The 72089-nt window shown below is 34.2% G+C and overlaps 1 pseudogene; it reads left to right on the top strand.

The window, feature by feature from the left end:
• The first annotated feature begins 28439 nt into the window (after nt 1-28439).
• On the top strand, nt 28440-30277 carry LOC114051757 (annotated as a pseudogene).
• The last annotated feature ends 41812 nt before the right edge of the window (nt 30278-72089 follow it).

Below are 72089 nucleotides of genomic sequence, written 5' to 3'. Positions count from 1 at the left end.
CGCTGGTGCGCTGAGGTGGGGCTTTCCACTGGCTTGCTGAGATGCCTCCCCTTCTGTACTACTCCCCTTCCCCCAGAACAAGAGGGACCTTTCCCATTAAACCCCTAAGCTTTTTGGGCTACAAGACTGCTGCACCCCATCTTTCTGCTGATTCAGCTGTTTCAGGGTTTTTCCTGGGGTGATATTTTTTGGGCTTTTGGAGGTCAATAAGGGAGGGTGAGAGCAACTGACTTCTTACTCCTCCATCTTGGTCCTGGACTTTGAACTCTGGATAGTATCTTAAAAAATAAAATTAAGGGGTAAGAAATAGAAATGCACTGTGAGAAAAAGAAAGTGAGAAGTAGAATGGAGTAAATTATCTGACATAAAAGAGGCATGAAAGAACTTTTAGAGTGGAGGGAAAGATGGGGGCAGAAGGAAATGCTTGAACTTTCCACTCATCGGAATTGACTCAAAGAGGGAATAACATATACACTCAATTGGGTATAAAAATCTATCTTACCTTACAGGCAAGTAGAAAGGAAAGAGATAAGAGAAGTGGGGAGATTCTCATAGAAGGGAGGGTGGATTGGGGGAGGGGGTAGTCAGAAACAAAACACCTTTGAGGAGGGACAGGGTGAAAGGAGACAAAGAATAGAATAAACAGTGAGGAGGGAAGTACAGTTAGCAATTGCAACTGTGAAAAAAAATTTTTGAGGGAAGTTTCCCTGATAAAATCTTTATCTCTCAAAAATATAGAGAAATGAGTCAAATTTATGGGAATAAGAATCATTCTCAAGTTGATAAAATACAAAGAGTTTTCAGATAAAGTTATCAAAGTCTATAATCATATGAGAAAATGTTCTTCATCATTATTGATTGGAGAAATGCAAGTTAAGACAAACTGAGGTACTACCCCACACCTGTTAGATTGGCTATTAGAATGAAAAAGGAAAATGACTAATGCTGGAAAGGATGAGGGAAAATTGAGACACTTACACACTGGTGGTGGAGTTGTGAACTTATTCAACCATTATGTTGAGCAACTGGGAACTATGTCCAAAGACTCATAAAAACATTCATTACTCTTTGACCTAGCAATGCCACTACTACGTCTATATCCCAAAAGAGATTTAAAAAAAAAAAGGAAAAGGATCTATATGCAAAAAAAAATATTTATATCAGATTTTTCTGGTGGCAAAGAATTAAAAATTGAGGGGATGCCCTCATGTGTGGAATGGCTGAGCAAGTTGTTCTGATGGAATATTGTTGGTTATGACAAATGATGAGCCAGATGCCCTCAGAAAAACCTAGAACAACTTACATGAACTGATGCAGAGTGAAACAAATGAGTAGAACCAGGAGAAAATTGTATACAGTAATAGCAAAATTGTAAGCTGATTAACTAGGAATGATGTAGCTGTTCTCAGCAATACAATGATTCAAGACAACGCTGTATGATGAAAAACACTATCCATTCCCAGACAAAGAACTGATGAACTCTGAATACGGATTGAAATATACTTATTTTTTACTTTATATTTCTCGGGTTTTTTAATTTTTTGTTTTATGTTTTCTTTTACAATATGACTTATGTGGAAATATGTTTTGCATGACTACGTATATAGGTATATATATATGAATATTATATATATATGTGTGTGTGTGTGTGTGTGTGTGTGTGTGTGTGTGTGGGTGTGTGTATATATACATAACCTATATCAGATCTCTTGCCTTCTCAATGAGGGAGGTGGGGAGGGAGAAAGAGAATTTTGGAACTCAATTTTTAAAATGAATGTTTATATGTAATTGGGGGAAAATAAAATTCTAAATTAAAAAAAAAGTCATCCAGGACAGCTAGAGAAAATGCCTGGAGGTGAGAGAGGGAGTGTCTTGTTTCTGGAAGAGCAAGGAGGCCAGTGTCACTACATTGAAGAGTACAATGCAGTGAGTAAGGTGTAATGAGATGAGAGCAGAGCATTTTGGATTTGATAATGGGGATGAATGGGAGCCACTGAAGTTTGAGGAGGGGTATGGCATAGTAAGAGTTGTGCTTTAGGAAAATCACTTTTGTGGCTGAATGTAGGATGAATTTGAGTGGGGAGAGACTTGAGGCAGGCAGGTCTATCAGCAAGCCATTGCAATAATCCAGACATGAGGTCATGAAAGGCTGCACCAGAATGATGACAACACCAGAGGAAAGAAAGGGACATATTTGAAAGACGTTGTGAAGGTGAAATCAATACATCTTGGCAACAAATTGGATATGGGGGAAGGAGATGAGAGATAGAGAAGAGTCAAATATAACACCTAGGTTATAAGTTGGAGGGCCTGGAAAGATGGTGTTGTCCTTGAAATTAATAGGAAAAGGATTAGGTTAGGTTTTAGAGGGAAAGATCACATGTCTTTTGGACATGTTGAGCTCAAAATGTCTGCTAGAATCCAGTTTGAGATGTCTCAATGGGAGGTAAATATATGAGAATGGAAATCAACAGAGAAATTAGGGCAAGATAGGTAGATTCGAAAATAATTGGCATAAAGATGGTAATTAAATCCTTGGGAGTTAATGAGATCATCGAGTAGTAGAGAGGGAGAGAAGAGGGCATAGGTTCAGATTTGCTCATTATGTTAGTGGCTTATTTATGAAGATACACAAATAATGTGAACACTTCAAATGCATCAGTTGAAAAAAATACAATAAACAAGTGCCTATGCATGCCCACAAATCTGTTTCTACCTCTGGCATTCTTGCCACAAGCAAAACCATATAAAAGAAATGACAAAACTATATCCTAGAGACTTTATATTTTTCCTCCTATGACTTACATCAAACTGCATGTAAAACTGAAGTCACAATTTTGATGAAAAAGAGAAAGCAATATTTAAAGAAATTATGAATGTAATAAAAAGGGATAGTTATTTCTTCAGCTCGTCATAGAAAGGAACATTAAGATCGTAGAACATGAAGGGACCGTGCAGTTCAAATCATCATAGAATTAGACCTTTAAGAGAATTTAGAGATCATCGGATTGAACCCTTTCATTTTACAGATTAAAAAATTCAATTAATTGCCTAATGTTATACAAGTAGTGAATCACAGGGCAAAGAACATTAAATCCAGTCCCATCATTTTATAGATGAGGAAACTGATGTTCCAAGAAATGAAATGACTTGGTAAAACAGGCACATAAAGTAAAATAAAGAGCTGATCCTTGAACCCAGGTCTTCCAACTGAATAGCTAAGGTATTTTCACCATAATCTTTGGATTCTTGTCTCCCACCATTTCTTACTTCAGGTAATACACCAGAAAATACACTCAGCAGACTACCTCTTACCCCAAGAGTAGATTTCAACATACTCCACATAGTTTTGAAAATGCATTAAATATATATCCAAGTATTTAATTAATCCAAATAAATTAAATTAACATTTGTTAAGTGCATACTATTTGAGTTTAGAATACTGTAGCTAGTCTTGCAAATGATTTTCAAAAGTATCATGATCACAAAGTTTAATTTTTTGTCTTTCTAGAATTACCAGTGTTAGCTAATCTCTATTCTCCTACCCAATCACACTTCTCTCTGGCTGTCTCATTAAGTAGGATATACATATCTTCTTGTAGCAAATATATTTAGTGTCTCCCCCACAAAAATAACAAAACAGTCCCATGACAACCAAAGAGAAAAAAGAAAAGAAGTTAGAAGCAGAAGATATTGAATTTCTTTTAGGTTGACCATCTGATTCTCATTTGGCCTACGCTCTGGGTCTTATTAAGCCACCATGATCCCTTTTATTCTCAAAGAAGTTTTATAGGCTAGGCACATGGCTGTATAAAGCATAGCTTAAACAGTATGCTTTCTAATGAACAACAACCCTAGAGAGTTTAACATTTCAGGGAAGGTAGATCCCTCTTCATATTCTTTAGATCCTTAGTTTTCCTGGAAAGGCTATCAAGGACAATTGTCTTTGGACACCTGTCCACCAGAAATAGAGCTGAGATTACTAATTCATTTGACATGAGTCATCAAACCAATATCATATAACAGTAGCTTTCCTTTATCACCTGCTTAGATCAAATTCGAATTGGTTGCTCAATGCTAAAAGGCTTAACCTGTAACCCCATAACTTTGAGTCACTTATGATCTTTCTTGGGCTCACATTTAATTAACAGTATAGTGAGAAATATCATAAATTAAATAATTCTAATACACTTGCAGTAATGGGTGTTCACTTTACTGATATCTTAAGTTTTTTTAATTTCACAATCATATTTTTGTTTAATTTAACTTACAGATTTATTCATTTTACTGTCTACAAAAATGAATGAAGTAGAGACATGAGGAAACAATTATCTTGATCATTCAGTTAAAAAAAAACACCACACCCTGTAATTGAGAAGAAGAAAAATGAAAACCAAGTTTGAGGCCTTATATTTCCTCAATTGGGACAAATTCACCAGATGACTTCTCAACATTCCATTTCACTTTGCCTATATTATAGCCAAGGGCAAAATGGAGAGTTGAAACAATTATTGAAATAATTCAAGCCTGTCCACCTACTGGAGAAGGGAAAATGGGGGGAAAACCTTAAATTTCCAGATTGATTTAATTCTTATGGTTAGTTCAAGTTTCTACCATCTTGTTTATATACATAAATATCTTTTGTGTGTATGTATGTATATATGTATGTATATATGTACATATATGCATGTATATATACTATATATGTATGTATATGTGTGTGTGTGTGTGTGTGTATATATATATAGAGAGAGAGAGAGAGAGATATTTGCATTAGAACATGAGTTCCTTGAGAAATGATACTGTGTTTTGTCCTTCTCTGTAACCCCAATGCTTTGCATAATTTCTGGCACATAGTGTTTGTAGACTGGCTGACAAAATATAGTCAGGAGGATAAGGAAATATGGAGAGTCTGGCTATAGACAAATGAGGGAACTGCTAATAAATTTCCTATGAATTTCATTTGTGTAACTCTGTAAGTTTAATGGAATTAAAGGTAGTTAAACTGCCACTCATATCCAATATCACAACCAGACAGTATTTGTAGGACTATTTAGCCTTTTTCTGATTTGACTATGACCAGAAATTCCAAAAAAGTATTAGGAGCACTGAGGTTCATAATAAGCTAAGACTGTTGAGGAAATCTAAGAAAAACAGTTGGGTTTTTGGAGGGGTAGGGTTTAAAGCTACACTGAGGAAAAGGAGTGAATCTGAGAAGTTATATTAAAATTGGATGAAATTATGATAAGGAACAAAAGAGAAGGGCAAACTTCAATATTTATTATACTTCTATTTTCTTTGCCAAGTAGAATGATCTTTAGACTGAAAAAGATGAAAAAAAAAGGATAATGAGTTATTGACACACATAATAAATAGGAAGGTGGAAGGAGAGCATATAGCTACTGCTGATAAATTTAAGTCACCAGGATCTACATAATGGGGTACTATCCCACAGACCAAATGTGAGTGGTAATCCACTATCAGTGATCTTTAAATGAGAAAGCTCTTGCAGGATTAGAGAAGGGCAAATGTTGTACTGACTTTCAAAAAAGCAAAGAGAATGGAGATGGCAAACTATAAACCAGTGAACTTGGCTTTAATCTTTGTCAACAAACCCTTTGATCCAGCAATACCACTACTAGGTCTATATCCCAAAGAGATTTTAAAAAGGGGGGAAAGACCTACATGTTTAAAAATATTTGTATATGCCCTGTTTGTGGTGACAAAATATTGGAAATTGAGGGGAGACCTATCAATTGTGGCATGGCTGAACAAGCTGTGGTACTGTGTGTGGTTGTGGTTGTGTGGTTTGCCCTTTATTCTCAAATAGGACCAAAACATCAGGGAGATGATAACATGACTTGCAATTGACTTTGGTTTGAGTGAAGGAGGGCTGTGTAAAGTCACCAGCCTTACTTTCTCCTCCAGAGCCATTAAGGTCCAGTGGCCAGATATTGATCAAGACAACTGGAGATGGCCTAGGATGCAATGTGAGATCTTGACCCTTTTAAGCTAAAGTCTTGTCAGGTGCCATCTGAAAATTGTTTAAAAGAAAGTGGGATGCTTAGCCAGAAGGAAAGAAGACTAAGAGAGAATATAGATAGTCAGGTGAAATAATGGGTAGAGTGTTGGGCTCAAAAAACAGGAAGACCTAGGTTTGAATCCAGTCTTAGAAACATACTAACTGCATAAGTCTAGGCAAGTCACTGAATCTCTCTATGCCCCTGTTCCTCCATCTATGAGATGTGGGAGTTAAATCCTATGGCTTTAAGGTCCCTTCCACTTCTTAATCTATGGTCGTATGAACAGGAGAGTTGTGTGAAAGTTAAAAAAAAATCTGTCAGTAGAAGACACATTCTGCTTGTCTCTAGGAGGTAGAACTAGGAGCAAAGGATTCAAAGAGGCAAATTAAGGCTTGATGTTAAGAATAACTTCCTAATAATTAGAGAAATAGAAATTGCTGTCACAGGATATTAAATTCAGTCATTTTTCAGTCATGTCTGACTTTTCCTGATCCCAAATGAAGTTTTCTTAGCAAAGATACTGGAGTGGTTTGCCATTTCTTTTACAATTCATTTTACATATGAAGAAACTGAGGCAAACAAGTTTAAGTGATTTGCCCAGGTTCACACAGCTAGTAAGTGTATGAGGCCAGATTTGAACTCAGGAAGAAGTCTTCCTCATTTCCAGTCTGGCACTTTATCCACTGTTCCACCTAGCTGCTCATCACAGGAAACAGTATGTATCAGATAGCACATCTCTAAAGGACTTCAAGAAAAGATGAGAAAACCACTTGTGTTTGTTTTAGAGGAAATTCTTGTCCATGTAACCATCAAACTAGATGAGTTCTGAGGTCCCACCCAGCTCTGTGAATCTGTTATTCTGTCTGTGACTCAGAACCATTATGGGTAGATCTTTATTGAATTGTAAACCCTCCCAAGTATATTTGCTACTATGTAGAGTTGATAGGGAATTCATCCAGCACACAATGGAATCTGTCTGTTCTAGAAGGATATTTTTACAAAAGAACATTTAGGAATTTCTTAATTGAAGATTGCATAGGATCTCTATAGAGGAAAATGGGAAAATATCACTCCTATTGCTGAATCCTATTACACTAGTAAAGCAAGGAATTTACTACAAATATAGACTGCAAATAGTAGGAACTCAGAAATGCAAGGTTTTCACAGGAGGTTATAAGCATTCAAAAGCAACAATAGAAATAGTCAATATGCATCTAAATCTTTCAAGTGTCTTATATCTATCTAGCGATGATTCATTTTTCTGGTTAACTTATATTCTAGAATCCTGTGTTGATTCAAAATAAAGTTAATTTGCATTGGCATAGTCACTTAACTCACTGGTGTATTATTACTATGAAAGCAGGTGTACCCGTGACTACAAATAAACGCTTGCTGATGGAATCCCAGCAGGGTTTCTGATGAGTTTTCGTTTTGTTGAACCTTACCCAGGAAATTACTGTGTAAAAGCTTTGCTATTAGTTCTTTCCCTGAAATATCATTTAGCTACACCTGGCCAAATTCATGGCAATTATAGTAACTATACATAAAGGACATTCCAAAAGTCCCATCAGCCTTTTTAAATCATCGTCTCAAATTTATCACTGCACCAGTAGAAGTACACATATGCATTCAACTATGTGCAACCCAGTAGATAAACATTAATATGAAAACTTTGAGTCAATAGACCTTACATGAATAAGTTATTAGGAATGAATCTTTCTCTAAAATGATATCCATATTACATTGAACTGTTTAGCAAAGCTCTTATGTTAGCAACTAATATTTAAAAAAAGATATTTATAACTTAAAACTTACTTATTTTACAGATTAAATTTTAAAAACTATGTCTAAGAGCCAATTGGAGTTAGTACCATATGTGCCTAAAGCCATAAACATAAAAATATAGAAATAATTCTAAATAACTTCATATTTATACTAAACTACAAAACTACTTGCAAATTCTGTTGTTAGAGGACAGAACTAATACTCAGTTTACAGACTATGTCCCTTCCTGTATGTCTGAATTTATTATAGGGAATTACTATTGTTTTTTGAGAATATAATTTTTGCCCTGTGGCATATCCAAATATGTGTAAGAATAAGCAACATTATATAATGGAGTCCATTAGATTTTAGGCATGCAATATTGTGTTAAAATGAGCCCAACATGTTAAGATGTTTAAAAAAAAGGTTTCAATCAAACTGCTTTTTGAGGGTTTCTAATGATAAATATATACATATATGTATACACACATATACATACATACATGCATACATACATACATGTATATACATACATTTACAACTCCTTTGTAGTGGATGTGAAGCTAGAGATGGATCTTTAGAATAGGTTAAGATTCCAACAGAAGGTATTGTAGAATTTCATGCAGGGAAACTGGGATACTGAAGGCATGATTAGGGCATAGAGTATATTCCTTTCCCTTCCCCTTCCTCTTCCTTTTCCTTTCTCTTCCCCTTTCTCTTCCTTTTTCCCCCTTTCCCTTCCCCTTTTCTTTCCTTCCCCTACTCTTCCCTTCCCCCCTTTCCCTTTCCCTTCCTCTTACTCTTGCTTTCCACTCTCCTTTCCCTTCCTTTCTTTTTCTCTTTTATTTTCCTTTCTCTTCTTTTCTTTCCTCTTTATGTTTCTTGAAGAGACTTGGGGCAAATCTTGTTGATTTTTTGATCTTGTCTTTGAGATCTTGTTGATCATTTACTATGTTTTAAGTGAGTAACAGAAGCAGAGCAGTCAAATGTTGAACTGTTTTGCATCAGCACTAGGAATTTGGACATTCTCTCATCTGTTTTTCACAACAGCCATTCATTCAATAGTTTAAAAAGTAAATTTTTGTCCTAATATTGTACCTAATTTTACCAAATATTGTCCCTAATTTCCTTCTTTATTTCTTTCTTTCTTTTAGAAGCGATGTAGCATAGTGAAGGAGGGGGAGAACTACACTTATTTTCAGATCACATTAGAAAAAGCACAGTTTGAATACTCAGTACAATACAAAATACAGTTTGAAATATCAAACTGGTTATTATGGGGCCTCCATTTGAATTCTTGTTCCACCACTTATACCACAAAATCTCATTTGCCTCACTTGTAAAATGGGGCTAATATTTGCACTGCATATATCACAGGGTTGTTGTAAGTAAAATACTATGTATATTTTTATAAGTTCTAAAGAAATGCAGTTTTTTACTATTAATATGCAGCAGGATCTCCCATAGGTTGTTGAGTCTACTGTCTCACTCATATTTTTTAAAAGCCTTCTTTTTATTTTAAACTATGTATTTTCTATTTCTTTATAATAGTTGTTGTTCATGCATATTTAGGGATACTGCTTTAAAATCTTATCTATATGTCATGTCTTTTATATTCATGCTAGGTAACTAAAGACATTTCACTACTAAGCTGGACTAGTTCTCCAAAATATCTATCAAGTTATGGTGACCTACTAATCTTCTGATTTTTTTTATGAGTGTTTTCTTCTAGTTTTGGAGCATCCTACCAGCAAATCAGAAGAAGGAATCACTTAAGTAATCAACTCTGCATTGTTTTAAAAATCAAACCCCAACAAATTAAATTCCGTGCTTACTCATACTAATGAAATTGCACTTTTTTCTAATTTTGTTATGAAAATGTACTATGATGCTACTAAATGATTTATTAAACAACCATATCTTTCTGAGGAATTTCTGAGGGCTGACAAATGACACTATTAGCAAGTTACTTGTCTGACACAGGGACATTGCGATGTGACAGGTGGCTTTAACTATAAATGTTCACATCTCAATGTTGTTGGTGTGATTTATATATGACACCATATCAGGTAATAGCATGGGAAAGTTGTGAAAGCACAATTCTCAGCCACAGAACAGATGTATATATTTTTCACGAGGTAACACAGCATGAAATACTACCTTTAAGGATGTAATTGTGAAATATTTTTAGATTTTAAAAATGTAAAATAAAGTATAGAAATGTGGATTCATAATAATAATTTCTAGACAATTTGAGTTCAAAGATATGATAATACATTGTCAATTATATGCTTAAAGTTTGATACAGTTTCATTTTTTATACCTTACAATCTCAGTGAGGTAAACTCTCCCCTCCTATAGAGATCTCAACCCATCTATAACTGAGTAAATAAATTTTTTAAGTTCAAGTTTTTTATTAATTAACAGGAATCTATTTTCTGTCAACTGCACCCTTTACTCCATTAAAAAAAGAGAAATATACTTTTAAAATGCTCTAAATCATTATTGATTGGAGAAATGCACATTAAAACAACTTTGAGATACCATTTTAAAACCACCAGATTGGCTAAAATGATTGAAGGGGAAAGTGACAAATGTTGGAGGAGATGTGAAAAATTTGGGGCACTAATTCTTTGTTGGTGGAATTGTGAACTCATCCAACCATTTTGAAGAACAATCTGGAATTCTGCCTAGAGAGTCATAAAACTTCCTATGCCCTTTGATCCAGCAATAACACTAGTAGGTCTATTTCCAAAAATGAACAAGGAGAAAGGAAAGGAACCCATATATCCTAAAACATTTATAGTAGCTCTGTTTGTGGTGGCAAAGAATTGTAAATTGCAAGGATGCCCATCAATCGGGGAATGACTGAACAAGTTGTGGTATTATGATTGTGATGGAATATAAATGTGCTGTAAGAAATGATGAGCTCAATTATCTTGGAAAAACCCAAAAAGACTTGCGCAAAATAGTAAAAAGAAAAATGAGCAGAACCAAGAGAACATTGTATACAGTAACAACAATACTGTTTTGAGAAACATTTTGAGTTAATAAGTCATTTTGACTATTAGAAATAACCAAATTAACTATAACAGACATTTGAAGAAAGACATTATAAGCACCCAGAGAAATAATTGATAAATAGAAGTATGTATAGAAAAATAATATATATGTATCCATGTATGTATATATGTGTGTGTATGTATACCTATTTGTATTCTAATGGTAGTCATTTCTAGAGTGAGGGGGTAGGGAAGAAAAATAAGAAATTTATGTGATAATTTTGTTGTATATTTAAAAGGAATAGCAAGTTGTGCATAGTAGATTTGCAGTTTCATGTGCAATCATCTTTTTTTTGTTGTGCTGTGTTATGGAAATACTTGTTTTATTCCATAAATTAAAAATAAATTAAATAAAATATTTTTTAAAAAAATGAATAAAAAAGAAATACAAATTCCTTGTAAGAATATATATATAATATATACATATACACATATGTATATATGTATATTCAAAACAAACCCCTCTTTGGATGTGTCCAGAAATATTTCTCATTCTGCCTACTAAATCCATCCCATCTTTGTCAGGAGGTAGATAGGACAGGTCCTCTGGAATCATGGAATGTCATCAGAATTGCTACAAGCTTTCAAAGTTGTTGTGTCTTAATAGTATTGTTATTATAGTATATATTGTTCTAGTTCTTGCTCATCTTTTTCATTAGTTTATAAAAGTCTTCAAAGTTGATCTTTATAATATTGATGTTCTAGGATAAATTGTTTTGGTTCTATTTACCTCCTCTGTTTTAGTTCATACAAGTCTTTCCATGTCTCTTTGAAATCACATCATATCACATTCATGTTACATAATTTCTTGAGCATTTTCCAATTAATGGGCATTTCCTTAGTTTCTAGAGTTGGGGGATTTTTTTTGTGTCACAACAAAACAAAAGAGTTGCTATAAATACAATTATACAGATAGGACCTTTTCTTCTTTCTTTGATCTCTTTTGGGTATAGGTCTTGCAGTGGTATACATGCTGCTTTTAATTCCTAATTGCTTTCCCTACTGGCTAAACCTATTCACAGTCCCACCAGTAGTGCAATAATATGTCCATTTTCCCACAGTCTTTCCAACAATTATATGTGACATCACATCACATATAACTCAGACCACATTTGTTCTTTTCTTTATTCATCATCTTTGTCAATTTGATGGCTTTAAGGTGGAACCATGGAATTGCTTTCATTAGCATTTTTCTAATTATTAGTGATTTGGTGAATTTTTTTACATCACTGCAGATAGCTTACGTTTCTCCTGAAAACTATCTTAAAGAGTTGCCTGAGGCTCACAGAAGTTAAATCTTTACTCACAGTCACCTAACTAGTGAGAATCAGAGGAAGGATTTGAATTTGGTGTCTTCCTGACTAAAAGTCCAATACTCTATCCATCCAATGCTGACTCTTAACTGATTATGAATTACAAATTATATATTTGAGAGACTTTTTTGGTTTTATGCTAATTTAAAATGTTATTTCAAAATATCCAAAATAACTCACTCCCCCATCTCTTTTTTCTTTTTTCTTTTTACTTTTTCATTAAAGTAATGTGATGAGCATATTTTTAGGGAGAACAAGTGCATTTATTTTTACCTATTGTTATGGTATACATTATTGCATTAAGCATCATAAATGTCTTAATGAGAGGAGAAAGAACAGAGCTACATTTTTAGAAACATGAGTGTGGAGCCAGAGATTGCTGAAGAACAGAAGTACTGTACCTAGTATTTGAAGAAAACCCAGAGTCTTAGAATGCCTTGTCCCTTGAGACTAGACCAAATAACCCATAGCCTAAATGCCCATTCTCATACCAATTCATTCTGATAGCTACCTCAAGACTTTTGCTTACCCCTAGTACCAGGAGATGTCAAAATGGCCATGATGGAAATCGTGGTCATGGATATCATCAAAATCTATTCATTTTCCTTTTTTTTTCTCTTCTTTCTTCTAATCAACCTCAGTCATCTCTACCCACTGTAACCGAAAGGATTTGTAATGCCCACAACATGATTTCTGGCCCAGTAGGGAACTTATAAATATCATTCTAAGACTTAACTCAATCTTAGTATGAAGTTCTCCTTACTAACTCCTTACTAACAGTAACTTGAATCTATTGCCAAACTATAAGACTAAGTGCTTATAACTGTTGCCATACTACTGGTTTGAGTTCTTGAATCCTGTCTTCCTGAGTACTGCCCTCAAAGCCTTTTGTTTCTTATGGCTTATTTTATTTCTGATCACCTCTCTAGATGTTGGTCCATTGTCTTGCTTTGTTTTCCATATTGATGGCCTACTAGTTCTTGCTGTTCTGCCTGGTTTGACTTGCTATGTAACTTTGCCTTGCAATTCCTCACAATATCATGCTAATTTTCACATTACTGCTTTGATCCCACCTCTCATATCTCTTTTTCTCCTTCCTCTGGACTGCCTCTCTGACTCTATTTTTACTATTACTGGCTCAAAGGAAACTCTATGGGTCCAGATGACTCCTATGCCTGTTCCTATCTTATAGTCTTACTTTACTTCAACCACAGTAGTCTTGGTTGTTGTGGTTTTTTTTTTGACTTATCTCCATTCCCTTGACCCCCAGCATCCCACAATTGAATGTAAGTTAGTAAGGAAATTGATTGTTTCCATTCGCAAATAAATATGAATGGTAGACAAGAAAGATACAACTGATCATAATATGAATAGGTGTTTTTCTCTCATTTATATTTCTCTATATACCCTTACATTTTTCCTATGAAATTCCTTTAAAAACTAGCCTCCAGGTGAACAAGTAAAAACTACCAGAGACCAGATAGAAGCTTAAATAATTCTGAGATGTGGCATCAATAATGGGAAAAGTGAATTAACAAAAAGAAAAGGGAGTCAAACTTAGCTAGAGAAAATAATGAAACTATGCTGACTGGATCTACTACAAATATGTTATATAATTTTCACCTAGTGAGAATTGCAGCAAGGCAATCTTTTTATATCTCTACTTGATTCACCATGTACTTCACCAAAGTGGCTTTTCCATAACTTTTCATCCCTCCTCAAGCCTCCTATAGCTCCCCTTCTCACTTCTCGGCTGAAAACCTTGCCTCATATTTCACTGATAAAATTGAGGCAATTTGCTAAAAACTTCATTTCCTCTTGTCCTCCTCAACCCTACATTTCCCAGATGACTTTGGTTATTATATCTGCTTTCACCTCTGTATCACATAAAGACATGGACCTTCTCCTTTGCCAAAGCAAGCTTCCTACATGCACAACTGATCCCATACTATCATATCATCTCTAGCAGATTGCCCACTCTATCATTCACACTTTCTCATTTATTATTAATGTTTTTTTTTTTCTCTACTGGCTGCTTCCCTGCAAAGATGAATGTGCCATAGTGAGGCATTATAGAGAAAGTCTGAAGAGTCAGGAGTGCAGCCTGGAGAGGAATGACAACATGACTGTTCTGGGTATTATCTTTAAATGGGAATTCTTAGAGAAACTTGCCAATTATAGAGAATGGGCCACAGAGGTAGAGAATACTTCATATTTGTGAAGTCCAGGGTTGGAATGAACTTCCAAGGTGAATTTCTATGGAATGGTATAGAAAGTTCAGAGAGAGAAGTTCAGCCAGTAGAGGAATGATGTAGCTTTTTGTTGTTGTTGTTTATTTAACCCAATAAATGTCTTTTCTTTATATCTTTTACTAGTCTCTAGAGAAGGAGTTATATTAAAGAGATATTAAGAAAGTAAAATTGATATAGATTGGATATGGAGCATGGGGAGGGCGAAAGAAAATGAGGAGTAAGAGATGTCACCTAGATTGTAAGTCAAAGAGGAGCCTTAATAATAATAATAAGGAAGTTAGAGAGAAGAGAGTGTTTTAAGGGAAGCATAAGTTCAATTTTTGGAATGATGAGTTTGAGATATCTATGAGACATATAATTCAAGATGTCTTATAAGCAGTTGGAGTTGTGAGACTGGAGGTCAGCAGAGAAGTTGGGGCTGGATAAGTAGATGTGAGATTCATTAGTGCCGAGATGGTATTTAAATCCATAGGAGCTAAGATCTCCATATAAAATAGCATCAAAACAAAAGAGAAGAAGGCACAAGATGGAGTTCTGTGGGACACCCACAGTTAGTAGGCATGACCTGGATGATGACCTAGCAAAGGACACTGAAGAGGAATAATCAAGTAGTAGTTGAACAGGAGAGAGTAGTGTCACAAAAACCTAGAGAAAAGAGAGTAACAAGGAGAATGTCAAAATGTCAACAGTGTCAGAGACTACAGAGACATGGAAAAGGATAGAGTGAGAAAAGGTTCTTATATTTTCCAATTAAGAGAACTTCATTAACTTTGGAGAGAGCAAATGATGTATATTATAAAGATTTAAGAAAAACGTGAGAAGAAGAGAAGTAGCGGGACCTATTACAGAGCCTTTTCAAGGAGTTAAGCCACAAAAAGAAAGAAAAGAAAAATAGACTATGGGGGGGAGGGGATAGATAGATCAAGTGAGGGTTCTTTAAGGATGAAGAAGAAATGGGAATGCAAGGAAGCAGCCAGTAGAGAAAAAAGACATTAATAATAAATGAGAAGGTGTGGATGATAGAGTGGGCAATCTGCTAGAGAAGATATGATAGTATGGGATCAGTTGTGCATGTAGGAAGCTTGCTTTGGCAAAGGAGAAGGTCCATGTCTTTATGTGATACAGAGGTGAAAGCAGATATAATAACCAAAGTCATCTGGGAAATGTAGGGTTGAGGAGGACAAGAGGAAATGAAGTTTTTAGCAAATTGCCTCAATTTTATCAGTGAAATATGAGGCAAGGTTTTCAGCCGAGAAGTGAGAAGGGGAGCTATAGGAGGCTTGAGGAGGGATGAAAAGTTATGGAAAAGCCACTTTGGTGAAGTACATGGTGAATCAAGTAGAGATATAAAAAGATTGCCTTGCTGCAATTCTCACTAGGTGAAAATTATATAACATATTTGTAGTAGATCCAGTCAGCATAGTTTCATTATTTTCTCTAGCTAAGTTTGACTCCCTTTTCTTTTTGTTAATTCACTTTTCCCATTATTGATGCCACATCTCAGAATTATTTAAGCTTCTATCTGGTCTCTGGTAGTTTTTACTTGTTCACCTGGAGGCTAGTTTTTAAAGGAATTTCATAGGAAAAATGTAAGGGTATATAGAGAAATATAAATGAGAGAAAAACACCTATTCATGTTATGATCATTTGTATCTTTCTTGTCTACCATTCATATTTATTTGCGAATGGAAACAAAGATACCAGTCAGTCAATAAATGTTTATTAAGTGTTTTTTGTGTGCCAAACACTAGGCTAAGTAGTGGGGAAACAAAGAAATGCAAAAGATAATCTCTGCCCTCAAGGAGCTCACAATGTAAAGGGAGGAGACACATGAAAATAGCGATGTAAAACAATATACAAATACACACATAGAGCAGGTAATCTACAGGGAAAGGGGAATACCATTAAGAGGAATCAGGAAAGACTTCTCATAGAAGATGGGATTTTAAGATGTTATTTAACAGTTCTCCCCTTTGTAAAATGAGTATATTGATACATGCACTATCTCACATGACAGCTACAAGGAAAACCATATTGTAAATTATGAAATTCCATAGGCTATTGCTACCATCATTATTGTTATTATTAAACCTAACTGCCGTTAGTAATAGCATATCTGCTTTGAATTATTTTTCTATGGTTGGGAATAGACTTGTACTGGTCCTTCCACACTCTTAACAAATATATGTTTGCCAAATTGCTGGCATATTAGCCAAATATAGATGTACACAGATAATGTGTCATATGAAACAAATATTTAACAAGAAGAAAAATATTATTGGAAAAAATGAAGGGCTGGGCAAGAAAGTTATTGATGTGAAAGTCATCATATGGAGTTTAAAGGGACTGTGTGTCATGTCTGACCTATGTGTATCCTGTGCTGATCACTAAAGAGAGAAATATTCTTTTCAGGAGTGGCAATCAAATTGTCAGCATTCATTGGATTATGGAGAAAGCAAAGAAGATGGAGAAAAACATCTATTTCTGCTTCATTGACTACACTAAGCCTTTGTATGGACCACAACAAAATGTGGCAAGTCCTCAAAGAGATGGGAGTACTCTATCATCTTATTTTTTCTCCTGAGGAACATGGATGTGGGCCAAGAAGCATCAATTAGAACTGAACATGATGCAACTGATTGGCTTAAGATTGGAAAAGAAGTATGACAAGACTGTACATTGTCACCTTGTTTGTTTAACTTATATGCAGAATACATCATGCAAAATGCCTTAAGGTTGCTGAGAGAAATATCAACAACCTCAGATATGCAGATGGTAAGATTCTGTTGGCAGAAAGTGAAGAAGAATTAAGAGGCCTTTTGATGACAGTAAAAGAGGAAAGTGTACAGTTGACTTGAAGCTTAACATGAAAAAAAAAAACCAACCCTAAAATCATGGCAACTGGTCCCATCATTTCCTGGCAAATAGAGGGAGAAGAAATGAAAGCAGTGTCAGATTTTATACCCTTGGGCTCAAAGATCATTGCAGATGCAGCTACAGCCATGAAACTAAATGATGCTTGTTCCTTGGAAGGAAAGCTGTGGCAAATCTAGACAGCATACTAAAAAGCAGATATATCACCTTGATGACAAAGGTCTGCATAGTTATGGTTTTTCCATTAACAATATATGGCAGTGAGAGCTAGATTATAAGGAAAGTTGAGTGCTGCAGAATTAATCCTTTAGAATTGTGGTGCTGAAGAAGACTTTTAAGATTCCCTTGAACAGCAAGGAAATCAAATTAGTCAATACTTAAAGAGATTCATTCACATTACTCTTTGGAAGTTCAAATACTGAAGCTTAAAAACAGTGGCCACATACTGAGAAGACAGGACTCACTGGAAAAGACCCTAATGTTGGAAAAGATTGAAGACAAAAGGAGGTGATAGCAGAGAATGAGATGAATAGATGGTGTCATGGAAGCAATGAACATGAACTTGGACAGCCTTTAGGGATAGTGGAGGATAGAAGGGCCTGGCGTGCTATAGTCAATGGGATGACTCTAATCATAGAATTTTAGAATAGAAAAGTTCTTTGAAGTCATCTAGTCCAATCCCCTTATTTTATAGATAAGGTAAATAAGCTCCAGAGAGAGATAGTGACATTCCCACTGTCACACAACTAGTCATTGGAGATTCGGATCAAGAATGCAAATCTATGGAAACTTAGGACAGATTCTTCCACTATACAGGATTGATTGACTAATTGATCATCTTTTATAAATGAACTCATTTTGATAACTATTCCCACCACCATCTCCCCCTTCACTCTTCAAGCACTATTGTATTTCACCTTTATCTATACTTTACTAAAATGCCTTGTTTATTTGAATCATTCTTTATTTTCAGCAAGAAAACAAGATATAATTCAGATTTTTTTAAGTGAGTATAATTTTATTCTCCTTAAAAAAAAATTACGTGTACAACCTTCAGAGTCTATTCCTCTTACTTAAGACTCTATTGATTTAGTTCTTTGTCTCTATCCTGAGAACATTACCACAGCTTTACTCTGTGCTGTATAACAAAGAGTAGGCAGCTGTGACCCATGCTCAGCCAATGACATTTTGTTCTATTATTCTCAGATTCATTGTACAGGTTAATATTTGATTGTTTGCTTAATTTGAAATAGCCACAAGTAATATAGTATTAGCTCACCTACAATGTCTAAACGACAGGTGGGGATCTTGTGGCCTCCTGGGCCGCATGTGGCCTCCAGTCCACAGTTTCCCCACCCCTGCTCTAAACTCTCAACTTCATTTCCCAGTGCTGACATGAAAGTCAAAATATGAAAATCCTACTGGAGATAGCTAGCACAAATAACACTGGTTCCTACAGTGCAGCTTTAATCAATTTCAAATATTCTGGTTGCATTTTATACAACATCATCATAATACATGGAATATATTGAGATACTTCTGAGATGAGTCTAATGGAGGTGATGATTGATAATTAGAAACAGGAACATTTGCCACATAGAGGCACCCTTAGGAAGGCCAGGAATATAAAGAAACCATTAATAACTCCTTCAGTCTTCCATGGAGATCTTTATAAAGAAGATCAGAGGATTAAGCGAAGAAAATAATTTTGTTTTCTGGTGATTGTCATATTAAAAAATACACAGCATATCGATAGCAGTATTTATAAGTTCCTTTTAAATGCTCTGTTCTGTTTGCATGTCTATTTGTTCTTATATTAACTGAATAAAAGCTATCAAAAATCTTTAGAAATGAAAGTCTTTTTGTGTGTGTGTTCAGCATACCCCCACATCCTACAAATCTCATGCTATATCCTTTCCAGATGTGATTATCTCAAACTAGCTATCCCATTTGCTGTGGGCAAAGAGGTTTTTGAGATGTAACATAGAAATTTGCCTTTTATGGCCCTTCTGAAATTGAAAATGGAAGGTGGTCCATGTGACATTGAGTGTAGGTGAGTTGCATGCTGAGCTTTGAAAAGAAGCATTCTCACAGGTTGTGAATAGGAGCTCTGAGTTCCCCTTTGAACCTGACCAATATCCTGTGATGAAAACTGCTATATAAATGCAATAGTGCTTTGTTCACAACAACAGCAGGTGTTGTTAAAGCTTCTATTCCCATATCCAACAATGTTATAGCACAAACCTGTTATTTCAACAAAAGGTATGTCCTGAACAAAAATAGTTAATTGTGTCAGATTTTCCAGTGTTATTGTGATTAACCGTAGTTTTAGATCATAAGATTTAGTGGTTTTATTTGGCAGGACAAGGGATGTGTGTGTATGTGTGTGTGTGTGTGTGTGTGTGTGTGTGTGTGTAACCCTTGCTATCTCTCTTTGCCAAAGAGAAATGCACACTGGGGAATGAAGTCCTGCTGTCAGAAATAGAATTCTCAGGTTTGGCATGACCAAAGATGAAGTGCAACAGTGAGTTCTAAAGCTACAATGATGATTTTCCCTCCTGGAGCTGAAGGGTAAACCTAGTGGAAAGGTGTGACAATGGAGACTTAGAGGTCAATATTTTTTTTTAATTGAAGAGGTGAATCAGTACAGCAGTTCATGTGTGCTACCTCTTAAAGATTGGTGAGGAGCTAGAGGGATCTCTGGTAGTTACCAGGCTCACCCCTGATATTACAATCACAACAGTGGGTTAAGTTTCAGGTATGCCTGGGTTTAAGAGGAGATATGACTGCTTTTTTTTTTTCTGAGATTAACAATGGTGATGCTTTTCCTTCTCCCCTTCCACTTAACTGTCGTTTCTCTTATCCTCCCTACCTCCAAGGAAAGCAAGTTTCTCTTCCAAAATTGTTCTTTCCTTTAGAATTATGGTATACTTTGTTTCAAATAGTACCAATTCTCCATGTGCTCCTAACTCTTCCAAGTTGTTTGATTCACTATTTGTGAAGGTGGAGGTAGAGAGAAGAATGGAAGTAGCTAAAAGAATATGAGAGAAAGATAAAAAGACAGAGGATAGATCTAATCTGTCTAAAAGCGAGGAAGTTATTCTGCCCCCCTCTGAGTAGGACACTAAAAGAAAAATGAGAGAAAATCTTATTAATAACAATTTCTTATTTTTATAAAAAAACAGAAATCACAAAGAGGCCTAAAATAGCATGTAATAATAAACCTCACAAGAGTCTTTCCCCCAAGGTAAATAAATATTTTGTGTGATTTAATTACCAAATGGGAAGGCACATCAGTGTGACATACCCTAAGCAATCCCATGGATGAACAATGAAGGGAAGTTAACTCCTGTAACATCTCAGGAAAAAAAGAGAGACTATAGGAGAATCAGAGCAATGACAAAGGAAGTCCTTGAAATAGAATGGAAAGACAAAGATCTAAAACCAGTAGATGGAGGGGATCCAGTGAAGAGCATTCCAATGAGGGACTGTAATGGCAAGTGGGGATTTTACACATAGCGCTAATCTGTAGTGAGTTGGTACATAGGATGATCAATTCTTCTAAGAGAATGATGATCTTCCGTGGACAACATCCTGCCCCAGAATAAGGGGAAATGGAGAACCTTGTGCATCTAACACCCAGAAGGCTTGGAGGAAAAAGAGCTGGAGGGGAAACTGCAAGGCAAATGGACAAGGAAATAGTCATCAGGTAGGCAGAGCTATAGATATGGAATGGATAATTGGGAACACAGGGAAATTTCTAACATGGGCAATGTTCCTCTTTCACTTCCCTCATGAAATAATAATTCTAAGAATGAGGCACAACAGAAGTGACGAGGGGGAAAATTATGAAAAGGTATGTTTCAATTTCAACACAATTGCCTAAAGGAGGGCACTCAAACTTAGTGTTTCAGAAGTTTTAGTTTCATGGGAATCACAAAGAGAATAAAGAAAGAATAAATAAGTACATAGACCATGAAGCAAAGAATAAAAGTTTAGGATGGACAGAAAGGGAAGGAAAATAGTGAAGTGGAGTTACAAAAAAAAAGTCTTTTTTTAAGAAAAAGGTATAGAAAAAACTAACAAATAAGATTTGGAAAGAAGGACAGATGGGGAGATTTTGAATTAATCAATTAACTGAGAGGTGACAAGGAAAGTGGGAAAAGATGGAAAGAATTAGATAGGTAAATAAAATAAGCAAGAAAAATAAATCAAACCAAATAAGTCAAACAAAATTCCAAAACTGGGGGAACAAGTTAGCAAATGGGAGGGGAATATTGAAGATGGGGTGAAGATAGTCTTTGTAGAATTAAAAAAAAATTTAAAAACAGTTGTAGGAATAAAGTGCTGAAATAAAAGAGGGAGAAAAGAAAGATTCTGAAATAAAAAAAGCTAATGATAAAAATGGATAACATAAAAATAATGATCATAAGCTAAATTTGAATAGGTTATACAATCTCATAAAAGGAGAGTGAAAGATTAGAAAAGAAAAAAAAATCTACAATTTATTTCTCTAGAAAGTACACATAATAAGCAAAGATATATACAGAGTTAAAAATGAAAGGTTAAAGTAAAATATGATTATGCCATAAAACAAATATTTTTTAAATCACAATGTAAAAAGAAATAATGCATTATGCATAAAGGAAAAATGGACGATGTTATATGTTCCAAACTAGATAGGATCAAAAATTAAAAATGAAAAAAAATACTAAAGTTTCAGAAAGATCAGTCAAGAAACATTTATTAAACACTTGCTATTTGGCAGACATTGTGCCCTTTGTACTGTGCTTGAGATTTAAAAAAAAAAAGGTAAAAGACAGTTCTTGCTCTCTAGGATCTCATAGTCTAATGGAAGAGACAACATGAAAACAGGTATGAATGAACAAGGTATAAATAGGATAAATTGACTATAATAAACACAAGAAAGACAGTAATATTAAAATGGCATCCAGATATTAATGTAATAATAAAATGATAATTTAATGTCTCTTTGTCCAAGTTGGATAAATCTAACAGGAAAAAAAATGATCAAAAGGAAAGTGTAAAATTGAATAAATTGGTGGAAATTTTATTTATTTTTTATTTATTATTTTTTAAAGATAAAGAAATATATTATAAACTTAAATACAAAATAAGAAAAGAAAAAAACATTGCCACGTGCATAGCAGAACTTAAGAGAGGATTCAAAATATACAACAATAAATTTCTATTTCAAGAAAGTCATATATAATAAATATTACACATTGGGTTTAGAGCTGTCAATTTTTCCTCAGCTTCCTTGTAAGCTTCCTTGTTCTCTGCTGTGCACTTTTTATTTTTTTCTTTTTTCCCCCTTCCCTTCACCCCCAAGAAGGTACAATTAAGCACAAATACATGCATGTATATACATACCTATATGATAAATTTACATACATATATGTATACACACAAAGATATATACATACACTTACATACATACACTTACATACACATACATACAGTTAAATATCTATAATCATATTCACATATACATATATACATTCATATGTATCTATGCAAGACCAAACTATATTTATTTGTCTTTTGTTTCTCTGAGGGTGGATAACCTCTTCCTTCATAAGTCTGAGTCTTTCCATATTTTTCTAAATCCACCAACTCATCATTTCCTATACCACAGCAATATTCCATCCTCATACAGTCTAGTTATTTTAAATAGTCTAAAACAATATTGATTACTATTGCAGACATAGAGTACAGTTTCTCTATTTTTTCTCCTTTGATTAAATCTATTTTAGCTTTAACTTTGTCTGCAATCATGATTACTATCCCTACTTTTTTCCCTAAAAAATTCTACTCCTGATCTTTACTTTATGTTTATGTGTATCTCTTATTTCCTATCCCTTGTAACTCCTCTACTTTACTTCTACCTGACACCTTGCTCTCCTATTACTTAACCTACCTTCCCCTTCCAAGGATCCTTCCCTTATCTGCTCATTCCTATTTATCTAAACGCCTTTTTATTACCCCACCCTTATCCTAATCCCTCAACCTTCCCCGCTAGAAATCCCTCCTTATTCTTTCCCCATTCCCTATCTCATTAGTTTTTTATTTCTTTCTGAATTTAGTAGACTTTTATACCCTTTTAAACCCATTCAGGATGAAAGTAGGATTCCAGAACTACCAACCCTCCTCCCCCATCTAATTCCTCTGTGTCAGTTCTTCCTCTCACACCTCATTTGTATAAGATCATTACTCTTTTTACCTTTTCTTAAACAGTTTTACTATTTAGAATCACATCATACTCTGCTCTACCCCAATCTTTTTTTTGAACTGCCTAATTAATAATAACAATCTTAGATACACTTTTTTTTTTTACATTTCCTCATATACAAAGTAAACAGTCTGTCCTTATGGAGTCCCTTGTAATTAGTCTTTGATATATACCTTATATTTCTCTTGGATCTTATATGTCAAATCTTCTATTAAGTTCGGGTATTTTTTAAAATAAAATACTGAAAGTCTGACAATTTATTAAATGTCCATATTTTTCCATTCAGGATTATGTTAACTTTGCTGGTTGTGATATTTTCAGCTTCAACCCCAGTTCTTTTGCTCTTTGATATTTGGTGTTCTAAGACCTATGGTCTTTTAGTGTAACTGTTGCTAGGTCTTATGTGATTCTAATTGTTGCACCACCAAATTCAAATTGTTTTTTTCTTGTTGCTTGTAATATTTTAATCTTGAGATGGGGGTTTTGGAATTAGACTATCATACTTCTGTAGGTTTTCCTTGTAGAATTTCTTTCAGATGGTGATTGGTAGATTTTTTTTTTCTATTTCTATTTTCCCCTCTTATTCTATCACTTCAGGAAAATTTAGACCTAAAAGATATAGGGTGCCTTACAAATGAGAATACTAAAGTATATATATATTTCCCAATCTGCCAAATTACTTTTATAGAAATTGGCCATGCAATGGGACTCAAAGAAATTTCAAATAAATGTGAAAAAGCAGAAATACTAAATACATACACATCACTGATCATAAAACAATAAAAAGTATTAAATTAAGAGAGCATAATCAAAAGAAACAGAACCAAATGGAAACTCAATCATGACATTTTAAATATTTAGTGGATAAAAGAAGATATAATAGAAACAATCAATAAGTGTGTGAGGAAAAAATCAACATGAAACACAAAACCAGAATTTGTTATATGTAATTAAATTAGACCTCAGAAGGAAAATTTTATCCCTAAAAACTTTGAAAGAATACCAAGCAATGACTAATTAATTGACTATTTCTAAAATTAGAATTCTAGCAAATTAAAAATAAACAATAAAATGAGCACAAAAGAGGTATTGTTGAAAATTAGAGGGACATGACTAAATCAAAAATCAAAACTAGAGAAATGACAAAATTATAAACTGCTTCTTTGAAAAATGAACAATATCGATAAACCTTTAGTCAAGCAGATTTAAAGGAAAGGGGTAGAAAAGCAAATTAACAAAACAAAGAAATAAATAAGCTCAGGAAAAACAGAATTATCAGAATCTATAATGTATACTTATATGTCAACACAACTGATAACACAAAAGAAATGAGATCACTTTCAAAGATATAACACATTCAAGTAATATAATACCATACAGAGACCTTAAGGGAAACAATCTCAGAAAAGGAATCAGAACTAACTAAAAATGAATTGTAAATGGGGTGAGGAAAGCTCTTGGTTCTGATGGATTTACTAGAGAATACTTGCAAACTTTTAAAGAAGAATTAATATATACATTACACAATTTATTCTCAAAAAGTGAGAAAGAAAAAATTTCTTTCATAAATACCTAAACTAAGCACAGAAAAAGCAAAGGAGAACTATAGACCAATATATTAGTCAAATTTCAAAATTTTGAAGTAAAATCCTTTCAAATGTATTACAAATATTTATCTAAGACATTAATTATTATAGCAAAGTTGAATTTATACCTTTCATACAAGAAATGTCAAAAATGTGCATGATTATCTCAATAGCTGCAGAAAAATAATTTCACAAAGTAAAACAGTCATTTATACTTTTAAAAAACCTCTACAAATATTATTAAAAGTATCTGTCTATCTAAAACCAAAAGGATGGACCTCAGGGAATTCTTTGTAGATTCTCTATTATAGTGGGGCTCCTGGGGACAATTTTTTATCTAGTTGAATGACTTCCTCATTCCCTCAGCTGCATACCCTTTCTCTTCCATTGGTCCTCTCTTCTCCCTGGCCCATTTTCAGCTTCTTTTCATGTATTGTCTTCCCCTTTTATTGTAAATTCCTCGAGGGCAGAGAATATCTTTTGCCTTTCATTGTATTACCAGTCCCTCATTTCTTAGTCTTTATCACTGAATGGGCACTGCCTCAGTCAAACTGAGACCTATTAAAGACCTTAGCTTAAAAAGATCAAGGTCTCCCGCTGCATCCAGGACAATCTCTGGTTGTCCTGGTCTATATATCTCACCACTGGACCCAGATGACTCTCCCTGATGTCATGGTCATCTTCAAGAAGAAAGAACAAACAACAACAGCATTTAGCACAGTGCAGGACACAAGGCAGACACTTAATAAATGTTTATTGACTAACTGGTTGAAAAACAAACATCATTTACAATAGAACTAGACAAAAACACCTTTCCCAATAAAGATAAAAAGTAAATTACTTTCCTACTATTATAGTTCCAGAAATGCTAGCAATAACCATAAAAGGATGGGAAAATGAAGGTGTAAAGATAGTCTTATTAAAAATCCCTATTTTCTGATGAAATGAGGGCTTACTTAGAAAATCCTAGGGAATCAGCAAAGAAACTATTTGATAAAATTAATGGTATCAGCAAAGTTGTGTTAAAATATAAACCCACTAAAATCAACAGTGTTTCTACATAACAACAAACTACAAAAATTAACAACAGAAAATGAAATTCCTATTGGAACTACAAAAAGCTTTAAAATATGTGGAAATCAATCTACCAAAACACACTCATTCTTATATTGCATCAATGCCTCTTAACAAAATAATTTAAAACTTAAGTAGCTGATGGAACATTCAGTGTTATACCATACATCAAGCTAGATGAAATAATAACTATACATTTAAAAGAATAAAAGAGCTAAAATGGCAAGGAAAATAATGAAAAAGGGAATAATGAAGAAAGAATAGAATATGCAGATGTCAAGCTATAATATAATGTAGTAATCATCAAAACCATTTATTTAGTATTAGTTAAAAATAGAAAAGTTGATCAATAGAAGAAACTAAGTAAGAGAGTATAAAATGCTGGAACTCAAATGCTCAATGTTTAAGGAACCCCAAAACATAAATTAGCTAGGATACAACTTCTTCTTTGATAAATGCTGCTGGGAGAACATGAAATCAGTCTGGCAGAAAGCAAGCATAAACCAACTTTTTATACCATATTCTACAATAAATTCAAAATGGAAATGTGACCTGTACATTAACTATTATATAAAAATAAATAAATAAATAACAGAAGAGAAGCAGAACTTATACATTTTACAACTATGAAAAGGAAATTAATTCTTAAACAAACAAGAGACACAGGAAATTTTTTTTAAAAATAGATCCTTTGATTAAATAAAACTTTAAAACTTCTATACAAATAAATTTAATTCATCTAAGAAAAGAACAAAAATGATCAATTAAAAAATTCTTTATATCAAATATTTCTGATAATTCCCACCATTGGAAGAGAAAAGGGAAAGCATACAGGGAGAAATCTAGATGATGTAAAAATTAAAGATAGCACCCAGATTCAAAAGACCTAGATTCAAATATCACTTCTGATACAAAGTGTCTACTTGACCCTGGGCAAGTCATTTAATCTCTGTCACCTCCTACCCCAACTTTTAAATTGCAGGACAAGAGGAAGATTAAAAATAAAGATAAAGATAGTTTTTTTCCTTACTAAAAATTATCTATACCAAAGGAAGGGGAGAGCAAGTGAGGAAGGAAGGGAGGGAAAAGAGGAAGAGACAAAAATGGAAATAGAGACAGATAGTTAGGAAAGGACTTGGGGACAGAGATAGAGAAAGAGAGATTGTCATGGGGAAAGGGAGAGAGAAACAGAGAGAGATTAGTGATTTAATTTTTTTTTCAATGTGAGAAAACAGAAGCTTGAGAAGACTAAGTAACTAATTCAAAAGTAAAGGAGCTAATTTGTAGAAGTAGGAAGAAATTCAGTTCTCCACTTCATTGAGTATTCTCACTACAAAACTGTCTCTAAGAAGCACCTACAAGTAATGACTGTGTTGTAACTGTCCAGTCTACAACAAATCGAGAGACCAAAAGTGTAGAGGAAAAACAAAAATGAATATTCAGTTCTGAACAAAACATTTCCTAGGCATGTGTTAGTATTACAATTTGGAAATAAATAAATTTAGAATTTCTACATGTTTCCCTTTTTTATCCTTTTTCACACAAAAGCCCAACTTTTTCATTTAAAATCTTTATTAAAAAATAAGACAGCTTGGAATGCTGAAGCTTATTTTATTTCTTAAAATTCTTGTAAGTATAAGGAAATCAAACTCTTTACCTAGGAAAACTGTTTCTATATCATTAAAAAGAGATAAACTCACAAAAAGGAAAAAATAACCATGGAAGACAGATTGTCATAGCAACCAGATAAGAACAAATTTGGCATATAAAGTAACCTGATTATTTCTCCCTTTTAAAAAATCAAAATTATATATCATCAAGTTGAGTAACAAAACAATTGGAAATAGAGTAAGATAGTTTCTATTGAATTTAAAATAAATTGCATTCACTTTAAAGTTCCTTAACACTTTCATTGCCAAAGAAAGCTACAATTTACTTAGTCAACGTATGTTTTGTTTTTCTGCAAGAATTTGTGCCACTATTCTCCAGAGCTGTGCTGAAATTTTTCTCCAGGACACTGAAATTTATAGGGCACCAAAAAATGTACCTCTCTTTCCATCATGTAAAATCCATTATATTAATGAATTCTCTCTACCACTCAATTTGAATTTGCCTTAATTATTTCTGGTATCATTTTCATAACATGAATTGATTTGAGAGTCTTTTTTGTTCTGTTTTCTCTGAGTGCCAAAGTGGTGAGTTATCGCTTTCCTTCTCATTCTCCCTTTCACTCCCCACATGAGGTAAGAGACAACTTAAGTAAATAACAACAAAAGAACAACTATTTCTCAGATTCTCTTCTTTCTCTTCATTCTTAATAGTCAGAGTCAGTCCTAATTTTGGTACTATCATCACCTATATTGTTTTAGTAGTCTTTTTTTTTTTTTGCTTTTCTGCATTGCTTCTCTTCTCTCTAATACAGTAAGAAGTATCTTTCTTCAGAATTTTTTCTACTCAGAGCCATAAACAGTGTAGGGGAAATGGGGTTTTGCTAGATGTCACCAACATCTGAATGGGGGTGCCCTTCCTCCCCAGGCTTTCTCCCTATTTCAACCTCCATTCCATGATCTTCTATTGACCACCCTAGTGCCATTCCCCTCTAGGACCCCATTGTTCAGGCAAGAGTCTTACTGACTTGTCTCCCAATGTGACTGCATTTATTGTCAGAATGTTCTCTGCCCTGGTACTATTCCAACACTTGATATTTTCTGTCTTGGGTAAAAATATTCCTAGTCATGACTCTTTCTATTCAAGCTGATCTAGTCTTAAAAATCCTTCTACAGTGACTGTTTCAAGACTCTCATTTACCTAAACTCAATCTATCTCCAAGAGCAAATGTGTTCCATGCAGGTATGACTGCTTACCAATTCCAGCCCAGAAGTCTCCTATTTTTTGAATCACTATGATATTATATGGTTTTATTCATCCATCTTGTCTTTACTCAATAAAGAATAACCCTGAAAGTCAGGACCCAAGTGTCAATTTAACTTATGATTCCTATCAGTGATTACTATGGTGTTCCTCACCCTGGGAGTTTTACTTGAATGACTCTTTTAAACAAGAAAGGGAAGTTTCATTTTCTGTCCTCAGTGCTGTTGGAGAAGGATCACTGAAGTGTCTGCTACTGCTCTTGCCAAGTAAAAGTCAGAGTCCCCAAGGAGCCCAAGCAGCTTAGGAAACTCTTTATCAGAGGCCTGAGCTTCAAGACAATGTGTGAGAGTCTAAGGAGCCATTTTGAGCAATGGGACATGCTAACAGATTGCAATGTAATGGGGGATTCAAATACCAAATGTTCCAGGGGCTTTGGTTTTGTTACCTATGCCACAGTGGAAGAGGTAGGTGCAGCAAGACCTCACAAAGTGGATGACAGAGTTGTTGGACCCAAGAGAGCTATTTCCATAGAGGACTCTCAAAGACCAGGCATCCAAAACTGTGAAAAGGATCTTTGTGGGTGGCATTAAAGGAAGATACTGAGGAACATCACTTAAGAGACTCTTTTGAAAAATATGGAAATTTGAAGTGATTGAAATCATGACTGGCAGAGGGTCTTTGCTTTTGTTATTTTTGATGACCATGATTCTGTGGATAAGACTGTCATTCATAAATACCATACTGTGAATGGCCACAACTATGAAGTAAGGAAAGCTTTGTCTAAGCAAGAAATGGCCAGTGCTTCACCTAGTCAAAGAGGTAGAAATGGTTCTGGGAACTTTGGTGGTGGCCATGGAGGTAGCTTTGCTGGAAATGATAAGATTGGCCAAGGTAGGGACTTCAGTGGTCATTGTGGTTTTGGTGGTAGTCATGGTGGTGGAGGATATGGTGGAAGTGGAGATGGCTACAATGGATTTGGAAATGATAGAAGCAACTTTGGAGGTGGTAGAAACTACAATGATTTAGGCAATTATAACAATCAGTCTTTAAACTTTGGTCCCATGAAGGGAGGAAACTTTGGAAGCAGGTCAGGCTCTTTTGGTGAGGGCCAATATTTTGCCAAACCACATAACCAAGGTGACTATAGTGGTTCCAGTAGTAGAAGTAGCAGCAGATTTTGCTTACTATTAGGAAACAAAGCTTAATAGGGGAGGAGAGCCAGAGAAATGACAGGGAAGCTACAGGTAATAACATATTTGTGAACTCAGACAAGCACAGTGGTGGCAGGGCCTAGCTGATACAAAAAGACAAGTTTGAGACAATACTTTTTGTGTATGGGCAAAAAAAAACTCTAGGACTGTATGACTAATTGCATAACAGTTTATTTTAGCTTCTGTTCTGTGGAAAGTGTAAAGCATTCCAACAAAGAGTTTTAATGTAGTTTTTTTTTGCACTTATGCTGTTGATTGCTAAGTGTAATAGTCTGATCATGATGATGAATAAATGTGTCTTTTAAAAAAAAGAAAAAAGAAAGAGAAATTTCAGAGTGGAGCAACTGTTGGAATCATTTTCTCATTGTCAGATGTTTATTGCTGGTATGAGGTCACAAAAGAGGTACAAACATGGGACCCTATCTCAGTTTCCATATAGTCATGTGTCTAACCAAGAAGGAAGTCTTGCATGTGTTTCACACCAAAATTCTCTGAAATTGTAAACTTTCTAAAGTCTTCAGTTTCCCTTACCTTTGTTTTTAATCTAGATAAGTATGGGTCAGGCTTTTAATCTTTAAAAAATGAAATCTTTATACTAGGCAGAGAGTTCAACTATATGTGATATTCACCCACATCATGATGACTCCTTTCCTCTCTTCTGCAAAGACTTACATAGGGAGGTGAGTATGGTTACAGGCTGTGAGTATTAGGTGAGATGCATTCCAAAAAATGGCAAGATTGTTAGCCACAATCCTAGGGATATTTGGGCCATTGTTACCCTCTCACCAAACTACTGAGACCGAGTTGGAAGAAATTTCAGAGGTCATCTTAGTTAAGCCAAACCTAAAACTCTCTACAACATGCCTGACAAGCCAACCCACTTGAAAACCACTAGTAGTGGGCAACTTCTTGCTACCCGAAGCAGCCCATTCTACTTTTGAAGAGCTTTAATTATGTAAAAGTATTTTCTAGCATCTAAGCAAAATTGACTTTACCCTGATTTCTACCCATTCCTCTCTTGGAACCAAGCAGAACAAGCTTCAACTTTCTTGTATATTTAATGTGTAGGGTCTGATACCACTCTGTTAAGAACAGGTCAGCTACATTTCCCTTGCAGTGTGCCAGTACCTGTACTGGCTGTGACCCCTGTTCCAATTGTAGGGGCTAGTAACTAGATTCTCAGGTCCATTTAACCACTATAGTGGCTTTTACAAAGTAAAAGAGTAGCTTTTACAAAGGGATGTTTACTTTTAAAATACTGACAAAAACATTTCCTTCAGTACCTCCAGGGAATACATTCATCCAGTAGAAGAGATTGTTCATACTGGTAGAAACAGGAAGAAAAAAAAAAACAGAAAGGAGGAGGTAACTAGGAGGACAAATTGTCCAGTAATGTCAAAAACAGGAGAGATGTCAAAATGTATGAGGACTGAAAAAAGACGATCAATTGTTCCAAATAAAAGATTGTTGGTAACTTTGGAGCGACAAGTTTCATTATCGCATTCCCAAACTTATTTGGTCTACTGCCCCCTTTTTAAAAAAAAAAATTACTCAGCCCCCCCCTGGAAATCTACTTTCTTTAACTCTTTAATGTTTTTTTTTAATTTGCTTCATTTAAAAAAACAGAAAATATGTTTTTTAAAATGATACATCTTAAATTTAATAGTTTATTATAAATTTGTGATTTTTTTCCTGCACTGAAACTTTGATGATGCAATACTGTGTCATATAACTGTATAATATCATATTGTAAACAAGTCATTACATGCACATATTCCTTCTAATGAGTGCTGGACAATGTACAACATGCTTACCTACCAACACTTGCTTGTTAAGACCTATCTGTGGACTTGACCACTGATAGATTGTAACTTGCATTTTGTGTTTTTATTTGGAAAATAATGTAATCATTATGACTTTAATTCTGTTACAGAACAGATGAAACATGTATGAACTTTTTTTTCAAAAATTTCTTACTTCTCTTCTTTCCTTATGCTTCCACTGCCCACTTATTTTCTTCAACACCTCCCAATTGCACCTGAGGCTACTATTGCCAATCTGGATTGTTCCAGCATCCCCCAAGGGGGTGGTATCACTTACTTTGGGAACCCTTGAAATGATTAGAGAGAGGAGGTGAGAGACCAGATTACAACTGATTCTGGAATGAGGACAGGAAGTATAAGTGAATAGTGTGAACAACTTTTCCTAGAAGTTTTAATTAGAAAAAGAAGAAATACATAGGACATTCATTTAAGGAGATGGTAGGGTATAGTGAAGGTTTTTTTAAAACTGGAGAGATGAGCAATTTTGTAGGTTGTAGGGAAAGAATTTGGGCAAAAATAGAGAGAGAGAGAGAGAGAGAGAGAGAGAGAGAGAGAGAGAGAGAGATTGAAGATTAGAAAGATAGGAAAGATGACTGAAGGGACAATCTGCTGGACAAAACAGGAAGGATTAGGATCAAAGGCACAAGTAAAAAGGACTGACCTGGAGAAGGGGAAACTCATTTTCAGAGACTACAGGGAGTAAAGAGAGAATGAAGGATGATGACAAGGAATTTTGAGAAGAAAAGAGAAGAAAAAGGTTCTCATGGTGAATGGCCTAATAGTTTTTGTTTTTGTTGGTTTGTCTTTTCTTTTACTAGGAGCTGACATACTCAGATGAGAAAGGGGACGATTTGAAGACATGAGAAAAGAAGACAAGATTTAGAAGAGTTCTGAGGGGAATTGGGATGGGGAATCAATTATAGAGGAATGAAAGATTGCCTTCTTAAGGCAAGGATCTAGTTAAGATTAGTTGACATAAACTTGTAATATACACAGCAGCAGTATGTGACTAGGGGCAGAGGAAAACTGTAGAATTTTGGCAAGAGATGAATAACAAAGCACAAAGGAGGTGGGATAAGAGAACAATGTGGAATTTAACTGATTAACTACTGAGTCACAATTGGGAAGTGAAGTTAAATCAGGTGAAATTGCCCAAGAAAATATTGAGAGGTAAAGAGAGAAATTAGAGGTCATGATAAAGGCAAGGAATAGTTTCAGAAGGAGTAAGGCATAGGGATAGGTGATAGTTGGAGTCACATTAGAATTTTTATCACAAAGGTGAAGCAGTTCTGGGTAACACTCGAATCTAGGGTATTACCATCCTTATATGTGACTGAGGAGGGGAGGTTAAGAGACTTGAAAAGATAAGGAACCAGATGGTTAAAGTGTGTGAGAGTAATAAAATGAATATTAAAAACATCTAGAATAAGTGCAAGAGTTGGGAAGAAAAGGAAGACAGTGATCTAGTGCATTCCTTAAAAAAGGAGGAAGAATTTTGGAGGGCCATGAGATAATAGTCACCACAAGGCAACTAGATGGCTCATTGGATAGAGCACTGGGCCCAGAGTCAGGAAGACCTGAGTGTAAATTTGGCCTAAGACACTTACTAGCTATGTTACCCTGGGCAAGTCACTTCAACTCTGCCTTAATTAATTGGAAGAGGAAATGGCAAACCACTCCAGCATCTTTGCCAAGAAAACCCAATGGACAGTATTAGTGTGCAAGTCCATGGGGTCACATAAAGTTGGACATGGCTGAATGACTGAACAACAATGAGCTGTTTAGAGTGAAAAATTTTAATAGAATGAATTTCAAAGGAGAATAACTTACTGAGCAAGGGCAGCAAATAGAGTCTGGAAGTAGAAGCAGGAAGCAAAGAGTATTTTAACTTCTACTTTAATATCAGAGTGATGCTGGAGACAGGGTATGAGAAAAAGTACAAGTACTGGAGAGGATGGCCAGATAGGCGATATCATGAGGGGGAAATCAGGTAAGTGCAAGTACATGGAAGAAGTATAATAGTAAGTAGTCCAGAATTTAGCAAAACTTGTTCATTATGGAAGAGATATATGGAAAGCATTGTCAAAAGGATGGAGGGAGTTCAAACGGAATATGGAATTTAGAAGTATGGGGATGACTGAACAGGAGGAGATAATTGGAGGCATTTTAATTCTAGGTAGGCAGCAATTAATTAATACAGTGATGGGGAGAATTACAGGTGGTAGAAGTTTGCTATGCGTAGGGGTAGTGTTGGGTGGTAGAAGAACTGGAATGTGTCTCAGTGAGACATAAATCTCTCTGATTCATTTTCTCACCAATTTAGTGTTAACAGCCTTGGGGAACTCCTCAAATTAGTTTGCTTCTAGTGTATTCAGTGACTCATCTTTAAGCAAAATAAAGGCTAACAATTAACTTTTATTCAGGATAGAAACAAACAGTAAAACCATAGAGAATAATCGCAACTTGCATCATCAGTGAGTATGATTTCTTTCTCTTCTCACCAAAGTAATTTGATTCCCAATCTCATGAAAAACTCACAACCCCAAGAAGAAAACCTGGACAAATTCTCTTATTTGAAGAATGATTGGAGACTTCAGTATCCTGGTATCCCAACTTAAAATTCACACCTTTGCCACAGGCAGGATGTATCATCTCATTGTTTTATTCCAAGAAGGAAATCTTTGTATTAAGTTCTATAACAAAATAAAACTTTCCTTCTAGCAATGTTGTATTTTGAAGCATCCTTTTTTTTCTCCCACAGACTCTTCATATATTCCTCCCTATTTTCTTCCCATTCTAATTAGTGCACCTGTGTAACTTAGAAATCTGAAAAATTGAGCTCTTACTCTCATCCATGGTACTGCCTTCCCTGGCTCCATGTAAAAGTAGAAAAAGAAAAAAATTCTATGCTACCTGCTACATTGTCTCTCAAATTATTTGCAAGCCCTGAACATTCCACTGGGTATACATATGTAATAACTAGGTATAAATCATGCAACATCCATTAATTTACACATGTGAAAAGGAAAAAGGATAAGTATTTATTAAGTCCCTATCATATACCAGGCACTGTGCTAAGTGCTTTTTACAAATATTATCAAATTTGATATACATACCAACTCTATGAGATAGATATTATGATTTTCATTTTGCAGTTGAGGAAATTGAGCCAAATAGAGGTTATATGACTTCCCAGGTCACACAGCTAGTAAATATCTGAACATGGATTTGAGCTCAGGGTTTCCAGACTTTAAGTCTAATATTCTATGCTCTGGGCAGCTAGGTGATGCAGCAGATAGAGCACCAGGCCTGGAGACAGAATATTCATCTTCCTGAGTTCAAATCTTGTCTCAGACACTAAATGTGTGACCCTGGGCATGTCAGTTACATCTGTTTGCCTCCATTTCTTCATCTGTAAAAAGAGCGGCAGAAGGAAATGGCAAACTACTCCAGTATCTTCGCCAAAAAACAAAAAACAAACGGGGTCTTGAAAAGTTGGACATAAGTGAAAAATGGCTGAATACATCACATTCTTTAAAAAATCAATTGATTAGTAAAGAAGCATTATTTTGAATTATAATATGATATTTCTTTGAAATTCATATTATTAGAAGTAATAATGAGTTTTCTTTTTTAAATAGTAAATACATTAGATCAAGTATTTTTTCTTATTTTCCACAATTAAAAGATTTGGCTATAAACACAATTATTCCTTCAGAAACTCAATCAGGTTTTATATTCCTCTCCTGGAATGCTCTCCACTAGTTGAAATAAAGCAGAAATATTTAAATTTGCATTTCAAACAGAAAAAAATAGCAGAATTTGTTCATCATGAGCATGTTATGCTTATGTTATGTCTCAATTCATTAAAAAAATCTAAGACAGTAAAAGTCACCTTGTGATCAGTGAATCATAAAATGAGTACTTCACCAAACCTGAGTATTCCTTTGTACTGTTGTGCATGAGGGGTCAAATATGAGTGTAAGAAAAGCAGTTAGTGAGAATTTATGGTAGACTTTAAGGTAAAGGGAAACAAAGAAAGAAGGAAGGAAGGAAGGACTAAAGAAGAAAGGAGAGGAGAGTAATAGAGGAGAGGGGAGAGGAGAGGGGAGAGGAGAGGGGAGAGGAGAGGGGGGAGAGGGTACAGAGGAGGGAAGGGGAATGGAAGGGAGGAGAGAGGACAGGAAGGATTTGTTTCTTCTCCCACTTTCCTCCTTTACTCACTTCTGCTGCAGTGGCAGGGTGAAGTGAACAGAAGGTTAAAAAAAAAAAGAATAAAGAATGACAAGAAATGCAGTGAATTTCAACAGCTCAGCCTTGCTAATATGACATACAAAAGAGTTTTTTATTTGATGAACCAAAAATAACTTTCTGCATAGGCTATTTTCTATAATTTTCAATATGATCATAACGACTCTCGGAATTTCCTAAAGTGATGTACATTTTTGCTGAATATATTCTTTGGAGCAGGAATACATTAGCTTGCGAAATTATTAAGATGGATTAGAACACCTAGTTGCAAAAAGGATTTTAATTGGGTGAATTATTATTTTTAAGTGACTGACATTTACATTTCTTTTTGTTTTCTACTTATAGAAGCAGTGTTCAAGTTCCACCATTGACAAATAATGGCTATAAGCAAGTGATTAAACCCCTCAGTGTCCTTGGACAACTCTTGAAACCTATAAATTGCAAAGTGAGTGCCAACATGCTTTAGTAGAGGCAGTTATCTTACATCCTATTTCCTATAAGGGTCTGGTCCCTCTCCTTGTGATTTCATTGTTACACGCAACTCCTGGTGAGGAAAGCTCCCTCTGCCAATGCAGATCTACTGCAGTACTTTAGCTCATAGTCTTAGAGTGTTTCCTTTACTACTTAAGGTTAAATGAGTTGCAAACAGGTATTTCTGGAGTCAACTCCAAGGCTATCTCTATCCAAATTGCAATTCTATTTAATGTTTTACATTTTATTTTATTACTTTTGAGTGTATAAAAACAAGAAGTGGAGTTATACACAAATGTGAAATAGATGAAGTTTGAAATCATCTCTTTTATTGGTAGCTCTCTACATCCATTCAGGTCCAATACCCAAAACACATCGACTTTATATCTAATTAGATGTGACACAATTTTGTGGAACAAAAAGTTTAAGTTAACTTTCATTATCTGACCTGATTAGTGGCAATGTAAATTTTAAATTGTGCTAAGACCAATTTTATAGGAAATTTTTAGTAGAGGAGAGAATTTCCACAAATGACCTGAACAAGATAAGAACTGCCCTGAGACCACACCCCAAGCTAAGAACTACATGGGATGTTTCCAAAGAACCAGAGGGATGAGCCTTTTATTTTACTGGTGTATTTTTCCCCTTTGTACCTTTTATCTACAAAGTCTATTCATCAAAAGGGATTAAGCCCTTTGATTCTGTCAAAATGTTATCAAAAGGGATTGCCCTCTCAGATTTTGTCAAAATGCCTGTCCATCTTTCCCTTTTTCCCTCACATTGTCTCCCCTCTTGATGAAGTTTTTATCATATCAGTTAGTGATTCATTGAGGAGACCATGGCTCTCAATAGAATCAAAGTGGGTAATGAGAAAAATAATTATTAATAACCAATGATTTGGGGAGCCTCAGATTTCCCCCTTTGCTTAATACTCATTTTAAGACCTCAGTCTCTGAAGGTTGAGCTAACCTTCTCCACCCAGGTGGGGCAGCCACTGTGTTCTGCTCAGTCTTGGGTAGGGCATAAATTCTTTGAATAGATTGCCCAGGGCTTGTGGGAACTTAGAAGTGGATGACATAATCAAAATTCAGGTCCGGCCCCTAATTGTAACCTTCCTTCCCTTTCATTAATTGTCAGCCAATCAAAGTTGATTACCATCATTTTGAATACTCCTCTTATAAAAGAACATATAAACCATGAGCCCTCCACCATGTCTTTGGTCTAAGAAAGAGACAGCCAAATGACCATCCTTTTATTAAAATGCTGGCATTATTAATAAAATATTACATTACTCATAAATTATGTCTCTTGAACCTTTTCAAACACCACAATGGAGACATGAAACTCAATTCTAGCTAGATTTCTACCTGACTAAAATGGAGACTGCATCCAAGAAGATGTGCTGTTTGCATAATCTTGAGATGAAAGGGTAGACATTTTTGTTTTTGAAAATTCATGGAAAACTGAGAGAATTTGATGAAGTGGGAATTATACTTCAACAAGGACTAGTTTTATTACAGTTTGTAACTAGAGTCAGTGTGGGAAGCAGAGAAAAAAAGGAATATAGCATTTATCTAAAAGACATTTTTGATGAAGCAAATTAATCATTTGAACTGAGTCTCAGTGAGATTTTCACTTCGATAGAAGAAATTGATTTGGCTTGCACAAAGAAACAGGGAAAGAAAAAAAATGAGATCATGAAGAAGTGTACAACAATTCAATACTGGCTTAGGGAAACTGAGGATTTAAGGAATAATTTATAATTCTAGTATATCATTCAGATCACTAAGCATAGCAGCAACTATGAACATGAGATGAAAATATTCTTTTGCTTGGTAAGTTCTTGCTCTGTTTTTCCCTTTGGATAGATCTATTTTATCTTAAATAGCTTACTCATGATTGATGTTTATAGGTACTCAGTACTTTTTTGTTTTACTAGCTAAGTAGGACTTTTTACTTACTAATACTTTAATGTAAAGGTCAGAATATTTTACTCTTACCCCTTAGTGGCACTTAATCAAATCCTAGTGGAATCAGTTACAAAAATAAATAAATAAATAAATGAATGAAACTGTCCCATTTCTTATGTGTTTTTCCTTTATGTCACTTCTATATTTTAAAATTGTGTTGTTGGAAATGGTTTTGTATTTTTCCTTATAGAAAACGATTGCCGTCTAATAGATTTATGAAATATTTATGTAAACAATGGCATCTCAGTCCAAAAACTGATTCAGTGTAGGTACACAAAAAGAAATACTGCAGAAATGAAACACACATAAGATGAAAGTTGGCAATTGCAAAAGAAAAATCTTGTTAAAAGTAAAAAAAAATAAGGAAATGTTGATATTTGAAGATTTCTGTATTATGTGGTTTGTTCCTGGGTCTTCACTGTAGAGAAGATACAGGTCACTTACAAGAATATAGGTCATCTATTAGAAAAGGTTTATGAGAAATTGTTGAAATCCTCCATTGTCTTATTTTTCCAAATCACCTTTTTAAAGCCAAAAATGGTATATCCACTCTGAAACCTTTTTGGGACATTCCTTATCTTGCTCTTAAGTCAGCAATATATGTAGATCCTCAGAATATTTATCAAATGAAAATAATACTATAATGGGTTAACAAAGAAGTATTGAATGTGCTTTTGTAAATAGAGTGAACTCTATTTTACTTATACCTTCAACTGAATCTACATTACAATATGTGTGTTGTGCATCATTGATAAGGAACTGAAGTGGTCAGAAAAGCATGTATGAGTAGAAGAGAAGAAAAACACTCACTAGTTTTATAAGGACATTAATCAAGTCCATAATAATGCTTATTGGGACAATAAAATGGACATTGACTAACTGAAGTTAGAGCAGCCTTACAAGGAGCTAAATGGCACAGTGGATAAGAAGACCTTAGTTCAAATTTGGCCTCAAGCAAGTCACTTAACCTGTTTGCCTCAGTTTTCTCAACTGTAGAATAAGAATAATAACAGCATCCACTTTGGAGTGTTGTTATGAGAATCAAATCAGTTAATATTTGTAAAACATTAAGCACAGTGCCTGACACTTCATAGATACTATATAAATGCTTATTCCCTTTGGTGACATCATTTTGCATTTTCCTATTACAGTGGTATGCAAAAAATTCGGGACATGCAATAATTTTGGTATAATTTCATTTTGTGAAAGCAATGTATATGTGTGTTTTCTAATGACTCTAGGCTAGCGCAAAACATTTGGCCTAGAACAGAAGAAACATGGTTAAAACCCACTTTTAATTATTTCTTTGTTAGTTATGTGTAGATGTAATGTCATACACATTAATCATTGTTTTCTTTTGTTATGTTGTTATTTTTGTGGTTTTTAAGGATGAACTTTAATTACTCCAAAGAAACGTACAAAAGTTGTAGTACTTTAAAATTGTAGTACTTTAAAATAAAGTACTTTAAAAAGTACTAAAAAATGTTGTAGTACTTTCAATGACTTTTAGAGATTTTGTGTGTTTGTTGGGTTTGAGGAAGTCAAACATTTCAAGTGTCATTTAAGTACATAATGAATTAGGATCTGTTGCATCACAGTGAAAAGGAAAAGACCATGGAAAAGAAAAAAAAAACAACTCTAAGAACTGACAAACTATTGCTAAGAAATAGTCTAATTCATCCTCAAAAAAATAAGCAAAGACTTTCAGAGGGATCTGGCAATTGAAGAGTTTCCTCTACAGGCTTTTTAAAGTTGGAATAACAGCAAGAATACCAGTAAAAAAAACTAGTAGCTAACCATATGCTATGTAGAAAAGAAAAAATCAAATGCTTGTCACTGGCAAGATAGTAAAAATACTAGAACATTGAAGATTAGGAAAAGGTAATTTTTTACTAGTGAAATGAACTTTTTCTCCAAAAGTCTTTTCTCTATTGAGGAATGATGAACCCTGATAAATATATAGATGCACAGAGATACAGGATTGTTCTAGAGTTACATGAATTCTGAAATTGAAATATAAGATAATAATATAATACTGCAATATGACCTCACACCTTGCTAGATATTACAAAAGCTTAATCTTCCAAATTTATCCAAATATTCTGATTGGGATACACTTAAGACTTCCATGACCTGGCAATTTACCTGATTTAAACACTATTGAAAATCTTACAGTTATAATCAAGGTTATACTTGGGTAAATGGACTGTCAGACCAAGGTACACCTAGTATTCAATGTGATAAAAGTATAGTTTCATAATAAGGAATTTTTAAATATGTGGCAAAATCTTGTGAACTCAATACCAAAGTATAAGGAGGCCTTATTACATGTTAAAATTTTAATGTACATAGTTGTAAGGATTATTGTATGTCAAAATTATTTAACTTCATCCTAGCTAATTTGTACACCACTTTATATCAGATAACAATGGGGAAATGAGATATCTCTGTTTTATTGCTATGTATATCGGAAAAGCTTCTAGGGCTTCCACTTTACATACGCAATGGAAAAATGGCCAGTGCAGACACAGTTGTTAGAGGATGCAATATGCCTCCCTGATTCCACTTCATGTGGAGGTTTACTAGGGAGGAACCCTTTCCCCATTTCACAACATATACAGACATCCTCTGATTGTTTCCTTTTGTCTCTTGAATTTATACTTTCCTGATCTTATGTGAGTGAATATAAGGAGATGGGACAGACAGGGTTATAACTTTCTGAGATTCAAAAGACTGGAAGAGTTAGAAGATGTTCAAAAACTGGAATCAATAACAGAGTTTGCCTGCCTTTCTTAAAGAGATTTTACTTTCTTAAAGATTTACTTAGCCTAGGGATTCAGAGATCCCACAGGTGAGATACTGTGTCTTATAAGCAAGAGAAGCTCATCCATCAGCTTTGCCCCAGCAAAAGTAAACTGATCAGGGAGTCACCTAAGGGAGAAAAGAATTCCCAGAGCCAGGAGGTACCCGTGGCTACATGTATTCCCTAAATGTGTGCTTCAGCACCTTTGCCAAAGGCTTTGATAAAATCTAGGTAAACTATGCATATTCACAGCATTCTCTTCACTGATTAATTTATTAATCTTGTCAAAAAAGGAAATACGGCCAGTTTGGCTTGATTTGTTGTTTATAGTTATCACTCCCATTCTAGATATTTCACAACCATCTCTTTAATTATCTATTCCAGAATTTCCACAGAAATCAAAGTCAATAACACTGACCTATAGCTTGCAGATTTCATTATCTTCCTCTTTTTGAAAATCAGGATGACATTTGAATTTGTCTTTCTCCTATTTGTCATGATTTTTCAAATATCATCAACAGTGGCTTAGCAATCACATCTGCCAGTTCCTTCTGCTCTGAAGAATGAAGGCCAGGTAACCTGATTTCATTAAAGGTAGCTAGGTTGTCTCTTACTATCTCCTTAAATATTTTGGGTATCAACTCCTTGTTAGTCATTTTTGTTTATAATTTCCAGTACAAAGGTCATTCTCATATGGCATAATCTTGAGGCTCTTTACTATCTTGGTCACCTACTCTGGACGTTAATCAGCTTTTTAATATCTTTCCTAAAATGTAGTCCCACAAATTAAAAATAATACACTTGTAGTCTTTCCAGGTCAGAGTATAGATCACTCCCCTTATACTAAATACTGTGCCTCTCAATGTATTTGGGGGTTTTTTTTCTTAGTTTTTAGGTATTTTATTTCAATGTATTAACAAATGGAATAACTATCAATATGTATATTTGATAAGCTATTTACACATTGATACTTTGACTCACAAAACAAACAACTAATAAGGGAAAACTAATTTTTTAAAGTTTATTTTATTTTTAATTTGTGGAATAAAATAAGCATTTCCATAACAGTATAATAAAAAAAACAATGATTGCACATGAAATTACAAATCTGTTATGTACATCTTGCTATTCCTTTTAAACGTACAACATAGTTATCCCTGTAAATTTTTTTTATTCCCTCCACACCCACTTCCCACCCTAGAGAGTACCACCATTAGACACAAATAGGTATATATGTAAAATTATTCTACACATGCTTCTATTTATCAGTTCTATCTCTGGACACAGATAGAACTGATAAATAGAAGTATGTATAGAACCATGATATATCACAATTTGTTCAGCCATCCCTGCAATTTCTAGCTCTTTGCCACCACAAAGAGAGCTGCTATAAACATTTTAGAACATGTAGGGCTTTTTTATCTTTTACCCTAATCATTTTTGGAAATAGAAATAATTGTGGTTTTGCTGGGCCAAAGGGTTTTTTAATAAATTAATAACTCTGGGCATAATTCCAGATTGTTCTCCAAAATGGTTGGGTCAGTTCACAATTTCACCAACAATGAATTAGTGTCCCAATTTTTCTACATCCCCTCCAACATTTGTTGCTTTCCCCTCCAATTATTTTTACCAATCTGGCAAGTGTAAAATGATATCTTAAGGCTGTTTTAATTTGCATTTCTCTAATCAACAATAATTTGGATCATTTTTTTCACATGACTATAAATTGTCTTGATTTCTTCATTGGAAAATTGTCTGTTCATATCTTTTGACCATTTATCAATTGATGAATGGCTCATATGATTATGGATATGAAACTTTAATCTGACAAACTGTCTGTAATTTACCCTCTATTCTCTGTTTTTCTTCTTGGCTATATTTGTTTTACTTGTACAAAACTTTTTAAATTTAATTTAATTGAAATTATCCATTTTACACCTCACACTGCTCTCTATCTCTTGTTTGTCCATAAATTATTTGCTTATTTATAAGCCTAATAAGTAATATGTTCTATGTTCTTCAAATTTCCTTGTAATATCTCTATATATAGGTCATGCATTCATTTTGACCTTATCTTGGAAAATGGTGTAAGATTTTGCCCCATAACCAGTTTCTGTCATACTGCCTTTCAATATTCCCAACAATTTTTACCAAAAAGTGAATTTTTATACCAAAATTTTAAGTCTCTATACTTGTCCAAAACAAGGTTACTGTGTTTATTTGCTGCTGTAAACTGTATGTCTACTCCATTCCATTGATCTACCTTTCTGTTTCTTAGACAGTACCAGCCAATTTTGATACTTACTGCCTTATAATATAATTTGAGATCTAAATCTCTTTCCTTTACTTTTTTTCATTATTTCCTTTGAGATTCTTGACCTTTTGTTCTTACAAATGAATTTTGTCAGTATTTTTTTCTAATTCAATAAAAAAAATTTTGGTGATTTAATTGGAATGGCATTGAATGTATAAATGAGTTTGGTTGGATAAAATTGTCATTCTTATTATATTGGCACTTACTACCCATGAAAAATTAATATTTCTCTAGTTACTTAAATATGATTTTATTTATATAAAAAGTTTTTATAATTTTGTTTATATAGTTCCTGGATACTATCTAAAGGTATTTTAAAAGGGGTATCTTTTACTATCTCTTCTTGCAGAGTTTTGTTTTTAATATACATAAATGTTGATGATATATGTGGATTTACTTTATGTACTGCTAAAATTATTAATTTTTTTCAACCAACTCTTTTGGTTGAATCATTGGGACTTTTCAAGTATATCATGATATTGTCTGCAAAAAGAGATGGTTTTATTACCTCATTTCCTATCTGATTCCTTCTATTTCTTTTTCTCCTCTTATTGTTATTAGCTAGGATTTCTGATAAATATTTAATAATACTGGCAACAGTAGGCATCCTTGTTTCACATCTGATCTTATTGAGAAGGTGTCTAGTTTATCCCTATTACAAATAATGTTTGCTGATGATTTTAGATAGATGCTTTTTTGTCAATTTAAGAAAAAATCCATTTATACCAATGCTTTCAAGTGCTTAATAGAAATGAGTGTTGTACTTTATCAAAAGATTTTTCTACATTGACTGATATATGATCTGATTTTACTTTGATTATTGATCTAATCAATTATGTTAATAGTTTTCTTTATGTTAAATAATTCTTACATTCCTAGTATAAATCTCACTTGATCATAATTTATAATTTTTGTAATACAATGTTATACTCTTCTAACTTAAAAGTATTTTATTTAGAATTTCTGCATCCATATTCATTAATGAAATTGGTCTAGAATTTTCTTTCTTTGTCTTTGCTCTTTCTGGTTTAGGTATCAGAATCATATTTGTTTCATAAAAGGAGTTTGGTTTGATCCCTTCTTTACCAATTGTTCCAAATAATTTAATATTGGAATTAGTTGATCTTTAAATGTTTAATAGAATTCACTTGTAAATTCATCTAATCTTGGTGCTTTTCTCTTAAGAAGTTCATTTATAGCCTGCTCAATTTCTTTTCCTAAAATAGCTCTATTTAGATATTCTATTTCCTTTTCTGCCAATCTAGGCAATTTATATTTTTGTAAATATTCTTTCATTTCATTTAAATTGCTAAAATTATTGACATATAATTGGACAAAACAACTCCTTAACCTGTGTTAGTGGTATATTCACCCTTCATATTTTTGATTCTAGTGATTTGGTTTTCTTTTTTTCAAATCAAATTAACCAATGGCTTATCTGTTTTATTTGTTTTTTCATAAAAATAACTCCTAGTTTTATTAATTCAATAGGTTTTTTCTCTCAATTTTATTAATCTCACCTTTAGCTTTTAGGATTTCCTATTTAGTGTTGAATTAAGGATTTTTAGTTTGCTTTTTTCTAGCTTTTTTTAATTGCATACCTAATTCATTGGTCTGTTTTTTCTCTATTTTCTCTATTTTTATCTATTTTCTCTATTTTATGGATGCAAATTTTTAGAGATATAAATTTTTCCTGTACTCTCTGCTTTTGCTGTATTTCATCATTTTGAAATGTCTTTTTATTGTCATTCTCTTTAATTACATTACTTTTTTTTATGATGTGTTCTTTAACCCACTCATTCTTTAAGATTAGGTTGTTTAATCTCCAATTAGTTTTTAATCTATGTTTCTGTGGTCCCTTATTAAATATAATTTTAGTTCATTATGATCTGAAAATGATATTTTTAATATTTTTGCTGTACTGCTTTTAACTATAAATTTTTTACGTATATATGGTCAATCTTTATAAAGGTAACATGAACCACTGAGAAAAGGGAGTATTCTTATTTCTATTCAATTCTCTTCAGATATCATATCTAGCTTATCTAAAATTTCTATTTACTTCCTTAACTTCTTTCTTATTTATTTTTTGGTTACATTTATCTAGTTCTTTTTTGTTTGTTTGTTTGTTTGTTTGTTTGTTTGTTTTTAGGCAATTGGGGTTAAGTGACTTGCCCAGGGTCACATAGCTAGTAAGTGTCAAGTGTCTGGTCTGAGGCTGGATTTGAACTCAGGTCTTCCTGACTTCAGGGCCTGTGCTCTATCCACTGAGCCATCTAGTTTCCCCCTACATTTATCTAGTTCTGAGAGGGAAAGATTAAAGTCCCCTACTATTATAGCACTACTATGTATCTCCACCTGTAATTCATTTTACTTTTAAAAATTTAGATGCTATAGTATTTGGTATACATAGGTTCAGTATTGATAGTGCTTCATTGTCTATGATACCTTTTATCAAAATGTAGTTACCCCATTTATCTCTTTTAATTTAATATATTTTAGCCATAACTTTCTTTGAGATTACAATTGCTACCCCTGCCTTTTGCATCAGTTGAATCATAGTAAATTCTACTCCAACTCTCCATTTTAACTCTTTGTGTGTTTTTCATTCTTAAATGTGCTTCTTGTAAACAATGTATCGTTGGATTTTGTTTTTAATCCATTCTGCTATCCATTTCCATTTTATGGTGAGTTCATCCCATTCATATTCAAAGTTATAGTTACTAATTGTGAATTTCTCTCCATCTTTTATTTTTACTCAATATCTTTCTTCTCAGCCTCTCTTTTTACCCTATCCCTATTACCTTATCTTAATCTTAATGTATACTCCTTTATAAAAGTCCCTCTCCAAACCTAACCCCAAGTTTTCTCACCTCACTACATGTTCAGAAGACTTCTAAACCTCTCCAAATGTACGTTTCCTCTTGAACTCAATTAAGAGTAAGGTCCCAACATTACCAGTGCTCCACCTCCTGTTACCTTTGTTTTAGTTTTTCCCTTCCTGTCCCATTTTTATGAGATAATTCCTTATTTTTACCTTTTTCTTCCCAATTTTGTTTTTTAAATCACCCCATCATACACATCTCAGCCTCAATTTTTCTTTCAAATTACCTTAGTAATGATGACAGTTTTAAGAATACTGATAATATTTTCATATTCCATAAGTAAACAGTTTGACCTTCATGAGTGCCTTATAATTAGTCTTTAATGTTTCCTTATATATCTTCTAGATCTTTTATGTCAAAGTTTCCACTGAGTTCTAATTTTTTTTTTTTTTGCTACAAATAGCTGAAAATCTTTCAGTTCATTAAATGTCCATTTTTTTCATTCAGGATTATATTCAGCTTTGCTGGGTAAATTATTCTCAGACTCAACCTCAGTTCCTTTGCTCTTCAAAATATAATGTTCCAAGACCTATGGTCTTGAAGTCTAAAAGCTGATAGGTTTTGTGAAATATGACTCTTTTTCTGCAGTATTTAAATTGCTTTTTTTTCCTTATTCTTTGCAATATTTTCTCCTTAAGCTGAGAGTTGTGAAACTTGGCTATAACATTCCTGTAAGTTTTCTTCCTGGCATCTCTTTCAAGTAGTGAATAGTAGTTTTTTTTTTTTCTATTTCTACTTTATCCTCTTGTTCTAGAACTTCAGGGAAATTTTGATCACAACTTTCAGGTAGTCCAACAATTCTTATATGGTCTTTCCTCAATCTGTTCTCTGAATCAGTTGTTTTTCTAATGAGATGTTTCACATCCTCTTCTATTTTTCTAATTCTGTTATTTCTTAGTGTCTTATAACATCATTTGATTCCCCTTACCCAATTCTAGTTTTCAAGGAGTTATTTTCTTCCTTAAGATTTTGTATCTCTTTTTCCAATTGGCTACCTTTTTTAAAAATTTTGGATTGCTTTTTTCTTTTTCCTAATTTTTCCTTGATCTCTTTTATTTGATTTTTGAATTCTTTTTTAAGTTCTCCCAAGAGTTCTTTTGAGTCTTGTGACCATCTGATATTACTCTATAGGGCAGGAGTGGCTTTTTTTTTAACCTCCCTATTCTCCTCTGAATATGAACTCAGATCTTCATAGCTATCTACGTTTGGGTTCTTTTTCCTTTGCTTATTCATTTTTATTTTTGTTTTCTTTTATTTTAGCAGTTTATTATTATTACCAAGTTTTAATCCCAACTTTAATCCCAATCCCAATAGGATAATGTTGCATTAGACCTCAGTTCTTCCTTCCTGTTGTTTTCTGAATTCAGTCTCAATCTCAAGGACTCCTCCCTTAAGCCCCAGTCACGATGTCCCAAAAATATTCTTGCTCCCTGCAGCACCACTCACAAGGCTTGCACTCACTCTTCCTCACCCACAGCAACAGCCCAGGATCATGTTTGATCAGCACAGCTATGCCAAGCTTTTGGAAATAGTTTTCTTTGGGCAGTGGGGGTCCTTTAATGTTCCCTCACTCAGTCATCTGCTGTTCCTTAGATGAAAGTTTGTGAAGTAAAAGTCCAAGAAGTGAAAGATTTTGAGACTGTGAGGTTAAAGTTCCTGAGATGGAATTTCTTCAGGCTTGAGAGAAGTGAAAGTTGAGGTGAAATTTCCCAAGGTGTAGTCTGCTTTCTGACAGAGCTGCTCCAGAGCCTGTTTGAAATTTGAAATTTAAAAGCCACACTAAGTCTAGAGTTTTGTTTTGTTTCATTTCATTTTGTTTGGGGTAGGTGTTTAAATATCACAATGTTAATTCATATTAAGTTCACCAAAACCCCAAATATTTTTTCAGAACAACTTCCATCAAATCACTCCTCAGCTATGCTGTACTTATAAGGTTGAATATTTTAACCCACATGTAAGTCTTTATATCTCTCTTTATTAAATTTTACCTCATTGGATTTAGATGAATTTTGGAGCTTGCCAACATCTTTAGAAATCTGACATTATCATCCAATGTTTTAGTTATCCCTCCCAAGTTTACATTATCTGCAAATTTAATTTATACATAACTATTCCTTTTTTCAAGTTATTAAAAAGAAAAATTTTAAATGGCATATGGTCAAGCAGAGCTACTTAGAACATGCCACCAAAGACCATTGTTCAAGTTGACATTGAATATTTAATGACTACTCTTTGGATGCAGTCATTACAACAGATCCATTTCCACCTAAATTATACTCTTGAATGTTCTTTATTTCTCCATCTTTTCTAGAAGAATAACATGAAAGACTTTTTCAAATGTTTTGCTGAAATATAGTTAAAGTAGCTGAATGATTGATTAGTTGATTGGATAGTTGGATGGTTTACTAATTCCCTTGGCTTACCTGTCTAATAAGAAAGAAAGAAATGTAGTCTTTATCAAGCCTAACATCAAATAAGGCCAAGTGTCATTGAGTCATTTCTTTCTGGGCCCTTATATTCTTCACCAGGAAAGTGAATAGATTAGACTAGTTATTCTCCTCCAGCTCTCACATTCTATGAAAATGAAACAAAATTGCATTTTTTGTTTTCATTACCTCATTACTTTATTTTTAGTCAATAACATATATTAAATGTTAAATGATTATAAAACATTATTCCCTTTAAAGAAAAAAAAAAGATGCAAAAGCAGAGAGATGTAGACCATGTATCTAAATCAATTACATTTAGCATTGTCTCAAGAGAATAGGTATACAGGAGAAACACAGTAAAAAGAAAAATATAACTTGAATGCTACATACATAATTATACATACACATGTGTGTATATGCATATATGTATACACAAATAGGTATATGTGTGTGCATACATGTTATGCATAAACATGTGTGTACACACATATGTATATGTGTGTATGTATATACATATGTGTGTACACACATATATATGCATGTATATATGTATGTATGTACCTCTCTGTGTGTTGGTGACTAAAGGTAGAGAGCCAAATAAGGTGGCCTTTTAAATTGTAGTTTTAAACTTTTAGTATTCTAAATGTACTTAAATGTTTAGTTATAAACTAAGAGAAAAAAGTGTTTATTTGTAAGAAGATGGAATTGATATATATGAACTTGGAATTTTTAGGAAATATGTAGTATGTTTAATTAATTAGCTGCAATTAGTTGTTAGATTTTCTAGGAATCAATCAGAAGGGCAAGAATTCTGAAAGAAAGATGCTTATCCTAAGGGAACAATTTAATTGGTGACAATTAATAACTCTAATTAATTGTGAAATTCATCTTAATCCAATGGTCAAGACAACCATAAGCCATTAAAATGTTAAAGGAACATTGAAACTCCCTCTAGAAAATAGATGTTGGTTAACAGTCTTTAACAAGGGAAGTATGTTATATAGTTTCATAGAAATCATATAAACATACATAATTATTATTGAAAATATAAATTGTATTTATGTTTTAAGTATATAGGTGTGATGTGATATTGATACTCTTTTCCCTTTTATTTGTCTCTGCCCTCCCCCATTAATGTCTCTGTTGGCCCTTCCATTTTAATAAGGCTTTTCTCTTTACTATTTCTTACCCAATTTGTTCATTCCCTTCTCTGTACATTTCCTCATATAGTTCCACAGTTCTAGAATGTCCTCAAATGAATACTTTTTCTTCACATGCTAGATTTGTGATGTTGGATAAACCATTTTATATCTGAGTCATTGCTTTCTCATCTACAAAATAGAAATAATAATACCTGCCCTAACAATATCCCTTCCAGGCCTATTGTAACCAAAGCACTTAATAAACTTTAAAATGCTATATAAATGGGAACTATTGCTATTATTTCCTATTGATGTTTATAATTTCCTTTAACTTAAGACACAGGTCCTCCAGCATTACTCCATTTCCAATGCTCCCCCATGTAATCCAACTTGTACACCAATAATAAATAACAATCTTCCTTTTGCAAGAGTCCAAAACATCTCAATGAATCTCAATTGTCCAGACTATTTGGACCCCAGTAAAAGTATTTTAAAATCCTGAAAACTTGTCTCATACTACATGTACCAAGTACTGTATGTTAAACTGGAGTACTCTTCTTTCTCCAAACACATTCCTTTGATCTCCTTTCTCACATCCTTTACATCTAAAATATCATCTCATACCTACAATATCCTCACAACTTTTCATCATTATCTGTTAAAATTCTACCCATTTATCAAGTCTAGTTAAATGAAGTCTCTTCCATGAAACCTTCCTAAATCCTCCTGAATAAAAGTGACCTCTCCCATTTTGAAACTCTCATGACCTTGTAATTTTCTTGGGTACTTACAATTTATGTGGTTGTATTTTTCTGTTTCAGTTACTTGTATATTCCCCTACTAGATCATAACTGGGTTGTATTCAAGAACTGTCTCAGTTATATTCTTATTGTTCAAAATACTCAATGCAATGCTTTGCAAATAGCTAGACCTTCATGAATATTTCTTACAGTAATTTGATCCCATCAGGATTATTCCCTGTGTGCCATTGAACAAATTTTTATATAAGTGGTAATAGTAACAATAAATAATAACAGAGCATAACATTGGAACTTGTAATGACATCAGAAAAGAGAACTCCAACCACTATGAGGAGGAAACTTCCTTATAAAATGCAGGTTGTCACCTTCTCTTACTTACAGTCTTTGAAAATTGCCCAGAGCCCTAAGTTGAATAATTTGGCCAAGGTCAAATAGACAGTATTTTTAAGAAGCTACACTTAAACCCAGGTCTTTATAGTTACAAATCTATCTCTCTATATATTATGCCAACCTTTTTCCAATTCTTTTGCAAAAATATAATAATTAATAATAAAATTTATATGGATGCTTAAAGTTTGCAAAGTATTTTACAAATCATATCTTATTTAGACTTCCCAACAATTCTATAAATAAATACTATTAGTATTATTATCTCATTTTATAGCTATGGATATCAAAGCACAAAAAAGTTAAATGACTCATAGCAAGAAGCCTCTTAAGTTAGAAGTGGAATTTTTAACTTCCTCTCTCCAAGTCTGGCACTCTGTTTATGTCATGCTACTCCTGAATTATCTGATCTTTAAGTTACATATATTCTTAAATTATATTGTATATATTATTTTCAAATTGGCATATATATACACACATACACATACACACCTATGTATATATGTGTTTATATATGCATATATAATTTACCTAAATATTTGGACTTCATGAATACCAGGAACCACGCATATTACTTTTGAAATCTTCCCTCATAATGTCTAGTTCAATATAATATTGTGTACTCACAGTTCAAATAGACTTGTTGAAGGAGGAAAAAGAATGAATGAATGATGCAAACCATAATACTTTTATTTCTGATTTGGGAAACTGTCATCAAGAATGTATCTTGTAGACTTCAAAAAAGAGGAACAGGAGAGACACTTTGCAGGCACTCTGACTACCCTGAAATGGCTGAATTAGTAATTAGGGCAAGAACCTACTGAGGTCGTATTTGAATTTTCCTGTAAAACAAAAATCATCACAGGCAGAAAAAAGGGAAATAAGTTTTTCAAGTCAGCCCCAAGACCTACTTTGCCTTCCATTGTTAGGTAAGGAAAAGCTACGGAAAATATGATGAAGAGTTTCAATGTGCGTGTATAGAGAGGAGGGAAGTTAAGACAATCTGGAGAGAAAGTATGGGCACAGAAAAGCAAAGGAAACCAAGGGAGAAAAGGGAAAATAGATATGCATTTCTAGTGTCTATTTGTTTTTTTTCTACTTTGATCTTTCCTAAGCTGATAAACAATTAAAAGATGATAGAATCATATATTTAAGTTGGAAGTCACCTCTGAGATCATCTATTTCAACTCTTTTCCCTTTACATTTGAAGAAACTGACATGTGAAAAGCTTATGTGATTTGCATTAAACAACACAGGTGCTGTAGAAAGTCATAAAGCACTGATTCAAATCTAAGATCTTTTATTTCAAATCCAGTGCTCTTACTACAGAAGGAATTATGGGCAAAATACATACAATCTATTTATTTACTTGAGAGATAGCCTGCTTAGAAAGCCTTAGAGAAAGGAAGAACTGTTTTTAAGTCCTACCTTTTATATATACTAGCTATGACATCCCTGATGAGTTACTAAACCTTTCATTAAAGCCAGGCAACTCTATACTCAGTCAGTCAGTCTGTCAATAAGCATTTATCAAGCACTTACTATGTGCTAGGAACTGTGCTAATACAAAGAAAGACAAAACACAGTGTTTACTTTCAAGAAGCTCACATTCTAATCACATTCTAATGGGAGAGTTAGCATGTGAATAACAGGTATGTGATATATATGTATGTATGTATGTATGTATATGTATATATATGTATACATATGTGTATATAATATTTATATACATATATGTTTGCATATAAATAAATATGTTTACATGTACAATTAAATGGGAGATAGTCTCAGAAAGAAGACCCTGGCTGTGTGTATACTGGGAGAGAGGTTCAGATAAGGACCCAGAAAAAGCCTCTTGCAGAAGACAAGATTTGAACTGAGTCCTGAAGGAATTTGTGGAAGTCAGAAGGTTAAAGTGAGGAGAAAGAACATTCTTGGCTTTAGGAACAGCCTATAAAAAGTCTTAGAGACCAGAGATGAAGTGCTGTTTGTGAGGAACAACAAGAAGGTTAATATCACTGGAACATGGCATATGTAAAGGTGGGTAAAGTATAAGAAGACCAGAAAAGTAGGAAGGGACCAGATTATGAAGGGTCTGGAAATCAAAATGGAGGATTTTATATTTGTTCCTGTATTTAATAAGGAGTCAATGAATTGAGGGGGGAATGGGAGCAGGAGCATTAAATGGTTACACATAAAATTCAGAAAAATAAATTTGGCCATTGAGTGGAGAATTGAGTGAAGTGAGAAAACACTTCAGGCAAGGAGACTGACCAAAAGGCTACACTATAATCTAGGCATAAGGTGATAAGGATGTGTAGCAGGCTGGTAGGGCTGCTAGGTGGCTCAGTGGATAGAGTGACAGGCCTGAAGTGAGGAAGAGTCATCTTCTTGAATTCAAATCCATCCTCAGATACTTACCATCTGTGTGACCCTGGTCAAGTCATTTCACCCTGTTTGCTTCCATTTCCTCATCTGTAAAATGCGCTGAGATGGAAATGGCAAATCACTCCAGTATCTTTGCCAAGAAAACTCTAAATAGAGGCACAAAGAATTAGACATGACTGAAATGACTGAGCAGCAACAACCAGGAGAGGAGAAATATATGACAAATGTTGTAAAGGGAGAAAAAACAAGACTTGACAACAGATAAGGGGTAAGAGTGACAATAAGGCTATGAGTCTAGGTAACTGGGACAATGGTGGTATCATTGTCCAGAGAAGTTCAGAAGTCAGAGAATTTGTTGGGATCATTTGCTCTATTCTGGCCTTGTTAATTTTTAGACAAGACATCCAGTTCAAAATATCCAATAGGCAGGTCATGATGAGAAACTAGAATTTAGGAGAAAGTTAGAGCTGAATAAATAAATCTGAGAATCATCTTCATGGAGATATTCTCTAGATCCATGGGAACTGATGAAATCACAAACCAAGAGAGTATAGATTAAGAAGAGAGGAGGACTGACATTTGACAGATCAATCTCATGACAATTTAGAGGGCAGTGAGTATCCAGGAGAAGTAGGTGGTCAGCAGTATCAAAGGCTGTAGAAAGCTCAAGAAGGATGAAATTCAAAAATAGGCCATTAGATTTGGCAATTAAGAGATACTGGCAACTTTGAAAAGGTCAGTTTCAAAATACAGAGGAGTTGCTAATCTGCATTAGGTGGATGTACCTTTCAATCATAGTAGGAAGCCCTGGGATGAAACTCAATAAAAATAAAAATTATGTTCCACTTCTTGCATACCTGTTGAACATAATGTCTCCCCAAGTGTTCTATTTATTGAAACTTTATTATGTAAAATATGCAGATCATTTGTATCCTAATATTTAACCACAATTTCAAGTACATAGTAGGCACTCCGAAAGTATTTATTGAATGACTCAATTTAATTCAAAATTTAGGTAGCCTTACACTATCAGATTTCTTTAAACCATCAAGCATATCAGACCTAAAAGACAAAATGGGACATAGTGGGAGACTTGATAATTCACTTGTCAGCTAGGTGGTATGATGAATAGATATTAGGTTTGGAGTCAGAAAGAACTGAGTTTGAATCATGCCTCAGACATTAGCTGTGTGATATTGAGCAAATATCTTAAGCTTAAACTCTCCCAGTTTACCCATCTGAAAAATGGGGATAATAATATCACTTATCTCTTAGTCATCTTCTGACAATTAAATAAGATAGTATACATAAAGCACTTTGAAAACCTTAAAGTGTTATATAAATGCTGGTTATTATTATTAATTCCTGCAGTAAAGCCATGGTGGAACAGCTGGGTGGTCTACTGGATAGAGCACCCGACCTAGAGTCAGGAAGACCCAAGTTCAAATCCAGACTCAGATACTTACTAGCTATGTGACCCTGGGCAAGTCACTGTTTGCCACAGTTTCCTCAACTGTAACATGCGCTAGATAAGGAAATGGCAAACCACTTCAGTATCTTTGCCAAGAAAACCCCAAATGGGCCATGAAGAGTCAGGCACGACTGAAATGACTGAACAAAAACAGAAGTGCCATGATGTAGGTATATGACACATGACAATACCTTCTCACAGAGTAGCAGTTATACAGAGAAAAATTTAAGAAAATCCTGCCCAGGCCAGCCTATTCATCCAGAATGCAAGGAGTGTCAGTCACTTTTATGACATGGCCTCCAACAACAAAATCATAGGCTTTCAGTTCATGGATGAACAAGCGTTTGAGTGAGATAAATGTATTTTCCATTTGGACTTTATATTTCTGCATCACTTTTGATGGCTTCTGATTTATTTTTCTTGATACACTAATGTATACCTTTCTTTTAGAGGAAATATATTATTTTATGGAAGTTAAATGATTTATAAAAGAAAAAAATTCTGAAAAATATCGGAAAAAAATCAACAAACATATTCAGGTATGTATATAATAATATCCTTGTACATGTATATATGTGTACACATTTATATATGCATGTGTCATGTATGAGCACTGTGAAAAATGATCTTTAATAATCATTATCCTGAAGATTCAGAGCTTCCTCCAGTCCTTCTTTCAAAATCCTGACTTTAAGGTCAATTATTCTTCAGAAGGACATTTCTGATAATCAGATTACTTGATTCTCCTTATGCTGGTCAAACCCCAACCCAAACTGGCAAATAATTTAATCTAAGATACAGAAGGCCCATTGTGCTCTCCTCAGGCTTTGGTAGAGATAGATTTTTCTGTCTAGATAACCCCAAATCCTGGGGGTGGTCTGATAGAAGAGGTATTTCCTCTGTCTGGAGATGAAATGATGATGAAATTTTATCAGCTCCTGTTGAAAAAGTACATAAACTTTGTACCCCAATCCCAAAATCAGTTCAGTTCCAATACTGCAGCTCTGTGAGTACACTTTGCCACTTGAAGAGAAATAAATCTGTAAATGGACACAGCCTAATTCATTTCTCTTTCTTAGACCAAACTCTCAGAGGTTGACAGTACATATATGTGTGTGTGCATAACTATATTACATTATGCCACCACAATTTTAGTTTTTCTTCAACTGATAGACTTTTACACACTGTCCAGTTCTTTGCTAATACAAAGAGGGCTGTTACAAATAATTTGTTACCAAATGGAAAGTTTTTCTTTTTCTTTTCTTTTTCTTCTTTTTTTACTTATTTCCTCAGGGTATATGACTATTAGTCGAATTCCTGGATCAAAGGGTATGGGTATTTTAGTCATTTCATTCATATAATTCTAAATTATATAAATTTAGAATGATTGGACCTATGCAAAAATAGTTTAATATCTGTGACTTTCCATAGTCTTTCCAACAATGACTCTTCCTTTTATCTCTTTGCCAGTTTTGCTGGGTATCAGGTAAAATCTGAGCTCTCTAGGATAATATTTCTCCTATAAAAACAATACTTTTATGTAAAATTGAGTCCTTTGTGTGGGAACCAACTCAGTAGTTGGGTCTTGTACAAATAGACATTAAGGCATGGTTCAATACCTTAGTGTTATAAAACAAATAAAAACAAAGGAATTCCATTGGACAGGTTCAAACAAAGTTTTTTCAAGTAGCTAGACAGTGATATATCTGAAACCAAAAGAACTTTTGTTCACTTGTTTATATGTAAATAAACTCTTTTGTAAAATTTCTTGTCTGAACAATTCCACCCCCTTAAACAAAGGGCTCAAAGGTCTGGTTAAGATAGACTTATGAAAGGTCACACTAACCCAAAAATTCTCTTACTTTTATTTTAGCAACAATCTAGAGCAAACAGTAGACCAAACAATGACAAAAAAATTCCAACAGAAACATCAGTATGCTACTTTATTTAGCCCAGAACTGCATAAAAAGACAACTAAAATCTGAAGACAATGAGCACAGGTCCTGACAGAGAAGCCAGACATAGATAGCCTGCTCATGGTTGTGCACTGATCTGGGAAGCCTCCTGGAATAAAGAAGTAACAGTGACTTGACCAAGGAAAACCCAAGAGATAAAAACTCAGAGGTGATAGAAGGCCATAGCAGTACCTCAATCAGTGACAGCTAACTATAGAGTTCTAACTGAGGACACATAAGCCTGGGGGATGAGAGAAGGGTAGGGAAAAGAAGAATTTAAGAGGGAGGGTAGTCAGAAAGTCAATAATCACAAGCAAAACTAATTCTACCCTCAAAGGATGTTTTGAAATGGTATGATTAAAAAGAAGAAAAGGGGGCAAAAACCAGTGATAAGGGTTTAGGCAAAGGAAAAACGGGGAGCAAAACTCAAGTGGAATGATAGCGTTTCAATTACATATCACCCAAGCTGAGCACAATCCTTCTCTTCCACCACTTTCTTTTCAATAAAAACGGAAGTGGGGCAAAAAGACTCGATATGATAGAGAAAAATATATAATTATCACTTATAAATGTGAACATGAATGGAATAAACTTGCCCACAAAACATGAGGATAAAATGGGTTTAAAAACAACAACATGTTGTTTACAAGAAGCACATGAAAAATAAGTATTCACATGGTTAAAATTAGAAATTAAATTTAGACCATATATCACAGCAAGCTCCAAATGGATATATCAGCTAGTTATTAAAAAGTCACATAATAAATAAATTAGAGGAGAAGGGAAGTATATACTTTGGCAAATATGGATGAGTAAACAATTTTTGAACAACAAGGTACAGTGCAAAAAGGAAGGGAGATATTCCTGAAATACAACACAGTCAAACAGGGATGAGAATTATGTGAGGATGGATTCCAGAAGGGAAAAGCATGGATGAATGGCTGCCATTATCCCCACCTTTATAGACAGACTGGTAATTCAGACATGTATCAAGATGAGAACTCTGATCCAAGGTTACCCAAAGCCACTCAAGGTTCACATTTATATAAAGTTTTAGACAAAGCTAATATGTTACCAACAGGACACTGTCCCCTCACCCATGAGATAAAGCAGTGGTATAATATAGACCACTGAAATTAGAGTACTTTCTGAATTGTCCAATAAAGAATGGGGAATCAAAGGCAGGGACCTAGGAAACTTAACTCTAACATGCCATAGCAAGCGAGTGAGTGGGGCTGAGGGGAGAGGGGAATGCAATATTTGAGTCAGATAAGCTTTAGCATATATGCATCCTGGGGAGTACAACCACACCAGTAAAACTGGTTTTGACTGATTCACACAAAAGGTAAAGAGGAAAAGAGGAGATAAAATTGGTACTTATCATTATATGAAATTGAAAAGCTTCTGCACCAAGATCATCAATGTAATTAAAATTAGAAGGGAAATAGTTAACTGGGGAAAGACCTTTGCATTGAGTTTCTATGATAAATGTCTGTTATCCAAGATATATGGGAATTAATTTCAAATATATAAGAATAAGAGTTATTCTATAACAAATGAATAGTAGGTCAAAGGAAATGAACAGTAAGTCTCCAAGTAAAAAGGTCGAGTCTACCTACACTCTGAGAAAACATTAAAATAACTAAAAAGAAGAAAAATTCAAAATAAAACTAATATGGTTTTCTACTTCATTGGCAACAATGAAAAAAAAAGAAAATTACAATCATTAAAGGAGAATTGGAAGGACAGGAACAGTATTGTATGGTTGGTTGAGCTATGAAGTAGTTTAGCAATTCTGGAAAGAAATTTAAAACTATAACCAAAAAGTCAATAAACTGTGCATACCCTATGACTAACCTATATCATTATTCATCATAATGTAAGAGAGATAAAAGAGAGGTAACAGAAATATGTGCAAACATATTTATAACAGCACTTTTTATTGTAGCAAAGAACTGATACCTAAGAATACCAGTCACCTGAAAAATATCAGAACGAATTGTAGTAAAGGAAAGTAACAGAATATTATTGTGTCATAAGAAATAATGATTAACAATGTCCCCGCATTACTGGAAACATTAGATGCCTCTGCCCATATATACTCTGGCTAGAAATGTTTCCTATGTGTTTGCACTCCTGTGTGTGTGCCCTGGCCATACATGTTTCTTCTTTAGGTCAACTGTTCCTAGTGTTTATGTGTGTATTTGTAGGACAGCACAAATTTATGGAGGGAATGTTTTATTGTTACCTTTCTTATTATGCTATTTTATTAAATTCTTTTGCTTAAAAAAAAGATTAGGATAGATTCAGATAAACCAATAAATATAGAATAAAGTGAGTAAACTAGGAGAACAATGTATACAATGACTACATTATAAAGACAAACAACTTTGAAAGACTTAAGAATTCAGATCTTGTCCACCAGGAATTCTTTGATCCTGCCCTAGGAAGTTAGATGGTCTCTCATCTCTACTGTTGGCTATGGAGCTCACCAATTCTGTTTAACTACTTAATAATCATATTAGCTTTTACAAAGGAATAAGAACTTCAAAAGCATATCCCAAACATGCAGACACGCTCCCACCAATACCTAAGAGTCATAATCCCCTCTATTCAACCTCAGTATCTGTTGAGGAGAGGGGAGATTAGGTTCATAGTTTAGCTTAGTTCCTATATAACATCAGTGCCACCAAGTTCCAAATTCAAAGCTGAGAGGATTGTAAAATCCTCTTTTTTTCTTTATGTGTGGAAATGTTCATTTTTATAATTTTTTTTCCAATCTGGAAACATAAAAAAAATAAAAAATTATTCTTAAAATACCCAGATTGGAAATAATGGCTCTCCAGAACCCTGAGTTCAACAAAGCTCTGAGCTTCCTTTTTAGAATATGGGAGAATTAATTTCAATAAATTATTATAAAGTATATCTGGGATCATATTGTTTCTCCCTTCTAGTGTATTCCTAAGAATTTAATTGAAAAGACTAGGCCTTGATTATCTTTGGGTTGATTTCTCATCACTTGAACTTAGTATGAACCACCATCTAATCTAGGTCCTCTGCCTCCGTGGCCTCAGTTAGTCCAATCAATAGGGTGATGGACATCAATGCCATCAAGAACTGGGAACACTTTCAGATTTCTGCCTTAATAACTGTGGTAATATGAAGGAAAATCTAGCTACCTTTATCTCAATAGAATGATTCAGTCAACTCCAAACAACTTTGAAAGTAGTTTGACCTGATCCAAAATAACCAGAAGAGAAGTAACTGTAAGTACCCACAAACATATTAACTCCCATGAAGTCACAATATTCATGACCAATAATATTCCACTGCATCAACTCCACAGAGTCTGAAATTTTTATGCCTCAGGTAACAAGAAATACCAATGGTTCAAGCCTACTCCCTAGACCAGCCATATACCAAGGACATCCTCCTTGATCCCTTATGGGAAAACTATTGCCTATATTAATCAGATGTCCTTCATACCATACAAGTTTACATAAAATAGATGCTACTTATATGTCTAAATGGTGCTGCTAGGTGGCACAGTGGTTACAGTGCCTTGGCTGGAATTTGAAAGACTCATGTACATGATTTCAAATCTGGTTTCAGACATCTATTAGCCATGGGACCCTGGGCAAGTCACTTGACTCTGTCTCAGTTTCCTTACCTGTAACATTAATGAGCTGGAAAAGGAAATGGCAAACCACTCCAATATCTTTGCCAAGAAAACACCAAATTGGGTCACAAAGAGTCAGACATGATTGAAGAGCAACAATATATATCTAAAACATAGTTAAAGATATATTCTTCGATCACAAAAATCATAGAAAGTCACTGAATTTGGCCAAGTAAAAGTCACACTAACAATTTTTAGAAGCTTCAAATGTGCAGTAAATCATATGAAGTGAAATACTCATTATATCCAAAGTAAAGATTTTATTCCACAGTCAAATTCCACCAGAGAAGAATGTTATTAGCTCTATTTTAAAAACTGTATCCTTGATTTCAAAATTCCCTGGAAAATGTCCAGAAGTAAATATCATCTCATTGCTTCAAGAATTAAAAGCAGTTTGTGTCTGCAGAAAACTTGGTTATAAAACTCCCACAATTCAATATACAAATAATTTCCATGTAAATGAAGTGTTGAAAAAGAAGGGGGCAGGAAGCATGACTGCCTTGTGTAGAGAAGAGTTATGGAGAAACTAAACCTCATTATAACTTCATGTTGCAGGGGAGGTGGAAGTCAGGCAGAGATCCTTTTTGACTTGAGGCAGATTAGCACAGAGGGGCTGTTCTGCTTGTTTGCAAAGGAAAAAGAGACCCACTGGGAAATCCAGAGCTGATGATATTGAGTAGCTACAGGGAAAATGAAGAGAGCAACAAGAATGCAGCAGAAGTGTGCAACATCAGACAGAGGTTGCATGGCAAGCCAAATGGTCTTTTGTTCTGACCTTTGACTCCTCAATAGAGCTGACTGAACTCCCATCCTCAGCTTTGATTCTCTTTGTTCTGTTAGCTCTTTATAAAAGCTAAATTCCTCTCTTTCCAATGTTAGCTGAAAAGAGAAGAATCCCAAAGCAAAATCTTCAAGCGGTTCATTATCTGAGTTGTTCCTAGTCGAGTCTGCTTCTATCTATAAAACTGCTATTGTTGCATCGTCTATGTCATCACAGAAAAAACTAAATTGTAATTTAGTACTAACAATGACCAACAACTTAAAGCAACAGTGTATGCTACTACCCAATGGTTGTGAAACATTGGGTGTACAGAAAGAGAAAAGCATTAAAGGTTTACAAGAGTATCAGGTATTGTCTTGTTTAAATTGCTTCTGTCTTTGGTGCCTCCTCTCACCCTTTCCATCACCACTCAGAAATAAGACATTTCTTTTATATGTAGTAAAGCAAGTCAAATATTCAATGAAATGGAAATATAAAATGAAGCCAAGCTAACCAGTGCCCCCTCCATGTCATTTTCAATGCCAATTCTCTGATTCTTCTTCTTCTTCTTTTTTTTTTTTTAAACATGAAGCAATTGGGGTTAAGTGACTTGCCCAGAGTCACACAGCTAGTGAGTGTTATATGTCTGAGGCCGGATTTGAACTTAGGTCCTTTTGACTCTGGGGCCGGTGTTCTACCCACTACGTCACCTAACTGCCTTTGATTATTCTTTTAGAAAGAGTGAAACATAAGAATGTTGGGGGAAACAACATATGAACAGATAATAGCCTTATAATGGTCACTGTTACCACTTCTGCTCTCTATGTCTGTCTCCATTTTAAGTAAAGAAAAGAAATCTGGCAGAGCATTGATCCCTGCAAATTTATAACAATGACTTATTTTTTCTTTGTTTATTTTGTTGGTGAAAAAGGAAAGGAGTCCTCTAAGAGTGAGACATGTTGGAAAGCAGTACCCTGAATATAAATGGAAATTACAACATTGACACAAATTGCAACATGTCATTATCTGGCCCATTCTTTAAAGAAAGAGAAAAAGGGGCTAATAATCATCCAGTTACATATCCCCATAGACTCATTTCAATCCTTTTTTTATTAGTCTATTATATTCAGTCATTTATAAATCAAGACTTTGAAGAGCTTGGGTGGCCATTTTTGACCTTTTGGATGCCCTGAAGTGAAGGTTGTTTCTCTCTATCGGACAACTCTATTATCAGTAGCTTTTTCAGTACCCATCTTTGTACTGCTGTTTCTCAGACTCTGGATGCTAAAAATCTTTTTTCACTTCTTTATTGCCTTGATTCAATCTTTTCCAGTCATGTGCCAAATGATTTTACCCAGTTTCCAAATGAAACTAGCCTTGGAAGACAGGCATCTGAGGGTCATTCCTTCTGTAAGTATCTCTGTCACTGATCAAAATAGCATATGGATTAGGGGATTCTAGTCCCAGGACTATAGCCCATTAGTGCCAGAACTGAGATTTCTTTATATACATTATATCTTTCTCCTTCAGTAGTGCGTGATGTTTAGCTCATCTGTCAAAGTATTTCTTTTATTACATCCACGCTGTCTATTTTTTTGTCTAAGACTTCATTGTTGAGCTGCTTTTTATTGATGCAAAGAAATATTATATGCAATTTCCATTCCATTAACCATTCCAAAGGAGATAATCCGACATCAGAATGATGCTGCCTGTTAAACCACACAACTCGGTTCCTGTTTGGGCCTTTGTTCAACTGTCTTTTGACCCTCTCTGACATTTCAGTTACTGTCCTTCTTACTATCTTTCCCCTCTCCCATACTTTCTCTTTATTTAAGGGGATAGTGAGCCAGTGATAATATGTTTAAACTAAGAGGTTGATATTGTGTTTCAAATTAACTGTTATAAAAAGGAGCTATTCTCAAACAAAATTTCAATTGAGAACCCAAGTACTGTGAATGTGAATTCTCTGTGCATTTTTCTTCAAATCTAGTCCTCTGCAGGTCTACTTGGCTACTTCCACTGTGGTTGGGGAAATAGTCATTCAATAAAAATGTCTTATTATGGGATAGTTATATTGTATTTATTTTCAATAACTATTTCATGTGCCTACATTACAGAACTTCAGAAATGCATCTGGCTCATCATTTTGCATAACTACAAGCATTTGTATTTTTTCATCTTTCTTCCTTTTTTATTCAGACATTACAATGGCATCAATTTATCCCAGAATAGATGGTATTGTTAGCAGAGTGCCTGGGCCACCCAGACTGGAACTATACAATCTTTTTTTTTTTAACATAGGGACTTTTTGGTCTCTGCCACAATTCTTTCCAGATGTGTTTCTCCTAATTCATACACTGTAGTTCACCATTAGAAAATCCTTGAATATAAGCCAAAATTATAGGTTTCTCAAAGTACGTTTCTACTTATAATCTTTTGAACTGGTTAAAATAGATCATATGATTCATTATCTAAGGTTTTTTCTTTTCATTTAATGTTTATTTTTATTATGAACTTGACAAACATTATAAACATGAACATTTCCTTATACAAAGAACAGGAAAAAAGAGTTGCGTGTAAGACCACTAATTTCATTAGATAGTGCTAGCTTTTTGAAAGCATATAATTAATTCAACTCATGAATTCCAAGGCTGTCCTGCTTGTCCATATCTCCTTCGGAATTTCCTTCTTTTCTCTTCCGTGCAAAATGTTTCACTGATGCTCTTTTAGTCTTTTGTTCTTTTTTTGGCACCATTTTCACTATTCCCCTTCTTCCTCACAAACGTCTTGCCAAAACAAACAAATAAATAGCTAAATAAATAAATAAAAGGTCTCCCTTTTAACAAATGAGCTTACTCAAGCAAAACAAAAACTCATAATAGTTTCTGAAAATGTCTGTTTCACTCTTCACCTCTAGCTCATCACTTCTCTGTCACGAGGTGATAAGTTCACTTCACCTTTAGGCTTCCAGAGTTATGTCTGGTCCTTGCATGGAGCAGGATTCTCAAATTTCACAAAACTGTTTTTCTTTACAGTTTTTTTGTCATTGTATAAATTATTCTCCTGATTCTTCTTACTTCACTTTGTATCAGTTCATATAAGTCTTCACAGGTTTCTCTTAATCCATCTTATTTATGATATCTTATAGCCCTTGTAGATAAAGAAAATATTTTATTCAAATATTTCTCAATTGATGGGCATCCTCTTATTTTCTAGTTTCTAACTGTACTCCTCTAATTGGTTCATGGTATGATCCTTTATATCTAGGTCATGTAACCATATGTAACTTATTATGGCATAAGGTAACCTCTACCAGATTGATTTCCAAATTCTCGTCAATGTCTGTCTAGAGGATCCTTACTCTGATGGTTGGGATTCCAGTGTTCATCAAGTGGTCACAGCTGGACATTGTAGACCTAAAATCCCAATTTGACACAGATTCAGAAGATCTTACTGATGTGGATTTTTTATAGGAGAGCTGATCTTGATTTCTGTGACATTTTTAATTTCTTTAAATTAACTTCTATTCAAGTAAGCATTCCAAAATCCCCACATTTAATGTCCATTTTGTACAGGATCTGGAAACTGAACAAACACTACTTTTCAGTGTCAACTTTTCCATAACTAGACACTTTGAAGATGTTGTAAGCAAATAATGTGCTTCTACTGTTATTTATCTGAGAAGCAAAGAAATAAATATCACATACTTATCTAAGGAGTGCTGTCATTTTTTCACATCTTGAAATTTGTAAAAGTTAACAAATATTTGTTGTACTACCCACAAGGTCTATAGAACTATATTAAATACTTAAGATAGTTTCCTCAAAATGGTCTATACAGCATGATCTATACTTGGCCAATAACTCATTTCTTGGCACCCATAGTAAAATCTTTGTTCATTTTTTAAAAATAGATATAACAAGGGGAACTGGACAAAGAAGGCCCAGACTTGGAAGTGTGTCCAGGGATTTCTGCCTGCTGATAGCCTATGTGAAAATTATGTGTGTGTGTGTGTGTGTGTGTGTGTGTGTGTATATGTGTGTGTGTGTGTGTGTGTGTGAGAGAGAGAGAGAGAGAGAGAGAAAACCTGCCTCTAACACAAGAATTTTTTTCCCAATGAAAACAAATAAAAGCCTTTTAAGTTGTTGAGCAGGAACTGGGTGTGCATACAAAAGGTTGAGAAGAACTCAACCTCTCTTCCTTATTGTTATCTATGAGATGTGAGGGTGAGTCTTTGAACTCCATAGGGTCAATGAACTGTTACTCCATAGGAGATGGATCTGTCAGCTTATATCCAAGCAAATTGTTACAATGACTATACCTCATCAAGAAGGAAATTTAGTGGTGGGAAGAAGAAAGTTTGTAGGATATCAATTTAAGTTTGAGCATACCTCAGGGACTGTAGTGTAGAGGGGACAGTGTATTTTTATAATTTTGATCTTGCTATATCCTATCATTAAATATCCTCTTATAAATAGCTAAGGGATGCTAATTGATTAATCAATACTGAGGAGAAATCAACTGGTTAAATTGAGAATGGGGCTTTAATCACTGGGATCAATGACATTAAGGAGATACTAACTGATACCAAGAGATATGGTGTTGGACATAACACATCAGAATGGAGACTTGAGTTGATAGCATTGAAAAGAAACCCCTAACCCATCAGAGGTATCCCTAGAACTCTGAGAGATACAGCCAGCCCAGTTCCTTACTTTCTAGACTTCAAAATTGTGATTTCTTTATTGCTGGCTCATGTTGAAACTTCCCTCAGTACCTCAGGGGCAGGAACAGCCCACCATCCCTATGGCCTGCTCACTTTTTTAAGGCCCACACTACCTTCCCTTCTCCTATTGAATTTCTTGTGGAGTTCCATTTTGTGGAATGTTTCAATCTGCTGTTATCCAACTCTTCATTATCCAATTGGGAGTTTTCTTGGCAAAGATATTGGAAAAGTTTTCTATTTCTTCCTCCAACTCATTTTACAAATAAGGAAACTGAGGCAAACAGGGTTAAGTGATTCAACCAGGGTCACACTGCTACTTTGTGTCTGAGGCCAAATGAAAACTCATGAAGATGAGTCTTCCTGATTCTAAGCCCAGTTATCTATCTAATGTGTCACCTAACTGCCCTAGAAGAGTCTACCTTCATTTCTCTCCTGGCCATATTCCTGTCTTTGTGGACTTTAGACTGTGCCTCTTCAATCACTGGCTCATTCTGGAACTTTCCTCAACACTTAGGGCTTTTTATTGCCATTATTTTGCTACGGCTTTCATAACTTGAAATCTGGACTATGGTATTAGCTTGCTTGTTGGTCTCCCTTGCCACAGGTCTCTCAGGCACTCAGCAGGCAAAGTGATTTTCCTAATACACAATGCTAATCACGTCATCTTCCCTCACTCCATGATTAACAAACACCAATGGCTGTTTATCACCTCCAGGATCAAATATGAAATCTATTGTTTAGATTTTAAAACCCTTCATAACCTGTTCCACTCTTTCACATTTCCATTGTGTTACACTGGCCTCCTTGATATTTCTTGAACATGACATTCCATCACTTGATCTTGAGCATTTTCAGTGACTGTGACCTATGCCCAGAATTCTCTCCCTCCTCATCTCTGACTCCTGACCTCCCTGGATCCTTCAAGTCTCAGCTAAAATCTTATCTTCTACAGGAGCCCTTTTCTTATCTCCCCTTAATAATAGAGCCTTCTGTGTGTTAATTATTTCCCATTTATCCTCTATATATCTTATCTGTACATAATTATTTATTTGTTATTTCCCCATTAGATTGTGTGCTCCTTGAGAGTAGGGACTGTCTATTGGCTTTCTTTGTATCCCTGGTGCTTAGTAAACAGGTGCTTAATGAATATGACTAATTAGTGGATTGTCTTGCCCAGGAATAATCTACTACCCTATGGAATATCTTTTCAAAAGATCTGCTGCTCTTTTCCCATTGGTGAGTTCCATTGTGTGGAGAAAATCAATACTCATCTGCCTTTATTCCCTTCTTGGTCTCATTCCTAAAGTTTTAGTATTCAAAACCATGACTCCTTTACTGATGGCTTATCTTGGAATTTCCCTCCATACCTGGGGCCTCCTGGCTTAGAACAACTTATCATCTCTGTGATCTGTTTACCCTGAAATATCCCTCCACAAAGCCCAGCCCCTTTCTCCAACTGGAGAATTCTTTCTAAAGCCTCCACTGTTTGTTATGAGAGGACTAACATTGATAGACTTAGCCCTTCTCAGCAATGCAAGGATCTAAGACATCTCCAAAAGTCTCATGATGGAAAATGCTATTCACATCCAGAGAAAGAACTATGGAGTTTGAATGCAGATCAAAGCATACTATTTGCTATTTTTTTCTTCTGTTTTGTTTTGTTTCCTCTTTCTGATGGTTCCTCCTATTGGTTCTAATTCTTCCTTACAACATGACTAATGTGAAAAAATGTTTAATAGAAATGTATATGTATAGCCTATATCAGATTGTGTGCCATCTTGGGGAGGAAAGGGGGGAGGGAGAGGGAGAAAAAATTTAAAACTTAAAAGTTTATGAAAGTGATTGTTGATAAATCAAAAAAAAAATTTTAATTTAAAAAAAAATAAAGTTTCCAATGTGTGGAGGGTCCAAAACCCACCTGACTTCATTCTTTTCCCAGCCCTGTTCTTGACTTTTGAGGTTTCAAAACAGTCAGGGTAACTTCATCCCGTTTTCCAGTCCCCATGCTTTTCAGCTCCTTTTTATGTGTTGTCTTCCATCTTAAAACGAAAGCTCCTTTAGGGCGGAGACTGTTTTCCTCTTTGCTTCTATTTGTATCCCCAGTGCTTAGCACTGTGCCTGACACATTGTATGTGCTTTTTTTTGTTTTTAATGATTTATTTTTAGTTTTCACCATTCACTTCTATAAGATTTTAAGTTTTACATTTTCTCCTTCTCCCTCCCCTTTCCACTCACCAAGACAGCATGCAATGTGATATAGGCTCTACATATATATTCATATTAAACATATTTTCACATTACTCATATTGAAAAAAAGGAATTAGAACCAATAGGAGGAGCCACAAGAAAGAAAAAACAAAACAAACAACAGAAAAAAGGACAGCAAATGGTATGTTTCCATCTGCATTCAGACTCCAAAGTTCTTTCTCTGGATGCAAATAGCATTTTCCATCATGAGTCTTTTGGGCCAATAATGTGGCTATTACTGTGTACAATGATCTCCTGATTCTTCTCAGTTCACTCAGTATCAGTTCATATAAGGCTTTTCAGATTTTTCTGAAGTCCACCTGCTCATCATTTCTTATAGCACAATAGTATTCCATTATATTCATATACCACAACTTGTTCAGCCATTCCCCAATTGATGAGCATCCCCTCAGTTTCCAATTCTTTGCTACCACAAAAAGAGTTGCTATAAATATTTTTGTACATGTGGGCTCTTTTCCCATTTTTATGATCTCTTTGGGATACAGACTTAGAAGTAGTATTGCTGGGTCAAAGGGTATGCACAATTTTACAGCTCTTTGGGCATAGATCCAAATAGCTTTCCAGAATGGTTGAATCAGTTTACAACTCTACCAACAATGCACTAGTGTTTCAATTTTCCCACATCTTCTCCAACATTTTTCATTTTCCTGTTTTGTCATACTAGCCAATCTGATAGGTATGATGTAGTACCTCAGAGTTGTTTTGATTTGAATTTGTCTAATCAATAGTGATTTAGAGAGTTTTTTCATATGACTATAGATAGCTTTAATTTCTTACTCTGAAAACTGCCATTTGGTCCTTTGGTCCTTTGGCCCAATGGTCCTTTGACCATTTATCAATAGGGAAATGACTTGTATTATTATAAATTTGACTCAGTTCTCTATATATTTTAGAAATGAGGCCTTTATCAGAGATACTGGCTGTAAAAATTGTTTCCTAGCTTTCTGCTTACCTTCCAATGTTGGTTGCATTGGCTTTGTGCAAAAAGTTTTCAATTTAATGTAATCAAAATCATCCATTTTACATTTCATAATGTTCTCTATCTCTTGTTTGGCCATAAATTCTTCCCTTTTCCATAAATCTGACAGATAAACCTTGCTCTCCTAGTTTGCTTATGGTATCAGCCTTTATATCTAAATCATGTACCCATTTTGATTTTATCTTGTTATACAGTGTAAGATGTTGGTCTATGCCTAGCGTCTGCCCTACAATTTTCCAGTTTTCCCAGCAGTTTTTGTTAAATAGTGAGTTTGTATCCCAGAAGCTAGAGTCTTGGGTGTATCAAACAGTAGATTACTTTAGTCATTGAATATTGTGTCTTATGTACCTAAACTATTCCACTGATCAACCACTCCACCTCTTACCCAGTACCAAAAGCTTTAATGATTGCTGCTTTATAATACAATTTAAGATCTGCTATGGTTAGGCCACCTTCTCTTGCATTTCTTTTCATTAATTCCCTGGGCATTCTTAATCTTTTGTTCTTTCAGATGAATTTTGCTACCATTTTTTCTAGCTCTATAAAATAATTTTTGGTAGTTTGATTGGTATGGCACTGTGTAAGTAAATTAATTTAATTAGAATTGTCATTTTTTTATTATGTTAGCTTGCCCTACCCATGAGCAACTGATATTTTCCCAATTATTTAGCTCTGACTTTATTTGTGTGAAAAATATGTTATAATTGCGTTCATATAGTTTCTGGGTTTGTTTTGGCAGATAAATTCCCAAAAATTTTATAGTGCCTACAGTAACTTTAAATGAAATTTATCTTTCTTTCTCTTGCTGTTGGGCTTTGTTAGTAACATACAGAAATGCTGATGATTTATGTGGGTTTATTTTATATGCTGCAACTTTGCTAAATTTGTTTATTGTTTCAATTAGTTTTTTACTTGATTCTCTAGGATTCTCTAAGTATGCCATCATATCATCTGCAAAGAGTGGTAGCTTTGTTTCTTCTTTGCCTATTTTAATTTCTGTTTCTTCTTTTAATGCTAAAGCTAACATTTCTACTACCATATTGAATAACAGTGGTGATAATGGACATCCTTCTTTCACCCCTGATCTTATTAGAAATGCTCCTAGCTTATCCCCATTATGTATAATGCTTACTGATGGTTTTAGGTAGATACTACTTATCATTTTAATGAAGACTCCATTGATTCCTATGCTCTCTAGTGTTTTTAATAGGAGTGAGTATTGTATTTTGTCAAAGGCTTTTTTGGTATCTATTGAGATAATCATATGATTTGTTAGTTTCATTTTTGATATGATCAATTATGTTGATAGTTTTCCTAATATTGGGCCAGCCCTGCATTCATGGTATAAATGTTACCTCGTCATAGTATATGATCCTCGAGATAATACATTGAGATGCTTCTATATTCATTAGGGAAATTGGTCTATAATTTTCTTTCTCTATTTTGGCTCTTCTGGGTTTAGGTATCGGTACCATACTTGTACCATAAAAAGAATTTAGTAGGTCTCCTTCTTTGCCTGTTTTCCCAAATAGTTTATATAGTATAGGAATTAATTATTCTTTAAAGGTTTGGTAGAATTCACTTGTGAATCCATCTGGCCCTGGAGATTTTTTCTTATGGAGTTCATTGATGGCTTATTCAATTTCTTTTTTCTCAAATGGGGTTAAGTGTTTTATTTCCTCTTCTGTTAATCTGGGCAATTTATATTTTTGTAAATATTCATTTATGTACCTAAAATTTTTAAATTTATTGGCATACAGTTGGGCAAAATAGCTCCTAACTATTGTTTTAATTTCTTCTTCATTGGTGATAAATTCACCCTTTTCATTTTTGATACTAGTAATTTAGTTTTCTCCTTTTTTTTTAGTCAAATTAAACAAAGATTTAACTATTTTATTGTTTTTTTTCCATAAAAACTAGCTCTTAGTTTTATTTATTAGTTCCATAGATTTCTTAATTTCAATTTCATTAATCTCTGCTTTGGTTTTCAGAATTTTTATTTTGGTATTTAACAATTCTATTTTGCATTTGGTAATTTTATTTTTGGTATTTAATTTAATTTAATTTAATTTCTGCTTTGATATTTTTAAATTGCTCTTTTTCTAGCTTTTTTAGGTGCATGCCCAATTCATTGATCTCTTCTTTCTCTATTTTATTCATATAAGCATTGAGAGATATAAAACTTTCCCTAAGAACCACTTTTGCTGCATCCCATAAGTTTTGACATGTTGTATCATTATTGTCGTACTCTTAGATGAAGTTATTGATTGTTTCTATGAATTGTTGTTTGACCCACTCATTCTTTAGGATTAGATTATTTAGTTTCAAATTAATTTTTAGTCTA

The sequence above is a fragment of the Vombatus ursinus genome, unplaced genomic scaffold, assembly GCF_900497805.2.
Source record: "Vombatus ursinus unplaced genomic scaffold, bare-nosed wombat genome assembly UNPS02014805.1, whole genome shotgun sequence".
Taxonomy (NCBI): domain Eukaryota; kingdom Metazoa; phylum Chordata; class Mammalia; order Diprotodontia; family Vombatidae; genus Vombatus; species Vombatus ursinus.
Note: the sequence above shows the minus strand (reverse complement) of the source record. Positions and strands in the feature narration are given on the sequence as shown.